This window comes from Fulmarus glacialis, unplaced genomic scaffold (genome assembly GCF_000690835.1).
Source record: "Fulmarus glacialis isolate BGI_N327 unplaced genomic scaffold, ASM69083v1 scaffold38522, whole genome shotgun sequence".
Taxonomy (NCBI): domain Eukaryota; kingdom Metazoa; phylum Chordata; class Aves; order Procellariiformes; family Procellariidae; genus Fulmarus; species Fulmarus glacialis.
The window spans coordinates 35170-99758 of NW_009197952.1; the positions used below are offsets into that span (position 1 = coordinate 35170).

The 64589-nt window shown below is 42.4% G+C and overlaps 2 protein-coding genes across 4 annotated transcripts in view; both read right to left on the reverse strand.

The window, feature by feature from the left end:
- Positions 1–5283, reverse strand: part of GABRP (gamma-aminobutyric acid (GABA) A receptor, pi) — a 13048-nt gene extending 7765 nt beyond the window's left edge. The window contains exons 1-3 of the mRNA XM_009572741.1: positions 5228–5283; positions 3716–3828; positions 1440–1507 (exon numbers count right to left, since the gene is read on the reverse strand). Of these exons, the coding sequence (XP_009571036.1) occupies positions 1440–1507; positions 3716–3828; positions 5228–5283 (237 nt within the window). The remainder of the gene's footprint in view (positions 1–1439; positions 1508–3715; positions 3829–5227) is intronic.
- A 27491-nt stretch (positions 5284–32774) lies between these two features.
- KCNIP1 (Kv channel interacting protein 1) lies at positions 32775–59772 on the reverse strand. 3 transcript variants are annotated; one of them, XM_009572744.1, is made up of 9 exons: positions 51208–51321; positions 48929–48937; positions 48645–48656; positions 42328–42397; positions 39422–39492; positions 37151–37258; positions 36043–36147; positions 35401–35463; positions 32775–33077 (listed from the first exon to the last, which is right to left on the reverse strand). In XM_009572744.1, the coding sequence occupies exons 1-9, from the start codon at positions 51307–51309 to the stop codon at positions 33030–33032; spliced, it is 588 nt and encodes a 195-aa protein (XP_009571039.1). In that variant the 5' UTR covers positions 51310–51321; the 3' UTR covers positions 32775–33029. The 3 variants fall into 3 exon arrangements, with proteins under 3 accessions (XP_009571039.1, XP_009571038.1, XP_009571037.1); XM_009572743.1 differs by lacking the exons at positions 48645–48656; positions 48929–48937 and adding an exon at positions 59757–59772 and having other exon boundaries at positions 51208–51332; XM_009572742.1 differs by lacking the exons at positions 48645–48656; positions 48929–48937 and having other exon boundaries at positions 39422–39546; positions 51208–51324.
- Between the last annotated feature and the right edge of the window lie 4817 nt (positions 59773–64589).

The window sequence follows — 64589 nt, forward strand, 5'->3', positions numbered from 1 at the left end:
CACCTGCAGTGACTGGAGTATTTTCACAGTGCCCCATCATAAAAGAATAAGCAGTACTCAGCTCTCACGATAATTCTTTACTGAGCCTTCTGGACAGACACAGGGCACTGTTGTACTATTTCACTTCCTTCCTTGTACACGAAGTAAATGCAACCAGTAATGCTTTTCATTTTCAAAACATCTCTGTCACAGACAGGCTAATACTGGTGATTGTGTTAACAGCGTGAAGTCTCTATGTTTTACCACAGATACACTGCCTGTCTGTGGAGGATGAAGCAGTCCTGTTTCATTCGATCTATAATTTGTAAAATGCTTCAAGAGAAAAGGTCTAAGTAAGTATTGGGTATCCGTGTTAGCTTTTGCAACCTTTAGAATTTTACTCTCAGCCTGTGACAGAGGAAAAAACGTCAAATAATGCTCTGTTATGGTTTTCAATACAGTGAATTACAATAGTGACAAAAGTGAAGACTCCTAGTTGATTTCCAGCTTTTATCGAGGCTCAGAGTAAGCCTCTGCAATGTCTTCCACGTGGTCAGAGCAATGGACCATCAGGAAGAAAAACTCCAGCGCAGGAGCTGTTATACAAGGCCCTTTAATTAAGTTAGAGGTGTGTAAATAATTTATTTTTTTGGTTCTGCCCCTTCCCCAAAATGAATAGCTTTATCGAAGTTACAATATTTTATTCAGTGAACTTGTTTAATTCATTGGGGGGAGAGAAAAAAAAAAAGTCAGTGGTGGTCTTGAAAATGCTGAAAGTAAGTATTGAAATTGTTCCTGACTGAACTTCTGACTGTTTGGACTGAAACTATTTGCTGAATTTACCCAAGTTGCCCATAGTTTTGGTCAACCTGAAACAGGAGTCTTCAGCAATCAGTGTCTGAAATCTAGCTGTTATCAGAAGTGGAGGGAACCAGACTCATCAGTGGTGGGAAGATGTTCTCTATATATTTGAAAATTGTTTTGTTTTTTTTTCTTGGGATGACCAGTCCTTTGAGCCTCAGACTGTGTCGCAGCTCAAAACCTCATTTCTCCTCCTTGAAAAGAAACCCTGTCTGTGTCTTCAGTCAGCGCCAGCACGTCCAACAGAGGCCACCCCTACCCTACACAGATGAAAAGTAAGGGAGAGGAAATGCCACACAGGATTGATTTTTTCCATTTCAAAGGGGCCTGATTTCCAGGAGGTACTGAGTTTTTGACCAGTAGGACCTTTAGAGACATCTCTATTTACTTACAAGCCCACGTTACTATGACATCTACATAGTCTGCAGTCATAAATGAGCCCTGTTCTCTCACACCTCTGAAAGTGGTGAATAGACACAGAAACGCAAAGCAGCTTGAAAGTGACAGTTTCTGTCTGAACACACAGGAATATATGACAAGTCTCTCAGGCAGATCCTACTCTTATCTCTTATTAAAAAAAAAAAAAAACTTTCACTTACCATGTCGCTCTCGGATATACTAGAAATACTTGCAATGTCCAGACTCATTGCAATTTGAACAGGTTCTCCTGTGGAGGGAAAGAAAAGCTTAAGCAGAGAGAAAGGAAGAGTGAAAGGCACAATAAAATCGCTCGGGATGCTGTGCAGCGTGGGCACTGCTCACAGCGTCCCATGCACACAACGCTGTCACTAAAACTGCAGAAGCCCAAAGAGTTAAGACACAGTTTCAGAGCATTAGACTCACAAATGACATCATGATCCAAAATAAAGTTTTCACTGTTAGGGAGCTGGAGTTCTGTATTTGGTGGTGGTAGCAAAGAGCAAATACCTATCAGCACTAGCTATGAAGGTCAGCATTTCGATAAGCAGCGTTTCAGTGGCATTTGCCGACGGGCAGGCAGCCAGGGCCAGTTTATCCCTTGTTACCCAGTCCACAACACCCACACGGCGGCGAGAACGGTAAACTTTGTACAAAGTAGTTCTCACACACAGCTCTCAGAGGACTCTCCACAAGCAGGTAGCGATCGGCATCCCTGTTTCTCAGAGAGGAAAAACTAAGAGGCAGAGAAATTCAATGATTCCTGAGTCCACGCACAGGGTTACAAACCAGAAGTGCAACAGCCTTTGCCTCTCTTTATTTACTGTATTACTGTTCTATTTACCAGCAAATTTTCAGTATTCAAGTCCCGAATCTTGGTGGTCCCCCATTTTCCAACACTAACTCTTAAAACCCACCACGAGAGGGCAGCTCCTCCCCAGGAATGTCGGCGCTGGGGCTGGCGGGGCTCGCCCGCTCCCGCCGCGCAGTACACGGCTGGCGCTGGGGGGGGGGCGTCGTGCGGGCAAAAAGACACAAACCTTCCCTTGGGCTGTGCCTGGTGTGTCTAATCCCCACTATGAATTTGGGGCTCCGAGTAGGGCTTGGCGCTTTCCAAGACAGCCCCCTCTGCCTAGGTGACAACACAGCAATGCCTTTCCTCGTGGGACTTGCTGAAGCTCCTTTTGATCATCTAAATCACATTTATGAAAGTCCAAGGGACACAGTTTCCAGATGTCCTTGCAGGTGGTTTTGATTTTGGGTTTTTTGTTTATTTGTTTTAAACTGTTCCAAAACCCAAAATATATTTCATTTGCAAAAGATGTATATTTTTCTAAGTAGTTGTCATTCACGTCCTCCATCTTGTTTTTAGATATTTAGACTCTTGAAGCCCACTCAAATTAATCACCAGAGGGTAGATCTGTGAGGACTCAGGGCCTCTGGAGGAGGTCAAACCAGAGTCCTGACCATTTCTGTTTAACATTTATGGCTCTAGTAGGCATAGGCTGGTGTAGATGTAGTTGATCTCCATTACATAATTCAGAAGCATCTGTTCACTGATGTGACAGGCTCTAGAGGAGCTTTTCTATTCCTGCAAGAGATCAGACATTCTAGGCATAACAAGCTGGTAAGTTCTGTATTGTCCCTGAAATTTATCACCATGGTCAGAAAAAGGAAGAAGCTCAAAGCTGCCAGTAGCAGAAGGTCAGTCTGCAGGAGCTACAATGGGAAACATCCAAGTCCTGGTGAAAGCTGATGGTGAATTTTTCTGTTGAGCATAGTCTCATTAATGGGTTCTGGCAAAAAAGCAAAACTGATAAAATTTTCATAGCTGTTTTTTAAACTTTCATCAATATTTTTCAGGTGTTGAATGTGATTCTGAGAAACCCTTTCCTCCGAGTGGTTATCGCACTCACCTGGAAGGTGGGAGACCTGACACCCAAGTTGGACAATAGCCTCAGGTAAGTTCCTAAATACTTGACTGTCCTTCAGGTGCTCCCTACTCCCTAGAGCTTCATGAGGGTTTAAAGCAGGTTCAGTTTGTGTCTCAGGGGGAAGTGAAAGCATGTGTCAAAAGTCAGTATTTCTAGCAAGAACCGTTTTATTCTTCTATAGCCGCAGTTTACTAAATAGATATACATGAACAAAAATAAAGCAGAAAATCATATACAGAAAAGCATGTACAATTAGAGCAGAATTTAGTTGCTCTGTCAGGTATAGATTCCCTATACTTAACCTCATAGATGGACATGTTCTCATGCCCCACACATGTATGCACAATCTATTCAAGACAACAGTGGATGCACAGAAAGGAGAGCAGCCTTTGCTACTAGCTAATTTAAAAGGAACACAACCTTTTAAACTGGGGCATCCTAAAGAAAGCTTAAAGCATACTCTCCCCTCCCCACAAGCCTTACAGACTGTTCTTCAAATGCTCAAATGCACGGAGCCAACATACCACCAAAGTAGGGCCTGAGGTACTTGTTGTATCCCATGGTGAGGTTCTCAAATCCAGGGAGGGATGTTGTGTCGCTGCTGTGCAAGTCCGAAACGTGACCCAGGGAGCACCTCCTGGGGACACAAACACGTACTGTTACGTGTGGCCGGGCATGCTGGGCACATCTGGTGTGCAGCTGCAGCTGTGTTTCCAGCTTGTGCTCAAACAAGCAAACAAACTGCATAAAATGTCTATTAAAAATAAGTATATCATTGAAATCATGAGCACTTGCTCATATTGCTTATCTTGCCTGAATAATTGGCACCTCGAAGAGGTTGGAAAATGGCACATTACCTCAGCTGATAGCTACAGGTTTGCACACATAGTAGCTTAGGGATGCTCTTAAAATGTCCCAGAGAAATCAAGATCTATATACCACAAGTCTTAATAATAACCTGCAATCTCCCCCTTCCCACTCCTCCTCATACAGTCTATATAAGGAACAGGCATTTCTTTTTCCTCCTGCTTACGACAGCCTGAGACAAATCTTACTGACCAACAGCTCCTCCTCCCTAATCACTAGTCCCCTAAAGAAGCTTTCATCCTCATATTTAGTGTCAGGCAGCATCCCTACAGCTACCGTCAGGAGTAAAACCTCCGAGTACACTGGAAGGGGAAAGGTAAAGCACTAGGCACTTCACGCACACCAACGAAGCTTTGCGGGCTGAACCACCCCTAGCTGCTGTGCGTACAGAGGGTTCAACTCTAACTTACAGTGTCAAAATTAATGTTTTGTGGATGGCAGTAAAGCTAGTACCTGACATTATGAGCCTCACAGATCTGTACCATCATATAGACAGCTAGAGAGACAGCCAGTTTGGACTCTAGAAGGTGAGTTTTATGGCGCAGTGTACTTGTGTGGTCATGTGCTCACTTGATGAAAATGTAAATGAGTGAATCGTTAAGAGTTTGTCATTGCTTTGGGAAGGGCTGAAGGAGGGGGAAGGCAGTGCCTCTGCCTCTCCCCAGAGTCTCAGGACCACTGGTCTGTGCAGTAAGAAACATAGCAATGTAGTTATTCAAAGCTCTGATGAATTTTTTTCTTCCGTTCCCTTCAAAGCTGGGTTAGTAGTCCTTGGAGCTTTGCGGCAGGTTTTAGACCAAAAAGGACAGTACAGCAGAACTGAACCAGTCAGTACACAGCATAAACATAAACCATTCAAGAAATGTAGGACTTGCAGTTCCAGGGATGGCAATAACACAGCCAGGAGTCCTGCGGGGGGCATTTCCAGCAAAAACTGCAAACTATTCTGGTCCTGAACAGGAAATAAGGGGTTGTACTGTTAATGTACATACTGTGTTTTGGGGACCTATGCAGGTTGCTCTCTTCTATGCCACATCCCTTACTACACCCAGCTTTCTTTGGATGGGCTAGATAATTAGGAAGGAAGCATAGTTTCCTTTTGACCCACATTATTTATATGAAACATAATTCAGATGCTCCCTGTAAAACAAAACAAACACTCCGCTTACCTTTGGGTTGGAAGGAAAAGACACAAACTGAAGAAGCAAAAATATCTGCAGAACATCTCTGGAGATTATTTCTGTATTTCCTCTGCTTGTCTGTGAAGCAGAAAAGAAAGGGAAAGTGTTGTGGTTTAAGAAAAACTGTTTTAAAGGGAGGGGATAGGGAAAAGAAATCCTGCACAGTCAGAACCACATGCTGTGTGATAGTTAACATTCCCAACAAATAGTGGCTCCTGCCCTTTCTTCTAGCTTGTGTCATTTTTCAGCACCGTGCTATCTTAACACTTTCCACATAAAAGACACTAGTGACAACTCAAGTCCTGAAGTCTTTGACAGGGTCACCGAATTTTAGCTGCCACTTTGTTTTAGATAGGGCTTTTCTTCTTTCAGCATGGGATGGTGATTAGCTGATGTTAAGAATGGCACCATGGGAAGTGATTTATTAAATAGAAAAATGTTTAGGCAGTTCCTAAAGGCAGTCAGACTCTGAAGCCAAGTGAGATCCTGCCTGCATATGACAGATTCATCGTCTTTTAGTCCAGGGCTCCACTAATCAGCTACGCAGAAATGCTGTAGCTCTGCACTCCACTTGCTTGTACCTGGGATAAACCCATGCTATTAATAGTAATGTTGGCAAGTCACTCAGCATGCAGTACAGAATGAAATCATTCCACTTTAAATGGGTTTCGTTGACTTTTCTGGGAGTGGAACCAAATCTTGGCTTCTGGCCTGAGACTCCCATGGGCTCGTGCCGGCCTTGGAGCCGGTGCCACAATGGACAACTCTTAAGCGTGCACTGCTCCGCTCTGCATTTTTGCTCCCTGCCTGAAATGCTGCATCAATTGCACACCTTTTCTGGAGCAGACGGATGGCACTCTGCCATACACCTTATGTGTGTTGCCACAGCAAGCGGCTGCAGGATGGGCTGGTGAGTATGACTGCCACAGCTGCCAAGGGGAGATCGTTACTCAGACATCATTAGTTTGAGCTGGAAACACAATACTGCTCAACCTGCTCTGCCACACTATTTGACATGTACCCCGTGTGTCAGAGTTTTCCTGCAGATACTGGCAAGGCAACATCATTCGTGGATGGGTACGAGTCTTCCTCTTTATTACACTGTTACAAATTGGAGTGACTATGCAAATCGTTAGCCCCCGTGCCTTAGCACCAGTGAGAGCAAGATCCAGATGCAGTGCCTTTCTCATCATGCACAGCAGTTAGGGCCTCAACTTCAAACCTGGCTGTTCCACAGTAACCCAATATCAGGAGTTTTCTGTTTGGGTTAGATTCTTCCTGCGGTAGTTCACCACAGTCCAGAGGACGCTCTGCCTTCTCAGCCAGTTGTACAGCTCTGGTGCTGTGCCATGGGACAGCAGGGTTCCAGGCAAGGAGAACATCTTGGCCCATGCAGAGCCACTAAAAACACCTGAACATTCAAGCACCACAAATGCAGGGCATCCCACTGGAGAAAGGATGTTTTTCAAAATAAAATATGCTCTAGTATCTGTCCAAAATCTGAATTCCTAACAAGGCTTTGCACTTCTAGCCCTTTCTCTGAGCATGGTGTTTGGATGTTTCCAGACGTCACCAAGTGCTCCTCACTCGGTGACAGAGTGATCATGCAGGGTAAGAAAGAGAATCATTTACCTGCTCACAGCAATGGGACACAATTTTGATGGGAAAGAAGAAGTATTAGTCCAGGTAGTTTAAAGAAGAACTTCTAGGAAGAAAGGATAATAATACAAATCAGCATTTAGTTAAATTACAAAAATCCATGAACTTCAGCTGAGGAACTCCTCATGAGCATCCTTCATGAGCATCTGCTTCGCACAGGGGCTGTGGTTGCTAGCATTTTGGTGCATCAGAATAAGTTTCCAAGCAATTTTTTTCTATCTGATTCTAGTTACTAACACCTTATTTTGAAAAAAAGCAAGCCAAATTCTATTTATTTTGATGACTGACTAATGGATGGAGACCTCTTATGTAGTAAAAAGCCTTCTTGGGACCCTGTTGTGACTTCAGTTAATGAAGTGAAGTGTGCACTGCAGTGTGTGCTGCCACTATCTAGCAGAAACAGTTGAAACAAACCAATCGGATAAATTGTTAGCTGCTGCTGCCACCGACCTGAGTGAACTACACAGTGAACTCGCACCTGAAACCTCAGCCTGCCTGAACCAAACACAAGTGAGACATAGCTGAAAATTATAGGCAACCATTTTCACTTTTCACAAGTGCTTTGATTCCCAGGACAAGGTTTGATGGACGTCACATGAGGATGCATATTTTCATCTCAGACGTGGAGAGATGTGGATCGTTTGGCTTTGCTGTGGCTTGGCTCTGCTGGAGGACCAGCATAGCCCCGGCAGCAGTTTCACCACCTTTCCTCTGCCCAGGCCCAGGTGTGTTGCTCGTTCATGGGCAACACGACCAGCACACCAGAATGGTGCTACAGAGAGAGGGTGAACAGAGTCAGAGACTCCCCTTTTACTCCCCGTGTTCACTCCTGAGGAATAACTTTTCAGGAGAAAGCATCGCTATGCCATCACCAGGAGATTCCAGCTTCACGACTCACTCGTGGCTGCACCGTTGTGTGCTGAGCTTTCTTTGGCCACTGACATGAATGCAATAGTTGCCAAATACAATTACAAAATTATGAAAGAGGCAAAAAGCATCATATACCCTGGGATCAGACCTCGCTGGCTTTGCCAAAACGTCACTTCAAGGTCAACATATTTGTTTGTCTAGAAGAGGTTTTGAGTGATTTAAGACAGATATAATCTGTCTTCCCTTTTTTAATGTTTCTTTTTTCCCCCTGCCCAGCCTGAACTGTGAGCAGTTATCTGATCTTGAAAGACAACTATTTTGGGGATGGGTGTGGGCAGGGGATTTTGTAAGGAAAGGTTCATGGCATGACAGCTGCTGTGGAAGAGTCAGGTATTCTGATGATTTATTATGAGAGCTGTTCAAATTTTAGCTTATTGACCAAACAAATCATTAAAGGCTTTCATTTTCAGTTGACCTAAAATGATTTGCCTCTCAATTTCCTCAATTTTAAACATTGACTTGAAATTTTTTTTTTTTAAACTTTAAAGCTTGTTCTTCCCAGAAAAAAAATTTCATTGCTATCTTTCTAATTTTTGAATGTTGAAAATCTATTTTGGCAGGCCAGGAGAAAATCTGAAGCAACTGCAAGGAAGACAATGGAGTTAACAATGGGGAAACATTTTTGTGCAACATTTTTATGCAAGTCACTCTTACTGAAAACCTTAGTTATTGGACACTAAAATCAATTTATACAGAACAAATTCCATTATTACAGAACTAAAGAGCTAGTGGGATCCTGTCACGTGTCAACAGATACACGAGCTCACTCCTCGGCTGGTCAGGACAAAAAGGGACATTAGAGGCTGATGGAGGAAAAGGGGATGGGAGAACCTGGAAGCAGCGCCTGTACCAGCGGGTGGGTAATACTGAAATCATTAATTTCTGATCTTTTAGCTTCAAAAATCTCTTTTCTTGCTTATAATATTTTCTGACTAAAACAAGAAATTGAGAAAAGACTTCAAGTGTGTTAAATAAGAGAAGGTAAAACAAAGCACATAATTTTGGCTTGAAAGGAATGACTCATACCGACTTAAGTCTTTAATGTTTCTGTATTCTGTCAAAACCTCAGAAAGTTTCTGTTTTGGTTGGAACTGAACCTTTGTCTGTCCTCCTGGTCTCCCTGTTTGAGAAAATCTGAATTCAACCAGGTTAACAACTTGACCAAGACTAGAAGGTCATTATTGGCCCAGTTTTTGCCTGGAAGAGCAGGAGGTGCATTTCAGAGCAGATGCTGTGGGAGCCCAGGCCCTAGCAAGGCCTGTGCTGGCTGCGGTGGGGTGTGACACCAGTGCTGAGAGCTCAGTGACAGGCACCAGCTGCTTTATTCTGCTTTTTGGGTTTTTTTCAGTTGCCTTGAGTGGTTATCTGGAATCACGGACAGTTAAGCAGGTGAATTCATGGTACTTGTAGAAATCCTTTAAGAACTTCTGTGAACTTCTCTTCGTAAAAAACAGATTCTTTCCATCCACGTCACTGTCATTACATCACATGAAAAATTACCTCTCAATTCCAGAAACAGCAGGCGCTGCCGAGGTGACTCGCTGAGGCTATAGCACACACCTACGCTTGCTCGAGGCAACCCTCGCTGCGTTTCAGCGCACGGCTGACCCTCAGTGCTGTGTTGGGACCAGCCCCCACATACGGGCTGTCTCCCACAGTGGGTGACAGGGAGCAGCGCCTGCACCCACAGGCCATCGGCAGCCGCCCAGAGAGAGTCCCAGGCTGCGTGGGACAAACCAACACTGGGTAACTTAAAAATACAGAGCCCGCTCCTGATTTCATATGTGCTGGTACCATGAGTGGCATATACGTTTATATACATAGACTTTATACATAGTACTACTCTTAGTATGAGAGAGAGGCGAACCAGGCCCGTTATTTATATGACACCCCATAAACTGCAGGCCTGATTCCTCTCTTATTTATTCCAATGAAAGTCAGAAGCAACTTCAAGATAGAAGAAGGGTTTACATAAAATTAGATTCAGTCCTTATGTAAGAATGTTAAAACCATGCCTGAGTAGTGCATTTATGTTTTCAAGATGTAAACTCTCATCCTTCAAGCTACTTGTGGGAAGTGGCAGCTTATGCTCACATCTGCCCACCCAACGTGGTACACAGGTCTGCTGCAGCTTGCAGGACTGAGAACTTCAAATACATACAGAAAGTCTTAAATTATATCAAAAGAAGGTATCTGAGATTTACTTACGTGAAATAAATTCTTCCTCCAAAATGCCACGTTTGGCTTCTGTTTGGTCAATTCATTTGCTCTGTTTGAGCAAATACAATGTACACAAAATTTATAAATAATTACAGTTTTATACAGAAATTTGGCATGCTGCAGGCAGCTCTTTTTCTCCTGCACTAGATACCTTAACTCTAGCTCTAATCTAAACTTGCCTGCAATTGTCAATCTCCTGTGGCTGCAGATCCGTGAGCTCACAGCTGTCTGTGCTCAGTCATGTTGGGCAATTATTTCAGGTTTCATTCACTCGGCAAACCTGCCCCTCACTGGAGGCAGGGATCCAGGGCTGGGTACAAAAATTTCATCTTCCTTCCTCGAACAGGCAGACGGCTCACAAGCCCAGCCACGTTGCTTTCTATGATTTCGCTCTCTACTTGCCAGCCCTGTAATTGCAACCCTATATATATAGTCCCTCCCACCTCAGCAGTTCTGCTCACTGAGCCTCCTCTATTGTGTATGTGCAGGTATTTTATGTGAGACATAATTATTCTTGTTCCTATCAGCTGAGACAAGCATGCACAAGATTAGCTCCCTTGCAGGACACAAAATGGTGTACCCCAAGTACCTTCCAAACCGTACATGTAAAGAAGAGGATAATGACTGGAGGTACTTGTTACATTAATGTAAATAAAGCAAAGATGGTTTACTGAGGAGCTTTACTGAGTGCTCTGCTTAGTTCTGGGTGTGCTAGAGGAGAAAATGGGAAATAAAAAGTAATTATTATGGAAAGATTCTCACGTGAGCAGAATTTGGAAAGAATGAGAGTGTGTCATTTAGTCAGGAAGGAATTGGAGGGGCACAAAGCTAAAGTGAAGGAATACATAGAGAAAATACATCAGACATTTTGTTTTGATTATTCTCACATTCTATCAGACCAAGGGCATGGTCGATACACCAAAAGGCTACAGCAGACACACAGCCACGAAGTCCACAGTGAACATGTGGCAATTTTTCTTCCAGGCCTCCAGGTAACAGGTAAATGTAAAATAAGAAACCTGCAGATGCGCTGGGTAACTTTGGATTACTTTCCTTGGTCATCTTTGATGGCCATGGCAAAGGGAAAGTTTCCCTTGTAGCACTGTGCTTGCTAGTCTCCGTCGCAGTTTTCTGTACCATCTCCTGAAGCGTGTGTTGGAGGCAGACCCGTAGGGCTCTGAAGCAAAGAATGTCATTTAGTCAAGCACCTGCTACGTGCCCTGGCCCACCCCTCCAGGAGGAAAAGCAGGAGGGACTCACTGACCTCTCAGAGGGGGAAAGGAGTGATGGACAGAATCACTTTATTTTGTCTTCATTCTCGCTGAGCATCTGCCTCCTTGGAGCAGATGGGTGTCACGGCGTGCCAACCTCAGCAGCACCTTGCCGAGGAGGGGAAAGGACTCAGCGTGGTTGGAGGGAGGGAGTAAGAATGAATAGAGCTGCCAGTAATTCATTAATTGCAGGCTTGACAACACGCTGACAAATGAGCATGTAAGAAAAAATACCAGATGGGGCCCCAAGGAGCACAGTTCAGACGTAATCATTCATCTCACACATATATTAGTCTGAATTTCTGTAGGGCAGTGAAACACTCCTCACCGCAGTAACTTTTAGGGGAAAACCAGCCACGTAATGTCTTGAATGCCTCCACAGCCCACTTTTTCCCAAGACATCTATTTTGCACTCTGTGGCAGCAGTCAAAGCTGCACTGCAGCTGCATGTCCTTCCTTGCCCACATATGTTTTTCCTCAATAAATACTCAATATCCACAATAAAACCATGCACATAGAAGCACAAAGTGCCAGCATTTGACTCGGAGCAGAATTTAGCTTTTAGTAGATAAATGCTTTTACCTATTGCATTAAGAGGAATAATTTATACATGAATAAATAAAACCTTAAAGCCAGTGAACATACCCACAACAGGCCACTGCAGCTTAGTCTGAATAATTTAGCTTTCTTTATGACACTTTAAAGCTGTCACAGTGCTTTGGCATGGCAGGATTACCTGGCTGCAATGACTGGCAGGCCAGTCCCCATGTGCCTATTAACTGTGTGACCCTGCAGCTGCAAAGAGCTTATTACATGGAAAGAGTCACCTCTGGACAATAATTAGAAGCAGACACAGTACTGAAAAAGCGTGATTTACTTGCCTACAGTAGCTCCACTAAGAAAACTGGATTTGAAGCCAAGTGCCCCACATGCTGTTTGCCTTTGGCTTGCTCCATGCAGCAAAGGAGACGTGCTGGTGTCCCAGGAGCAGAGCTGTGGGCCCAACACAGAGCCACGTTTAGACAGTATAAATTTTACTCAAGTCCCTGCATTTAATGCTTCCCACCAACTAGGCGCCTCCGTGGGTTATAAGAAAACTTAAAAGCTAGCCCACCCAAAATACCAGACACGAGGTGACAGGCTTTGAAGGCGCCTCGATATCCTTTCAGGTTTGTCAGCTCTTGCCAGCAGTTTGGTGGCAGCTTTGCACCACTCGCTCATGTTGTCCCCAGCCCCAGGCCGCTGCATTGTCACGGTTTGGTGCCCTCAGCCCGGGCTGGGAGGGTTTGAACATGCCCCATCAAATGCTGCCCAGGGCCTCAGTGGTCCTGTCATCCCTTCCCTAAGACAGGCTTTACCTAAAGGTATTTAATCTGGATTCGTTTTCATGTTACCTTCTTTTTAAAGGCCATTCAGCAGCATGTTTCGTAGTGCATGGTTTAACATAGCAGTAAAACAAACAATGTTCTTTTCAAATCACTTAAGAAATAGCATAAATGTTCCCCGTTTCTAAGAATAGAGAAATTAAGGTAGTAAGAGGTCAAGTTATTTGTTTCTTAACTATTATCAATTACAGTCAGACTATCTGCCAAGATGAACAAGCCTCCTGCAGAACACGTGCCAACACCTCCTCGCTCAGACCAGTACCCAATTTCACATCTCTTCAGGAAATCCTGATCGGCAGCAAGACTGCCGTACACACAACAGCATCGCAGGCCTCCCCCGTGCTGCTCTCCGAGCCCGGGGCTGCGGGAGCAGCAGCCACCCTGCAGATTTGAACTGTTATTTTACCTCTCATTTCATTCGTGCCCATTTACCTAGACCCTGAACCCCCTCCCAGCTGGCGTGGCGACGCAGCCCTGTGGCAGGCATTGGTCTGCGCAGCACCAGCTTTATTTAAGATAATCCTTCATATGAGCAATCATCAATAACTGCTAACCTACTCCCTAAAAGACACAGATCAATTGACAGATTATTATAACCCCTTAAAATATTAATGCCCTATCAGGGAGACAATTTCACTGGGCCTAGATACTCTTCCATTATTAGAAATTATGCCCCAGCCTTAAATAAATTAACTCAATAAATGTCTTGCCATGAATACAAATTCCTGCTTAGGGCTTGCAAATAAAATGATTTAGAGCTGTTCTCTGAGGAAAGATGAGGTCTTTAAACTTGCAAAAGAGAAAGGGCTACCAGATTCATTAGTCTTTTGTTTTAAATGGACTTTTTTTAAACTGAAGGCATCCCTTTCGGAAGGGAGGCGGAAATCTTTGGAAAATTAAATTGTTACATTTTCTTAGACTGGGCTGAATAGTTCCAGTTCTGCAAATACACCGATCTCTGCGCAGCTCCAAAGGCAGCTCTGGGGCCGAGACCACACCAGCCTTGGGCAGGGGCTGCCCAGCACCATCAGCACCACGTCCCTGCAGGGCGCAGGGGGGCACAGCAGAGGACACGAGGACGAGTGGGCTGGTGTCCCCAGCCAGCAGCACGGCATTTCTGCCTGCTCGCATCGGTGCTGGCAGGAGGCAGAGCACGCTGGCCGCCTGGACACAGGCCACCAGCTCCGAGAAACTTAATCTGGATCCCCGAGGCTGGAGGGAGCCATTCTGCCATTGCCCCCGAGGTTGAATTTTGGCAAAAAGGAGCTCTTTTACTCGCTTGCTGCAGCCATGACTGGGTCCTGCCACCACTGGGAGGGCACCTGGACTCCCAAGCAGTGGAAGCTGAGCCAGAACTGCCCACCAGCAGTGCAGCAGCTGCTAACCTGGACTGCAACACTTACTTTGCAAAGAAATGCAGCGCAGTGCTGCCTGCACTGGGGAGGAGCTGTGAGCTGCTCTCAGGGCACAGAGTGCAGCAGCAGCCTTTCAAACCTGAAAAACTGCTTTTATGCTACAGCTAGCTCCGTTGGCCATTACTTATTCAGGGTTAGATAACATGAGCAACGTTTAGTGTAACTTTTTCTGTAATATGCCCTTAATGCTGAGAACAGGTGCCAGGCTGGACCACTGTGCTACTGTTTTCTCACTAGATGATGACGGGATGTCCAGAGCCACGTCCATATCGCAAAAAGAGGCATACCTGGATCTGTGCTGCAGCAAAAGACAAGCACGCCAACATTTCCCCAAAGGATATGCCCTTAGCTCAAAATACAGTGTAAAGACACACACATTCCTAAGACAGTGCAGGTACATAGATGCCTTCTGCAGTTAATAATCAACAGGAATACCGTGGGGAAGATAAAGTCTCTGTCTTTTCTTTGTGCTCAGGTATTGATTTGCTAAGATTTTGATTTCTGATAACCAAAGCACTGTTGTTTGCTGGTTAAGAGCTCACATGACTTTCTTGGTCCTGGATTAAGATCAGAGCATGCCTCAAAAATGGATACAATGTTTCCAGTTCTTACTTTTCAATTTGTACATACATGAACAGTTCAGTCCCGAACTGCAAGATACACATAAAAGACACAAGTCAGGATGAAAAAATAGCCACGCTGATTCCACTGGACTGAATCAGAAAGGTTTGTAAAAGAGACCATAGATTCAACTCACTTGTTTTCCCTTGGAGACAAATTCCATCAAAAGCCACCCACAGAGATACTTAAACACAGGGAATTTTACAAACGGATCAGGGAGATTGCCTTGGCAGCAGCCTTCTCGGTGTCTCCTCTTTGTTGCATTGACTTTGCACTTGTACCTGTTGCATTCCCAACCGATGCATCAGTGAGCTGTTGGGCTGGTGACATGAAATGCTCCAGCTTACGTGCTGTGGCTTTTAAGTACAGCATCTGAATTCGCTTCTTACCACCCTTGAGGGCTGGGATAAATACAACCCCAGCTTACACAAGGGAGAAATTGAGAGAAAGGGAGTGTGCAGGCAGGGAGAAGGGGTGGAGGGGAGAGGCAAGCAGGGGAAAGAGCAGCTCCCTCTCTCCCCTCCTCCCACCCTCACCGAGCCCCCACATCCCCAGGACTGGGAGCCCACTGCTGTGCCTGTGCTACAACGGGGCCTTCGCGCACCCATCGGCACCACTTCCCAACCACTGCTCCCAGGTCAGAAACATCCCATCTGCCTCAGTTTCCCCACAGACCTTACATTTAGCAGTCGTACACAGCCACCAGCTGCAGCTGCCCCCAACACGAGATGCCCCATGTGCTGGCCCCACTTCCCAGCGGCCAGCCCTCATCCATGGACAACCCGTGCAGACACCACCAACAACCAGCACAGGGCTATGTTACATAAGGGCCGCTCAGCTCTTTAGGTAACGGGAGAGTGTATCTGTGCAGTAATAAGTTTCAAAGCAATTTGGCAAAAAGTAAGGTTAGAGGAGCAACTTCCCAGCTGTGTGCAGCAGGTTGCAGCCTTGTGGCTTCTTGGGAGTGTGGTCACCCCTTCCAAGCCCCTGCTGCCACCTCCCTCCTGTCCCCGGCACCTGTGGCTTCCCGCTCTGTCTCCAGCCGCCAGCGAAGCTCTGCTCTGCTCCGGTGCAGCCAGCGATGATCCTTGCTGAGGCCAGCTGATGCTTTGGGAGATTTTTCCTTAATAGGCTGATCTCTGTGCTAGCAAAGGACTGAGGAAGGGAGGAATACATTATCAGCTCTGATCTGGCATTACAGCGTGCTTGCTGCTTTGGTTCTGCCTCCCAAAAGCAGAATTAATTGCTGGGCTAGAAAATGCAGATAAATCAATCAGCTCACACCACATTTATTTTCTGTAGCTATGCGTTGGGCTCCTGGCAGCTTAAAACAGCAGTGACACCCACTCTTGCTACAAAGAGAGGTAAAGGTCAGGCTCTTGCCGAAGATGACCTGCAGAAAGGAGTGGTTGCCCAGCGTGCAGGCAGGCCAAGGTGGTGACACAGCTGCAGCGGCGATCTGGAGCAAGACACTATCACACCAGCAGTATTTCTGCCGCAGCAGAAAGGCATTTAAGGCGACTATCAATCCAGACCCATTTCATAACTTATCTTTCTAGCTTTTCGAAAATAAATGCCTGAAAGACAGGATAGGAAGAGGAGGCAGAAAACTGATACTGTGAGAAAACAAATGTCATTTTATACTGTAGACTTATTTACAACAAACTCTGTGACTTGACGACGGTGTCTACAGCAACAAAGAAAATAAAACACTCCGTCGTTACCAGTATGCTCTTTTTGGGTGAAATGATAAAGCAAACACAAACCTCAAACCAGACTCCTCAGTCTGCACAGGAACCACTTTCTGGTCTCTGCTTTCCCACCCAGGGTTCTGGTCCCTGGCTGTGCTCCCCAGGCAGGTCAGCCATGACCATCGGCTGAGGCCTTTTGCCAGGGAATGTGTAAATCCAGGCAGTGGATTTTCTTTTTTCCCACTTCCCTTCACTTCACCATGTGTCTGACGTGAGCAGAGCAGGACGTACCAACACCCTCAGCACCCCGCTACTGTCCCTGCATCACCTCTGCTCTGCACTTTCCTCCTGTATTAGGAAAGGGACTTTAATGCAGAAGGTACCTACCACAGCTCAGAAAACCAAAGGTCTGAGAGATGTAATTAGCATGGCTATATTTTTTCCTATTAATTACATGGCAGATCCAACACAGCAATTTTTTCTCCCCACCTTTTAACATGTTCTTAATTGATTAACTGGAAAACAAGCAAAGAAACAGCCCTTTTCTCCCTGTGCCTCAAATGCAATTCTCATTGTTAATGGGAACAAGAGGAGGAGCAGCCGGCCAGGCTGACCTAACACAGCTGTCTGCCACAGGGTCTGCCCTCCTGGGCCGCCCACTCCCCTGTCCTGGGCCTTGCAGCACCGTGTCCCCACAGCGCGGTGCCCTCCTCGCCTCCCAGCCCATCCCACCCCCGCACCCTGCCGAGAGGTGCCCACGCACACTGCACCCCAGCATGTCACGGGACAGAGACATCCTCCAGGAAAAGAGTTGGCTAAAAGAGGGACGTGAGCTGCTGAGCAATGTCAGAGGTTAGAGCAAGCCTCTGTGGTTACTTTGAAAAATGCCGTCATTGCTCCATGCCTTAGCTACCCACATGAAAAATGGAGGTAATAGCTGTTTATGCTGTCTCCTAGGGATCTCTAAAGACAAAGATTCATGGAAATGCGCTTTTCTGTTGATCTCTTCTTTTGACTCTCCGTCACCAGGATTTGTTGTTCTTTTCTCTGGCAAACTGAAGGGTCAGGTAAGCCAGGTGCCCCATCCAGCCTTGGTGTGAGTCCCGGCTCCCCGTGGACGCTGCCCCCAGCAGCATGGCATCCTACTCCAAAACAGAATTTATGCATCACAGAAGTAACAGGTGACATCATTTTATCCAGTATTTAAAACCCTTGTAATGTGTGAATGCTTTATGAACTGCCAATGAATGGAGACACAGGGCTCAGGGGAACCGGGCTGCGGGACAGCTGCCCGTCAGCGTGGTTTCCTCCGCCGATGTGTCCGCAAGAGCAGCCGAACACACTTGGGCAGCCCTGAGCCAACCTCACAGCAGCTCGGTGTCCAGCGCTCTGCAAAACTTTACCCAATGCTGTAAAATTATTCATGGCTAGGCAGCTATTTGCTGTAAAACACATTGCAGGTTCCAGCTGCTCTTTGAAAAACAAGCAGCGCTAACAACAAATTCTCTGTCACCAATACTGTCTTGTTCTTAACAGATCTAACAAGCCAATACTGCTGATACTTGAACCAAAAAAAACCATTTTAAGTAGGAATAAAAGTTCTCGACTGGTACGAGGCATGTTTTTTCGCAACCCGAAAACCCATTTAATTATTTCCATTACAACGTTGCCCATTACAACCTGAAAATGTTATTTTATCTATGGGCACATCAGCACCCAATGCTAATGCCTAGATTCTTGTACAGCTTTCTAACTTCACTTTAAGGAATACACTTTAAAAGCAAAAAAAGTTCGGTGTAACCTCTTGTCACATACAAGAATTAGTTTGGGAACAGACAATTAATTGGACACTCAATTTCAGGTGCACAACATTTTGTTATTATCTCAGATTAATGCACAATTCTGGTTTAATCTTCGGCCAAAACTCTTACCTGATATGATGTCACTCCTTCCTGCTCCCTAACTTATTAAATATATATTTCATGCATGTAAGTGACTTCAGCTGTCAAAAGCTGGACAGATATTTTAACTGGCACTAGATTAGGATCTATTGGAAAGTATTGCTTATTTTTATGTTAAAAGGATGAAATACACTCTGAGACAGCAGATCAGATGAAGATGTACCTTTCGGTCAAGCTGTAGTAAGTACTAGTTTCTGGTTTGCATGTTCATGAGAAGGAAAGTTATCTCTATTGGTAGTGCATGTTTTTTTGGAACTGTTCCGAACACCATAAACATAAAAGAAGCTTAATTAAAAGACTTTTTTTTTTAATTAAGAACTTTCCCCCCAAAGGACCTAGGCCTATATTGTTATATTGTTTTCTTTCAAGATGAGGGGAGGGGAATATTTTTAAGAAAAAGAATTAATTGCCCAAATAGTTGGATGTACAATTTAAATTACGACATGAATGCTTTATGCTTCTCTCCAAATGAGATGGCACTTCCCGATGGGATTCATCCCCTCTGCGGCACAGCAGTGTCTCCACTGGAGCAGCCGTAAAGGCTCAGGGAGGTGACGATGCAGCAGACACCCCCCAGCACCTCTACGCCTCTCATGAAACACTGCCACAATGTACCCAGTTCAAAATCTTTTGGTTTTTTATTTTGTCCCAAACAGGCTCGGAGAGCTCATATGGACGCACTCCAGTGTTTTGCTTCTGAAGTGGCTGGATGTTGGTTATAAGAAGAGACTTTATATTATTATTTTCACTATTCAAGAATAATAATTCTTGCTTTTTGTTGTTTTTGAGCTGAGAAGTCCTGGATAGTGGAAGATATTAGATTCACGTTATCCATGTGGGATATGAAAGCAGCAGTGTGCGCTACCAGCAGATGAGTAAAAGAGAGCAGATAAATATCTTACCTGAAGCTCTTGCCCTCCATTACATGCCGAGTCCCAGTCCCACAGCCGCTCACCCAAGAGAAGCTCCAGCACAGCGGGCACAGGAACTGGTCCTTGGCAAAAAGTCGTTCAGGTACACACTTGTCGACTGCATAGGGCCCATGTGCTCGCACGTTTGGTATCTCCATTGGAAAGGACATCTCTGAAAAGCTTACTCATAGAACACTTAAGTAATTTTCAAGATTAATTTCCAAGGAACAAGCATTTTCTGCTTTTGGGTGAAACAAAATGAGGTGGAAAAATCACCTTGAGGTTCGCATGGGTTTAGCTTTATATTTAGCTTATCAAATAGTAGTGGTAGGTTTGCCACCGGAAGGACAGCTCTCATTACCTAGAATAGGTTGAGGCTTAGCAGTCTTAAAAATGCCTCAGCAATAGGCAATGCAGTACAGAAACATATTTTGTGTTTAAAAATAGTCTCAACTGTTGTTAGAAGAGATTAAGCAACGATTTTTTCCTTTATCAGCACAACATAGCAGTGCGGACAAAGTAAAAGGGTAACTGTTGTTACTCTGTGAATGAGGAAATACTGTTTTATCTAATTTACTGCAGCCCGAGGTGAAACATTAACTTAGCTTTGAATTATGATGGGACGTAAAATAGCCTGAACAAAAACATTGCTGGGCTTTCTTTTGAGGGCATGAACTTAGAGGTCTTCAAAACTGAGTTTGAATGGTATCACAATGCACATCTTTCATTTTCTTGAAGTATTCACTGAAATGTTTATCTTTGGAGTAGATTATTTTGAGCACTGTGGAAATAAGGAAAAGGAGAGAAATTTTATACGATGGATGTTTCCCAAAGGACTATGAAAATATTTTAAAGGAATAAAAAGAAGTAATTGCAGACTTACCTTCAGTTTTCCATTTCAAAAGATAAAGAAAAGATCTTAACAGCATTTACATAGCTCAGTACGTGCTACCTGCAGAGTTCCTTACCCCTTCTGTGTGTGACAGAGCTGGTGTCGATTTCCCACATGCTCTGGGTTGGAGCCAGATCGATGCTCCTCGTGCATCTGGGATAAAGTAGGTTTCAGGCCACTCCTTCTCAGGGTGATTCTTGATCTTTAAAATGTGTCAGGGACACATACCTGTCCGCCAGGGAACGCACACACCAAACCAAAAGGGAAATCGCAAAAAGGAGGAAGAAATCCGACGTATTCACTCGTGATTATTTACAGTTTACGTTTGTTACAGTGTGAAGTACCTCCAGCCCTGGCACAAATAAAATAACAAGTTCCCGTTACCAAAAATGACTGAAACACTTGTGAGCTGATGGAGAACATGACCTTTGCTATGACACTGATAACTATCTGACTGAGAGAAAATGTCTGGTGTCCTTAAAGGCCCTATAGCCTATTTACTGCTTCATCTATGGTTAAATCATCACACACCCCTGAAGAAGTTATGTGGCATCTGGAAAAGTACTGACCAGTATGTCCCCACGGGACCGTTGGTACCCAGGTGTCCTGGCAGAGCCCCAGTACAATTATCAGAGGGAATTTGCTTACGTTAGGGCTGTATCTCTGCCTGCTAGTGAATGCATGCACTATACCAAAAGGGAGATCACTAAGAGGAGAAGTAAAACTGACAGTGTCACTCATGCAATTATTTACAATTTATTTCCATTGCCACATTAAAGTAGTTACCACTCAAATAAAAATGAGAGAAGCTACACCACCACCCCAAAATACGCTGTGCGGTTTTTGTTTCAGCCTGGCAACTCTGGTGAATTGTAACCATCGTTCAGAGCTGCTGGATTGCATTACATGGTATGAATGACTGAGTGACAGCAGTGTCCCCAGCCGCTCCCACCAGTGGCTCAGGTGCCACCTTGGCTCGGGTTAGCTGGCTCTCTGTAAGTCTTGTCTGCTAAAAGCGCTTTGGGGAAATTCATAGCTGCTTTGGGAACGCTGCGCACTCTTCCCTGTAATGTCCCACAAAGCACGCTCTGGAGACAGAAACCTGATGGCATGTCACATTTTCAAGGGCAAATTTAACTCTAATAAAGATTAATACATAGGGACTCACCACCGCATTGTTTCTAATTGCCTTTCATTAACATTCTCAGCACCTTGAACAAACAACACGGTCTTTCTTTTTTCTGTGTGCCAGACAGGGACTGTATGAGGCATAGCCAGGTCTTGTTCTATAGGAGCAAAACATTTTCACTATAGACTGCTGTACTGAGGTACTCCAAACTCTTTGATCCCCAAATGTGCTGTAACAGCCTCTGCCTACAGGAAAAATCTGCTTTGCAAAGTTGGAGCAATGCAGTGTGAATTATTTGTGGGTGAAACAAGAAGAAAAATTATCCTTTCTGCTCTGTGAACACCCTCCCACACTGGGGCCATCCGCACAGCAGTCCGGGAGCTGCTGCCTGGGACTTGGCACCGGGGTCGGCCTTGAGCCCCACAAGCACAGTGTCTTGCCTGGCTCCTTCCCGGCCAACTCAGCTCACCACAGTGTCATTGAGGCCCCTTGAAGATATTTTTTGGGATGTGAGACTTCATCAGGGAGCAGGCAGAGGGTATAATGCATTTGCGACAAAGAAAATAATAGTACGTAGAAATGAAGGAATTTTTGAAAGACCAGACAGACTTATGGTCTGATTCTCATGTTGGTAAATTGGTCCCCTACAACTTTCCAGAAAAAGCCTTATCATTTCTTCTTATACTGGTTTGCTTTCGCTCTTCAGATCCTCCCTCATCCATTGCTCTAACAGCTAAAATACATTTTCATAACCGCCTAAAAGCCTCTATTCATGGCCACAGACACCACTGCACTAGCATGCCTGTTGCTTCACCTGACTATCAAACACCAACAATATCCCAAAATATCCCCAACTCAGCTGCAGATACCAGATGGCTGTTCCTGTAAACTCAACATGAGCAGTACAAGTAACGGAGCCTTTGAAGGTTATTTTATTTTAATGAATGACATTTTGGTGTTAAGAAAAAAACATTGTACTGGGAAATTCAGACTATACTGACATGTGTGGTGATATTTTCTGGACAATGTTAGTGACTATAAAATCTATTATGTCATCACAATAATGACAATACTGGATATTTTGCCCAGCTCCAGGCAGGGAGCGGGGGAGCACTCAGAGGTGCCTCGAGCCATGGGATGGGTACAGCCTACTCCCCATGGAGATCTCAGACCATTTGCTCATTTCTGTGCCAATACCCCAGTATCTGAATGCCAGCTGTCTTCTGGGTTAATTCCCGACTCTGCATGTGCTGTGGGTGGAAGCTGAGGGTTTGGGAGAGCTGCAGTGCTGCCTCTCATTGAAAACAAGGAAGAAACCTGCACAGCCAGGCCCAGGTGCCCATATATCAGTGCACTAAAAATACCTCGAGAGCGAAACCATAGAAGACCAGCCAAACATCATCTATTTCTCCCCTCTTTGCCAAGTGCTAAAAAAAGCCAAAGGAGAAAAATCCCAGCACGGGGAACAGGTTTGACCAGCTTTGTCACATTTTTGTGCTCTCTCTGCTCTCTAACACAGACCTAGGCAGGGTTTTGTCTATCCCTTCCAGACTTTGTCAGGCACCTCTGGCCCCTTCCCCGAGGGAGGTCTACCCCACTGCCATTAACCTTTTCCAAACCCCTACAACAAGGCATCTTCTTACTCCATGGATCTGTCCTTGGAGGGAAGGAACACCTAAGGCACAAGGACTCACCTAGTTTGCGAAAGATTGGCTTAGTTCCCAGCTCTGTCAAAATTACCTCCAAATCATACGGCTTTTCGCAGCTCCCACACAAATGCGGGCACAAGGCAGCACCTCCCAGCCTCACTGGGGGCTCTGGAGGTACACACAGGAGATGGCAAGGTGTTCAGATACTGTCAACAGAGAGATCATACAAGTATTAGAAATACCGTACCAAACCCATAGTAAAGCTACAGTACATCTCTCCTTGTCTATTAAATTTTTGAACACGGCTTTTACTGTATCTAAAATTACCTACAGGTCTCTGCAACGTCACACTGATTTCTGCAAAGATCTTTTTTTGCCCTGCTGGGCAGGGCTGCTTGAGCCTTGGAATATCCTCTTCACAGGCTGTAATGAGATTTCTGTTCCAAATGGGGATTAAATGTGCTCTCAGAAATGTGAATTTTCAAGTTCTGAAATTCTGCTTTTGGACTTTGAAGCTGCCAAAATCTAGACCGTATTTTCCTGAGTTTGCATTCTTACACATTATTTTATGGCATGCACTAAATATTCACTGCTACAGTAAGACAGAAACTAAAAGCTTAAATATTCTGTTAATTTTAATTTATTGGTGAAATCATTGCAAGGCATTGCTCTGATTGAAATCTCTTACCTTCTTTTCATCTCAAAGTGTCTCTGGTTTGCTTGTGTCCAGCTGTTTCATTTGAATACAAAAGGAGACTGATCCAGAAAACAGTTCAATAACTTGTTTGTAGCAGATGTCCTTAAAGATTTTAGCATTACGATATCACAGCTTAATGCAAAATAAAACAAATATAAAGCAAATTAACTACCTTAAGATAAATTTTTAAAAATCTGAAACAAAAATTGAGAAGTATTAGAAAACTTAGAAGTATTAGAAAACTTAAAAGTGTTAGAAAACTTAGAAGTGTTAGAAAACTTAGAAGTGTTAGAAAACTTAGAAGTATTAGAAAACTTAGAAGTATTTTTGCAGCTCCGTTTGTCATAGAAACACATAGGTTTTTCCAAAGAGTTTTACTAATTATCAATGACAGCACAAATAGGTATTCTCTCCCATCAGTGCAATACTCACCCACTAAAAATCATATTATTTTTCTTACATACAACTGGTTGGTAACATAATGGCGAATGGTTTTCCATGTACCATGTGACGGAAACAAGTCTCTTGTACTTCTTCACATTCTGAGTTCTTTAAAATTTAGAATATGTGTTCAGACAGAAAACACTGTGTTGACTTCTATCTCCTTGTATACTTAGTTATGTATTTTCAATTTATATTGATTTATAAGTAAATCAATAAAGTAATTATAACAAAAAGGTTGGATAAGTTTCTGTGAAAATGTCAACAAAGTCAATCTAACCCTGGGATTGTAAAATCAATCTTTGATTTTTTTTAAATCAACACTTTCCAATAACTTACTATCCTTCTGGAAAGTTCTGGGTCAGCACTAACTTTTCACAGACATTTTAACAAAAGAGTTGACTGTACATTACTAACAGAGGTCCTTTCACCTCCATCCTTCACAACATCAGTGTACACACTCCTTGGCTTTCCCTGCAAATATAAAGACTAAATACATACTCTAAAAAACCAGGAAAGCGGCAACGTGGCTTTATCATTCTTATGCCCCCTTCAGTCGCAGGCAGAGGAACCCGAGCTGTGGCTTGGGCTTTGGAGACAATGTGGACACGGTTACAGAAAAGCCTGTAGCATAGGGAAGGATGGCCACAGGGTGTTGTGAGGAGTATTCAGGTTGACCAGAATGGCCTCATTCTTACATTTTTTTAATCTGGATTCCTGGCCTTGGGTGACGGTAGTAACCATCCCAGCTGATTTTCTTCTGCAGCTAGACTTCAGATCAGAACTGATTCCTACGAGTGAAACATTACTTTGTTGTGCTGCAACCCTGGCCCCATTCTGCATTTCATGGCAGCTGGCTGTGGTTGCAAATCCCAACAAAAAGTAACTTTAAAAGTGGCCCAGGTTTTTAAAGGAAATACTCCCTTCTCCCCACTACCAGAAGCATTGCCAACCTATTGCAGAAGCCCTTGTCCTGAATTAGGAGCGCAGATTACCCTGGTACCACCTTGGCTTTTGCACTCTGCGTGCAGCATGGCGAGCTGCCTACGCTGGCCAAATGCCACCGCACGGCCAGGACAGGAGATGAGTTCCCAGGGGGATTTCACAATCAAATATGGCAACTTATTCTGTGCTGCCAGGAGGCACCTTCACCCTACAGGGGTTTCCAGCCAGAGCCCCGCAGTGATTCTGAGTCGCTACAATAACAGATGGAGAAAGACACACTTTTGTTTTACAAGACAAAAAGGAAAGTTTAAACAAAACAGGCTGGAAATAACCACATCCATTGAGATGGAGATCCTCAGTTCATCTTCCACCTCCCGGAGGGTGAGTGGGACAGGTCTCCTGTTTGCAAAGAACCAGCCTCTCCTGGCAAAGCAGTAGGGACAGGTCCATCGCCAGCTCTCCAATCAATTGGAACACACAGAATTTCTGCTATGCAGCTCCCATGCCTAATCCCATACAGTACACACCTGATGTGATGAAGGACACAAAATTTTACTTCAGTTCCTTTTCTGTGAATTAGAAATAATTAATTTCTCCTAGATTCTGTTCTTCAAAGTTCACCTTCTCTACTCTTAGGTATATCTGCATTTTAGACATATCTTTAATGACCACATTTATAAAAAAGTATTACATGCCCCCGTTACTTTAATTAGTTCTCAAAGCCAGCTGTTGAAGATGTTTCTGTATGAAAGTGGTTAAGTTAGCACTATGTGACACCTGATATCTCCTGCCCCTCGGATAATCAAATGCGATCCACGTTGGAATCTGTCTGCTCCCTTGGCTGGCCCCAGCCACGCGTGCCGGGAGGGATCTCGGTGACATCTAGCGTTCCTCGCGAGAGCCCGGCAGGCAGCACACGCCACTGTGCACACAGCCTCCTCGCTGCCTGGCCAGCCCTATCTTCTGAAATCCAGACATCTATTTATTTGCTGCATAAACACAAGTTATTTAAGCAGAAGCTGTAAATTATGATGAGGGTAATTAATTTTTACAGAAACCAAACCTATTCTCCTAGCTGAAAGACAGTGCATGGGATAAGTGCCGCTGACAGGGCACTTAACATGTTAATTCTGAGAAGAGCAAGAATCAATATTGGGACAGCTCCTGTTAGCTAACCTGACACCAGGGTCTGTGCTATGATGAGAAACAAGCAGTATTAAAAATTATTGTGGTAATATTGAAAAAAAATGGCAGCATAATTTAGAGCAAACAAGAGGCTGCTCAGTCCTATTTGATTAGTATTCTTTTTTTCCAAATCTAAAATCAGAGTAGTACACATATATACAGCTATGATATACCTGGGTTTGTTAAAGGTGAATGCAGGTGAAGGATCTAGACCTCTTATGTACATACATATTTATCTTAACCTCCCTTTCTTCCTTTTTAAAATATTTGAGAGCTACGCCACAGCTGGGTTATTTCAGGGTCTGAAAATATGGCTGACTCTTCTTAGAGAGCAACTGGTATATATGAACAGGAGAAGCCCATGGGGAGGCAACAGTACCTGACCCCCTCCATCTAAACCACCCTAACTCTAACTCCTGACTTGCAAGATGCATGCTTTTGGGACAGAATTCAAAGACAGAAACTGCCACTGGAAACCTCCAGGTGCTTACCTGAGCTGTGCAGACTGGGGTGACCGTCACCTGGACACATAAGGATGCATCACCTCAGCTGGCCTCAACACTGTCAGCTGGAGACAAACAAATATCGGGCTTCAGCTGACACCGATTTCATTGTACTTACTACATGAGTAGTTTATAAAGGGATGTTTGTCCTTCACCGGCCTGTTGTGGTTGATAACTTCCCATGTTAACTTGATGATTTAAATTCACTGAGGATTTACTATCACTATTACTGATACGTTGCCAATGTGTTTTTACTTTAACTGCATTTTTATTATTCTTTAACCTTAAATTAGTGTCACACAGACAATTAGCAGCTGTGTCTTCAAATTTGTCTGGTCATTTCTGTTTATTTTTAATAACATTTATTTATAAAGACTTTCTTACGTGTTCCTTTCATTTGGCCTAAATGACTGAAGATCATGCTAGATATGAGTCACCTCATCCCACGGCCTCATTCATGTCCTCTGTACTTGTCTGCTGTCACTCTATTGCCTGTCACCAGTTTGAATTTGCTTCACAAAGGCAAAGAAGTTTAAATAATCCTGAGCACTGAATGGAGGGGCACATGCTGTCGTTTCAGACAGACTGCAGCTAAGGAGATAATTCAGGATAGAAGACAGAAAGTTAACAAGCTGCCCTCTTTCCAGCAGGAGTGCTCAGCTCCATTTAGGCTTGGACCTCTCAGAATTGATCGCAGGGATTTGGCTTCAGAGATGATGATAATCTGGGATTTCTTCCCCTAAAGCAAGCCCGTTAAATTAAATCTAGGTTGCAGACCAATAGATACCTGTTATCCCACAGTGCTCCCAGTCACATCTCACTCTAGCAGGATACAAGCCTCACTTTCCCCAGCATGCTGCATGGTTTCTCCTTGTTTCTCTGTCACAGATGCATCTTCTGGCCCCAAATGCAAGAGAACCAGGTAGCTGGTAACTTCTACTTGCGCAGAGAAGTAGATCTTCATGCACCAACATGTCCAGGCCTCTTCCGTTTCCAGCTTTGCTGGACCTGCGTGGATAAGCAAAGATTACAGAATTAATCTCACAGTACAAAAAAGATATTCTTGCATTCAAAAGTAACCTTTTTCACGCACTGAGTTGCGGCACATGCCTCAGTTTCACCCTATCGCGCTCTGGAGGACGTTCTCAGTGATGCTGTGGGGACAGCCCTCATTGCCAGTGCATACCTGCCCTCTTCCCCACTGTCCCTTCAAACCATCAGATGAACACCCCAGACCACGCAGGCAGCAGGATGAAATGCTCAGCCTGCAATGGTGATGGGCTGAGAATAAAATCAGAGATGTCTAATATCTCACAGCAGTAACTAAGACTTTGGATAGCCACTCGAGCAAACCTGATGTTGAAAAAGGAATAAAAAAGCATACGCACATGCCGGTGAGCCAGAGTCTACTTTGCCAAGCAGCAGCTGGGTGCACTTCGGAGCTAGAGAGGTGCTGAACAGGCAGCTTCAACACCTTTTCCTTGCAGGGACAGCAAGAAGTCAGGTTTGACATTTTCCACAGGGAACTGTTGTCTCTTCTGAGGAGGCTGGTGCCTCGGCGGCAGAGGCGGCTGTCCCCAGGCCGCTTGCTCCCTGTCTGCGCAGCCAAGAACTGGCCGGGGGCAGTGGCCAGGTGGGCAACGCGACCTGTTTAGGCACTGGAGTGAGACCAATACCACGTTTCACACAGACATCTTTATTTTCACATTTCTGCATGTAAGCAAGAGAATGTTCTTTTTCCTAGGATGTGCTGGTAGACATATTATACCCTACAGAATGGAGTTTAGCAAATTTTTTTTTTATATATGTATATGTACACACATATATATAGTCTCACAAAATTTCTTCTGCGGTTCTCCGTGTCAGAATGGATGTTTGCAACAAACCAGAGCTAAAGGGACACTGTGAGGTTTTGTCTGATTCTTCTTATCTCTAAAATAAAATAGTGCTTGCATTTTTATTCAACTTGTTTGCCTGCCTGTTCTCCTGCTTATACTTAAGCAAAAATGCTGAAGAGAAAAGACATGCCTATAAGCTCTCAAATTTTACTACTCTGAGGCACTATCAGTGATGCAGGTAGAACATTTTGAACTCTTATTTACACAAGGGCCAGACTATGAATTAGGTGTATGTCACTGCACCAAATATAATAGCATGCCTGAATCAGTGATGCAAATAAATCATTAGCATGTAAATGTTACGCTCACAGCACAGTTCAGCAGTTTAACAGCCTCTATGCAGGTAGATATGTATTTATAAGAGTCCTGCTTTTAAAAAGTTCCCTGTAAATTTTTAACCTGACAGTGTCCCTTGAGAAAAAAGTACATACTGGACTTAAGAAAGGACACCTTCCTACAGGTATTTTCTTTTTATTATTAAAACCAACATTTGTAAAACCATTCAACAAAATTTAATACAAATTACCATTGGAGAATAGCATTTGTGAAGCTATGCATTGCTGCTCCATTCACATGGCTTTAGTTATCACAATTTATATTATTTGCACATTTCCTTAGGTCTTTCATGGCACTTCCATGAAGAGGAAAGAAAGGTTGTTACACTGCTGCTACCATCTTATCAGAGGTCACACACGAACACAAAGATGTTTGTTCTCAACATGTGTCAGTCAGGCAATGCCAAAGTTCTGCCCACAATGCTTGAACCTTACGATATCCATACCTCAGTTTTATAGCTTGACTTGTGATTACTCACAATATTGCAATGCATTCAAAGTAACAGGAAAACAAACATCGACGGTAACAGGCACATTACTTTTTTTTTGCATTATCATTAATCACATTCCTATTTTTCAACAGATTGTTGCCTAAAATGCATGTTAGAAAGGCTTTTTTTAGAAAATGCTGGCATGAAGATGCAGACTGATGTTTGTAACTAATGAAACAGTCAGACTAATGATTCAGACATTATTTAAACAGTCACAACTTTGAGAAAATTTGCACAGCTGATAGCACTGACAGACAGTCTAACTGTAACTTAGAAGCCAGCATAGTAACTACCTTCCACATACTGGCAGTAGGATTTATGATGGTATGAGATGAGAATAGCACACTATGTTTTGTTTAGAAAGCTGTAGTAGTAAGTATTTGCCATAAATATTGCAAGCCCCATTTATGAGCGATGGGAGGCTTTGCAAGTTTACAAAGTAACATTCACGGAAAACAAAAAAAACAAACCCAAAGACATTTCCATGCAGAGTACAATTCTCTCACAGTCACTGGATCTCTGTCATCTGTTGGCTGGAGCACACATGCCATATACACATATACTGCTCACGGAAAACCCAGAGGCCTTCTATGCACTGATGCATACCAGCCTCTGGCTGCTATCAGTGGGAACAGAGACAAACACAGGATAATAAACGGTTTCGCAAAGGCAATGACTCTGCCACAGACAGAATTTACAATTAGAGCTATGTGAAAATACAACTGTTGTGCGTCACTTTGCCAATGCTCCTATCTCAGCTCCAATGGACTTGAAGTGGAGCAGAGAGGTAGCAACCCAGGGCTGAACATCAGGTATGCGCAGGTGGGGTCCGGGCTGTTGCGAGACCAAAATCAAAGCTAGTTATGCCTTAATAGCAGAATCAGGACCAGTGCGGCTTTCAGCACCTCCCTCTCTGCCTAATGCACCCCCATCATTACTGGGTGCTGAAAACTGACACCGCAGAGCAGATAAGGAGATGCCAAAACTACAGGGTCACTAATGGTAGCCTGATTTCAGCAATGCACTTAAGCACGTACTGAGAGTAACATCCAAATGTTCAAAGTATGTTGCCAAACCGGGGCCACGCTCAACAGAAAGCAGTTATAGCCCCTATGACGCAGGCACCCCCGCGCCACCCGTATAGCACTTCTGCTAGTGCAGACACAGAAAACATAGCTGAGGCCAAATTCATCACAATAACTCCAGAAATTAATCTAGCTTTAGGGACCATGGCATATCATGCAACTAATAACATTTTCTTTTGAAAAGGGCACTTTCAAAACTTTTCTGGCTGTATGTGCCATCTCATGAGCAGATTTGGAGCAACACTGTTAGAGGAGAAAGGCACTGTGCTAGCCCAATGCAAATGTTTGTCTTCTGTTATCTCGACCACTTTTCCCTCTGCTGAAGTTAACTGCTTAGACTGGTAATAGACAGATGCTCTTTTGGTGTGGGGAAAAAAACAGGTTATTGATTATATTAAAATCTGTTATTTGCTAAAGCGATTGCAAGAAGAATCAAGAAGGAACAGTATAAACATTGTGCCTTATTTCAGCTACAACTGATGTCTTTATCAAGTGCCTATTAAATAAAAACTAAATAGACAATACCAGACAACTGGAGGACACAGCTACTCTCACAGCATCGCATCACTTCTGCAAATCACAGCACATTATTGGAGTTGCTATGCTCTGTGTCATTGCTAGCCAGGATAGACTAGCGTGTCATTCCTGTGTACATATAACTTCACTCACTTGAACAGCACTTTTGATGACAAGTGAGCGACTGAAAGCAATAAAGTTAAGATGACATAGAAGTTTATGGAGGAGCACAGTAAAAGGGAAAAAGTCCCATCCTGGGGATAGCATAGCATTACACTAATACTGATGAGACCTACTTCTATAATCAGGAATACCTCAATAGATTAATTTTTTATAAAATATAGGGCTACAGAAATGAGGCATTCTATATATTTTGTATTATAAAAAGCTTCCACTTACATAATTTTTAAAATATATCTTCACTGCTAACAGTATATTTGTAATATAGTATCTGATATAATAAAAATATATGCTTACTGGATGGGAGCGGTGTAGCACTACGGCAGGGACTCTCCTTTCTGTTTGGTCTGAGCAGCTGGGAAAGTTGGTTGTTCCCTCCTTCCCTTGGTTTCTCAGCCATCGGCTGCCTCGAGACTGCAATGGCACTCTGGTGTGTTAACTTTCTTAAGAGTCCTCTGCAAAGCAGGCTCTGACATGTTCTTCAGCTGACAAATAATCTACTGGGCAAAATCCAATCTTGGTGTAAATTCATTACATGATTCTTTCTGTTTTACCAATTAAAAAACCCAAACCCCCAAACTAATGCTCTATTTGGCATTAGTAAGGAAGTGGGACTTGTACAAGTCATGCAACTGCCTTGTAGGAAAAAAACTGCTATAGAAACTTTTAAATTACCCGAAGGGAAATACGGGCCTGGCAGCTAACTAAGTAGCTCCCAATTAAACTTACAGTACACTTTGTGGGTGCCAAGGTCTGTATGTGGAAACACAGCTGCATCATCTGGGCCCTTTTCTGCATTAAGTAAAACTGGAAAGCTTAAATAAATCCATGAAGTGGGCAACACTTTACTGTAACTTCCAATGGAAAAATACAAACGTTCAAATGATGAATCTAGGAAGCGTGTGCCAAACTACACCGAAAGTAGTAGCACATGACCACGGTGCTGCTGAGATGTACACTGGAGAATCACCTGGTGTCCCCCCACATGCCAGGACTGCAGAAGGTGGCTGGGACCAGAGCAGGTATTCATCTTCCTGTACAGCCCTTATAAACCTGCTTGGTCTTGCAAGAACTTACCATCATTGAACAGGATTTGTTCTGTAGTTTGAAATTTATATGTGCAACACATGTTTTGCTCCTTTCTGGCTCACCCTGGCATGAAGATCCTCTAGTTAATGTGTTCGGGAAAAACTCCACCAAACTCAGCATGGTGGCACCAGTGCATGTGAGAGGAAAAGCAGGATCTCTGCAGAAATGGGGATATTGGCTACACAGGCTGTCTGCTTCATGTCCTAGGTACATATACTGTTCATTTTTTACAGACTGCCCTGGTGGATTCAACTTTTGTCAAAGCAGATTAACGGCGAGGCATTCATAAAACATTTTGCCGTACGGTAGTATGGACTGAGCTTTTCACTTGCAATAGATGGCTGAGTAAGCTATCGACATGTGCTATCATACATAATCAAGCTTGCTAGATTAAAAGCAGGACTTGTGCCTAGCAAACAATGCTGTATATTACTCATTGAACTTCGAGCAACAGTTCTCTCTTGTCCGGTTTTATTAAAATATTCACATGCTTCCAAAACGAAACAAAGGTCCACCAGTGTCTCTTGGGGAGAAGAGGTGGGATCGGTTGCATTCGGTTGCCATTTGGTTGGAGATGTCATACAAAATCCTCACACACTGAACATGGCTGAATTGTAAAAAGCTTTCACCCAGAAAGGAGGTCTTTGTTACACAGAAAGTCTCTGACTCCTCCAGCGCTCACCAGACACAATTACATCACGTTCTCAAAGAGCTGTAAGGATCGCATGATATTGTCGTCCTGAAAGCAATGAGAAGACATTTTCATAAAACCAGCACTGACAAGAATGACTCGTAACTTTGCATGGCACAGGAGGGGCTTTGCAACTGCTACTGCAGGCAACAGTCTTGCTATCATAATGCTTTTCATCCTCGATGAGCGGGAATTGATTCAGTGATCAGATCGTGATTTAGCAAAGCAGTCGTCTCTTACTTTGGCACCTTAGTTGGTTTGAGGTGTGCAAGCACAGGATCTTCTCATAAGCTTGACATTCAGCATGGGCTGTGCTTTACCGAAGAAAACCAGACACCAGCACTGAGCTGGTGACTGTACTGAACCCTCAGACTTCAGTGTCCAACCGCATTTATTGATCCTGAACATGCAAATATGCACTTAGCTAACATGCTTCAAAAATCCAAATGAAATTGCAGGTTTTGAACTGATAAACAAGCTGCCTTGAAGGACCACTTCATCCCAGAAATACAACCAGCTCAAACCCAAAATGCATGCAATCTCGCCCTCTCTGAGGTTCCTAGATCCAAATGAGAAAGTTATAGACACACAAGGGAAATCCCGGATTGTTTCCCATGAAGTCTCAAAATTGTATTTCAAGGTAATAACCAGAATAATATTCAAAAACATAATGATGATTTTTTTCCCCCCAGGAATTCAGTTATCCCAAAAGTTAGAATAACTGTTTACCTGTGACATGAAAATAATTTTCCACATTGAGCACTTAAGAGATCTATTGCATCTCATTCCTCTATCTTATTTTGAGGCTGCATCCATCTATCTCACTTCTAACACAGTTTGGTGGGTACTAGTACAAGGTATCGCCTTGCATGGGAAACCAATCATCCTCTCCAAAGCAATGCTAGGAGTTCACTGCCCATGAGCCATATCCTCAGAAATGGCAGAGATAAGCACTACAGTGCACTTCAATTTGTTTTTCATAAAAAAAAAAAAAAACAAAAAAAACAAAAACATCTTAGTGTTGCAGGGCTTGCTCCTATCTGCCAGGAAACCACACATGGCAATGCATCAGACTGCAGAGCTCCTAGTGTAAGTGTATTAACAGAAGGAACCAAACCCAAACTAGGGCATGGCATTAAACAAACAGTTAAAAGTGAAGTAAAGCTGCTTCAATACTGAGACCAGTAATCATACACACGCATCCAGCCTGAAGGCAAACTATGAATGTGAAGAATAATACACCATACAAATGATCAGATTAAAGCCGAGGCCAAAAATAAGCTAAACAATCAGGAGGGACCAAGAATGAAGTACCTGAAAAAAATTAACCTTGCATTATGATCTGCTAACAAGGATTTTGCTGCCTGAAGTTCCTGACTGAGAAGTAATCTGGATGTAGCCAGAGCCAGACTCAACACAGAAACAGCGGGAAGCCAGCCTAGCCCTCCACAGTGAGCATCTTCCCATTACTCAGGTACAGAAGAGCTGTCTGACTGCAGAACAGGGAAGATTTTTCCAGGGAAAGTCAAATACACAGGAGGGCTGGTATATAATTATTTGCACCAATGTAAACTTTCTAAAATGCAGAGGCCATTATTGTACTGATCAAACATTAGAGATATCTCTGAGCAAACATTCACGCAGTTAATTACACTCTAAGACAACAGACACTTTGCCAATTACATATTAATGCAGATGCTTTTCTTTGTGCCAGTGCTAAACATACCAGCAAATATTTATTAAGGCCAACATAACGTATGGAATTTGCAAGAGGAAGCTTATTTCTATAATGGGGGGAAAAAAAAAAATCATTGCTATGATGACAGCATTTGCTTTTAATGTTTGACTATGAAAACATCAACTGGTTTTTATAAGTCAGTGCTGTAACTACAAGATTTTGAGAGACCTTCAGCTCTGGGCAGTTCCAGCAATGTGGTACCTGCTGATGACATCCAGGGGCAGCACACAGAAACAATATCAGCCTCTTAAAAAAACCCAACCAAACAAAAAAAACCCCAAAACCTAAAAAAAACCCAACTAAGGAAGGTTAAGGGCATTATGAGCTTTCTCTAGAGTTATCTGCTTGTCTACAGAATCAGGTACTGCAGTTCACTCAGGAAAATAAAAGCACTGGCCACCAGCACTGGAAATGAAGAGGCCCGCTCCCGTGATTCGCCTGACACTACTTCCCTATTCAGTCACAGACTTCACAGGGCACCACCAGAAACTCAATCTTGAAGCTGCCTTTTCACAGAGCAAAGGAAACCTGGGATCCTGAGCAGCATCTTGTTTGAAATGGAGTTTGTCCAAAGAGAAAGCAAATGCTGTGGCACGAGCTAGACCTTTCATGCAGTTATAATTTTGTCCTTACCTCCTGACACGATTCAATAAACTCATCTAAAGTTACAACACCATCTTTGTTTTTATCCATTTTCTGCAAAATAAAATAAAAAAAATATTTTGTTTCCATAGGTAACACTGCAGTTATAGTATAGTATCTTATTTGGTGCAATCTGAATAAACCTAGGGCACTTTACAAGCTTAGATTACAGACTCAGTGTCATTGGATAAATTTGCCGACTGCTAAGGACTTGTTACTCTGGTATTGGGAGCACTTTTGAGGTCATCTCCAACTATTCCTTCCTTGACATACACAGCAACCTCTGCCCTTATTACATCGTTTATTTATTCACTGCCTCGCCAACCAGCACCCATATTCCTGGCTCTCTTTACGGGCAGTTGAGAGAATACAGCAGAGAAGAGCTGCCACACATGCAGAGGCTTCAGACTTGCTGGATGTGGCACATCCCACTGCAAAGGATTGGGCTGAGAGACAAATGGGATACCTTGGAGTCAGGAAATCAGCAGACACTGTAGTGTTAGGCTGAATGCCTGCTAAGGTTTATTTTGGAATATATACTGGGGCATAGGATTGAACTTGGGGCTAACCTTACAGTAAAGTATATCAGTGCACAGCTCAAGTGTTAAGAAAAATACATCAAAAATCAAGTACCTGGAAAAATACTTCTACATGCTGCCTTGGAGCATCTTCCTTGAGCACTGGATATGTGTACTTTCCCATCATATCATAAATTGCCTTTACGATATCCATCATTTCCTGCAGTAGTGGCATGCCAGCACAAACACAGAAGGGAAATTAATAGACATGATAGCACGTTTCTTTATTTTACTACCCTTTTCTTCACCCTTCTCCTACTACAAAACAGCACAGAGAATGCCTATACATGTGCATGAAGACAGGTGTATCATTACATACAAGTTCATCTATAAAAACCAAGTGCTTCTTCCTGACTGTGCCATGACTTTGCCACAGCCGCGTTGGAGGTGCCTGCAGTGCTCACCTCCCTCCTCTGGCCACGCAGCGTTGCAGGATGCGTGCGCTGACACGGCAGCTGCTGGGGATGGTGCTGGGCTGAAGTGGCGTGCTTGGTCCTGAGCACTGTGGCACCGACCTTGTCCCAGAGCCTCCTCTGGGGCCAGGGACCTTCACGGCAGTCACTGGGAACCCAGCCCTTCTCCCCACCTTGCACACTCTGCCACACAACTCTATGACCAGTAGCAGTAACCACAAACCCTCCAGGTACGCACAATAGTTTTGAAAAGATAGACCAAGATGTATTTGCAAAATATTCAGGTTACCGTGCTCAAAACCAAGGCTTCCCACAAAGGGAACAAGCAATACCAGATAAGAAGGTAAAACCAGATGATAAGGCAGGATTTGGGAGTGGTGCTGGGGGCTTCTAGTGCTTCAGGTGAGCCCACGCCATACCTCCCAGTGCAGCCAGAAACCCCTTGTGCCTCAGTCACCGAGTAGCTATTGTCACCATCACCCTTCCCTTCGCAAAGGTTATGTTGCTCATAGCTGTAATGAGGATTTTGCTCCTGGCTAAAGCAATCCATTAAAGGCACTATAATATAGGAAAAATATGTCTACAAAATCATGCAATATAAGATCACTGTGCACTTTACTTAGAGGCAGATATGCTCAAGTCCAGCCTGATTTGCATTTCATTAGCTGCATGCAAAATTAATTGTGGTCTGCAACAGAAACCAGTCAGCTCTCTTCAGAAATCAACCCCATTTGGTGGAAACAGCCTTACCTCTTTGTTTATATAGCCATCCTTGTTTATGTCGTACAGATTAAATGTCCATCTTAGCTTTTCATGAACAGTTCCCCGCAACAGAATGGACAATGCCATCACAAAATCCTGGTTCAATGCAGAGAGAGAAACGTGAATTTTCATAACATCCTCTTCTAAGTCACTTTCTTTATATAAAGCCAGTCAAAAGACTTATCTTTTTAGGATAGAGCATATGGTTATCAATCTCTTCTGACTCCCTTTTCCAAAAAACATGTCCTCTCTGACTGAACTCAGTGGACATAGCATCTACTAAGATGATCTGAGTACTGTCACACTAATAAATGTGTATGAGGTAACCACGAAAATCAGAAAAGTCCTCAAGTACTCAAGTGCAGCCACCGTAAAAGCCAAGCTTATGATACGGGTTAGGCAGCTTAGCTAGGCTGGAACGGCAGGAAGACCTAATGGGTGCTGCAGCCTTAAACCCTCCTAAATCCGGGGGTGAGGGGTGTGAAAACGGCATGGGCTTAATAGCAGATCCAGTCCAAGTCAGGTAGACTTAGATCCTAAAGTCCATAGGACAGTGGTTGCTCTGGCTCCTCGGACTTGCCAGGAACACCACAGTATGCTCAAGGCCAGAAGCTGGGACACCTTCCTTGCTACCCATCCAAATTTATCATGCTCTAATCTCTAAATACTGCATGAATGTAAGCATGGCAAAATACATGTCTGGTTTTTAAGAGCATGGCAAGATGCTCCAGTGGCAATTTCCCCCCTAGAAATGGTCTGCTGCAAGAAGGAGTCACTCAGACTGCCGCTGCCTGCTTAAACACAGCTGGACTCTAACTGCAGCAGTGGAAGCCAATGCTTTCTTACCTAGACCTAGGGTGCTAGTAAAGGAGGAGGAGGAGGAAAATCCAGTACTTTCTCTGTGTCCACCTTGAGCAAGACAGAAAGATCCCAAACTCCTCTAACACAGCAAGCCTCAGGTTTTGTTCTCTGGCAGAATCTGTCAGACTTGACCAGATGTGATTCCCACCACTAATTACTCAGTCTGGGCACAGCATTTTAATTGTATTTTTTGTTTACAGTAAAGTTATTGTTTCCAATAACTTTGATTTATTGTTTATACTGCACGGTGGCTCAGGCATTGTAAGTAGCATCGCTACAGGGATTTATTAGTACAGGCAGAGCTTCAAGCTAACAGAGCTATACAGTTCCTGATACCTCATTTAATGTACTTAGTCCTTCCTATGTTATCTCCATTAGCTCTGCATGGGGTAGTGCATCACTTCTTAGAAACCTTTGCTCCTTTTTCCCAAGGCTCAGAGGAGTTTGAATTTGCTGAACAATACAAAAAAGGGGACAAAACGCTTATGTTTGACAACGACTAAAGAGACAGGTTTGCCAGGAAGAAAAGCTCAGCACTTTTTTTTTTTTTAAATAAATACTTACCTAAGCATTTTGCTGTGACCCAGCCTGTTTGGTTTCTGAAAGTCTCTAACTACTGAGTAGCTGCCATATGCAAAACTCCCACTGCAGCCGTCGCTACAGACATGCACATATACATATGGTAACATTCCCATTTTACATTTGATAAATGAACTAATTTCTCAGTCTTACCTGGAAATTACTGGAGTTCTTAGGCATTTGATGGCAAAGGCAAGACTGCCTATGATTTCTAGTTTTATGGTCACAGTAAACTGTCTTCGTAACTATGAAATTCATCCTCCACAGGCCTATGACTTAACATATCCCTTTGCTACACTCCAACTATATGTGTGAGCTTGAAGAATGGCTATTTGTAGCCACAGCAACAGGCCTTTTAAAAGGTAGATTTGGTTTCCCTAGGAATGAAGTATCTGAGATGCTTATTCAATATATCAAATAAGTTAACACCCCCGTCCCCCTATATTCCAGGAATATACAAGTGTAACCCTGCAATGCATGATGACTGCAGAAGACACACGATGTACTGGCTTTTCTTTGACATCCAAATTATCTGTGCAAATCCCTGGACAGGACTGTCCTCAACCTCTCCTCTCTGCTACATAAATCTCCGCACTTTCTCCCTGTGGTACTGAATAATGTGATCTATATGTTTCTTTAGTGAAAGGAAACATGCAACTCCATCTGCATAAACTAAAGTGAACCAGATTTTAAAATATCAACTGTCTTTAGACTGAAATCTCTAACCCATAATCCAACAAGTCCTACTAGTTTACAGTAAAGAATGGATGGAGAAGCTTAAAACCACAAAACTGAGACAGGAGGATGCAAAACAATTACCTCAAACTTCACTGAGCCATTTTGTGCAGTGTCAAATGCGTTAAAGAGATAATGTGCATACATGCTAGCATCTGAAAAACACAAAGGGCACCGATTGATACAACAGTTCATTTTACATATAATGGCTCTAAACAACATTTTTTTCCTTTTGTATAAAACTAACCTTGTAGCATTGTCAGATATTCTATGAACTAGTAAATGTTAACATGGTCTTGCATACTCCCCACACCCTCCCTTAAAACAACCTTGAAAGGTAAAAGCTTTTATTACAGTAGAAATTACCTGGATTATGGGGCTGTACTTGGAAGAACGAGCGAAAAAAAAAAACCTCTCAACAGTGTCTCTAGGGCAAATAGAGTATTAGCTTTGGTGGGAAACGTAGCAAAAGCACCAAAGGGTGATTGCAGCCTGTGTGCTTCCTTCCTCTACATTTTTCTTTGTGTGAGATACAGCAGAGATCCCCAGGGGCTGTCCAGCTTCAGAAGGGTCTAGTTCCAATAACATGATTTTGGCCCATGACTGTTAAAGAGCAATCTCATCCGAGGCATATTTTTGTCCTTTTGAATCTTAAACTGCTGGTTTTAGAAAATCTTTTCTACTGAGAAGAACAGTTTCTACGGCCACATGAAGGATGTGAAAAACAGTAATGGTATGCAGAAAAAAAATCAAATAGTGTATGACCTTAAGACTGGCCTGTTGTCTGCTCTGGAGGCAATTCACACTGCTCTCTACATTACTAGAGCCCAGCTTTTCAGGATGGAAGCAACCGATATTAAATTCACTTAATCATTTCATTGCTATTCTAACAAGCATGCACTTTTTTGTCTCTTCTGTTCTTTGCCTCTAGCACAGAGCATTAGTCAAGCCTGAGTCTTCATACTCAGTGTATGGGCATTCAGGTGAAGCCTGGTGCCCTGTGCTATGCAGGCAGGCAGGTGGAAAGACCCAGCCTCTCTTTACTCTGATCTCTATGAAATTATTAAAACTTTTCCATTATTCAAATCCAGGAAAGTGTAACAGTGTGCAGAAAAATCAAAGACTTAAGTCACTGTCATCCATAAAGATTGAATACACTGGACTTTAGGAAAAAAAGTTGTCTACTACATTTTTAAGAGAAGGATTATGAAATAAAATAGCTCCAGAAGAAAACCATAAAATTATTTGTGGGACATTTCTACAAAAACCTCCTATTAAGCTAAACTAAATGATGAGCTAAAAATATTAAACTAGAGGTCTTATTTCAATAGCGTATGATGTACATTAAGAAATACTAGATCACCAGATGATTAGCAAAAATGAAAACCTGTGATGGATAGGAGCCCTATGTAACAAAAATATCACAAGGCTGGGATGACACTGCACAAAGTTTTTATAACTCAGAGGTTACTACCTCTGGAATGTACAAGTTTATTTGTACAGAGAGCCATAAAAGTGAAAAAATCTCTGAGGAATCTGAAATCTCACAATTTATGACGCTTAGGTTATACCAACAGTTTGGAAACCAAGTGAAAGAAAACAGAGTAAATACGAAATCACACCTGCTGTTAAACTGATTTATTATTAAGCATGGTTGTAATACTATCACTATTAGCCAAGGGAGAACCACATTTCAAGGGAATGGGACACAAAAAAAAAAAAAGGCAAGTCTCTGTCATCCTCAGTAGAGGGGGAAAAAGTTATCTATGCATGAAAAGATTAAGTTTCTGTGCCTGATTGTTTTTCACATATGGGAAGGAAGGAGGCATGTCACTTAAAGGAGTTAGTGCAGTTACTTGGGGTAACTGGAGTTCCTTGGACTTACTGGAACTTATGTGGAAAACACAAAACACATCCAGAAATACATTAACATTATAATTACTTAATTTTTTGCATATTTGTTAAAAAACTAAATTGAATGATTGCTTTTTATAACAGAAACAAAAGCGACAACAACAGAAAATCATCAAGTCCATACTGAAATTTAATGTGAATTTTTTATAGGCGTACATCTTTGAGGTCACATGCATTGTAAAACATAAGCATAACGTGTTTTATCTTGACATTTGATTGAGAAACCACTTGTTGATGACCTCCTTAAACACACACGCACATACACACTCTTGCAGAAACTTCAGTCATCATTCCACAATGAGTATAGTCTGCAGCTACTACAGAGTGGAATACATTCAGAAAGCCTCAAATACTACATCTTTTACTAAAAAGCCACATAAACCCCCAACTCATTTCTTTCAATTTGAGAACAGTATCCCCACAGAACATATCCAGTTAGAAGAACATATAGATTCTTGATGTTTTTAAAAGGCAAGAACATACATTATTTGAGAGGTTTAATACAATACTCTAATATTCCAATACATGACGTGACCCTGTCTTAATTAGTCACACAAACACCAAAAATGATCATTTCAGGTAGCTAGGTGTTCACAAATCAACTAGGAACTGCTTTAAGAATTTTAGGGAGGTTTTGATTAATTTACAGGCCAAAATGAGGTGTGGGACTCTTCTGTGCTAGATATGACATGCACAGCAGTCCAACAGCAGGGAAGCAAAGACACACTGAGGGAAAGTGATTTAGCTTTCTGCCATCCAGAAAGTCAGGACAGACAAAAGCATCGATCCTCAGTTTCAATCTTGGACTAGTGCACTGTTTAGTGGAGAATAAAGGCCTGACAACTAGTGGCAATCTTTAATGTGGGTTTGTCTATATTCTTGCGAAATAACTGTTCAAAGAGTCTAACTTAATTTTATTACCTTGCTGTTTGTGTTTCTGTTTAAGATCCTGCAAAGCTTAAGCTCAATTCACATTTCTTGCACAGATTATCTGAAGTAGTTTTGCAGCCAGCTGGCAGTAACGAATGTTAACGCATGCTTCAATAAACCCGACAGACGCTAAGTACTCTGCTTACCTCCATGAGGAAAAAACTGTGCATAGATCTGTTTGAATGTCTCTTCATTAACAACCCCGCTAGGACATTCCTGTTGGAAAACCAAAAAAGAAAAAAAAAAAATCAAGAAAAAAAACCTGCTCTGTAAAGGTTCATTTGCAAAACTCTACAAGCCCAAAGAGAGCAATTAAACAAATTACATTCCTGTTCTCACAGTGCTCTGGATGCACAGATTGCGCAGCTGAAGAAATTAAAATAATTCAGACTGCAATTTCATCTTAAGCATCTCATAGACTTGGTTCACCATTATTAACATTTCTAACAGTGTTTTCAGCAGTGTTTAATCGCTGTTTTGTAGGACGGCTTAGAAAGGCAGCTCATGCCTTCTGTCATATGAAGCTTTCATCTAATAATTACAAATAACATTAGTGCCAGCTAACACTTCCCTGTCCAATGCCTCCACATACATAAATTCATTAATCCTCAGCAGAAGACCGTAGCCAGATACCTGACACCAGCTCCATGGAGGCTAACAGTACACACTATACTCCTAAGTCCTTACAAACAAGCATTAGTATTAGGCTGAAAAAGATTAGATCATTTTTGATCTGTTTATCCGCTCAGTCTTCTGTAAACTTCTGAGAAGCCAGACTGTGCCCATGCAAATTTTCTAACTTGGCAACCTGTGGGGTTATTTTATTTTTAAGCTCTGGTACTAGAATGTAAAGCATTTCATTTCACTTTTGGCTGCTTCGAATAAGGGCAAACACTTAGGTAGAAGGTGGCAGATTTTCTGCCCTGAACTTCCTGACCTACTAACTAGCCCCACGGGGAGGCATTCAGGAAGGGAAAAGGGGATCCCTGCCTGGAGGGCTCGCACTTGCTCTAGTACAGCCAAGCAAAATCCAAGGCGTTATGGTAGTTTGGGGTAGGAGATGCTCCCTGGGCATGTTTGCAGAGCCTGGAAGCACCCACAAAAAGGGAGACATGGCAGGTATGAGGAGCTGGGCCCCCAGGTGCTTTACCCTGTAAGTGGTATCTGAACTGAGGTCCTCAGATCTTACCCAGCAGGATGCAGGATCTGCTGGTCCCGCAATGGAAAAGACGGGTGAAAAACGGCACAAGAACTGTCTCCATTTTGTGAATCCTGTTTCCTTACTCTCAACTCTTTTTTTAAACTTAAATTACTTGGACAATCCAAGTAAAATTCAAGGGCAAGTTTAGCTTGACTATGGTGCTTTACCACTCCCCCACCAGCTTAGTGCTGTTACAATACACGTTCGTGTATCACAGAGAGCCTCGGGCACTGCTATCTGACTAAGTGAAGTTTTCAACTACATAAAGTATTTCCCAGTTGATGACACTCTTCCTCACAGATTTGCCTACCAACCAATTTTGAAAAATTAAAACAGAGTAAAACAATAAAATAACCATGGCACTGACCCTTTTTCACAGAGCACAGAATTATAGATACAGAAAAGTCAGCTTTCTCCCACATTCAGAAATACCAACTGGCAGAGACACCGTGGGTCTGTCCCCTGCTGCAGGCATTTGACCCCATTCACAGCAATTTAAATTCCTCAGCCCCAGTTGAGGCAGTGTGTAACATGGAGGGAAGAAGGAGCGAGAGCACTGCCACTCTTGGTAGGACATGCTGAAGATGGATTATCTGAGTAGGTTAATTCAGAATTTCTCAGGAATCTCGTGCATATATCTTGGTTTGATGCTTATGATTAAGCTGAAGGCCAGATTTGGGATCAAGAAAGTTTACCACAGTTACTAGCAGTATACTTACTCCACAGCTTTCCTCTTTCTGTGTCACACTATGATTGCTGTCCCATTTTAATACAGGTCCTTCAGCAAGGAGTTTCATAGATCTATATCCCTTTGCACAAGGAATCAGCAGCTTTCAATTTTTGGAACCTGGCTCCTACTACCTTGCCTGATAGCCCTGAACTGTACAGAAAGAAAGAGCAAACAGTTGATCCCGACAGTTTTTCTACCTGCCACTTGTGATTTTGTAGATCTTCCCTTCGTTATCTCTTTTCCAGGCTGAAGCATCCCTCCCTGAGAAGCACGGAAGGCACTGAATATCCTTTGACCATCCCTTCTCTGCATCTTTCTATTTCCACCACACCCTTTTTGAGACAGCAGCCCAGGACTGCAAGCCATGTTCAAGATGCCGGTACACCATTTATTCGTCCTGCAGCATAATGGTGCTCTCTCTCTGTTTCTCTGTTCTTTTCCTAATAAATCCTAATTGGCATTATTGGAGAAATGGGATGGAAATCGGATTATTTTCCGATCTTTTCAATAATGCTAAGGCTAATCCAGACTATTGGCTAACCATGGCTAGTTTTCAGGCAGCATATCATGTTTTCCTCCTGGACTTACCCTCTAAAGTAAGGGAAATTCATTTAAGAGTTCATTCTTCTGCACTAACACATCTAGGAGGGTGACGCCTCTGTGCAGACTGAGATATTGCAGTAGCACATGCAAGCTTGGGGATGAACAGAAGTGAGTTTGAAAGAGCACAAAGCTGCACAGCCTTTACATCCAAACACCCTACTGCCACATTACCCTGCCTGGAATACGCCTGCTACACCACATGATGCTGCTGGGGTGGAAAACCCCCTGATCTCCCTATAATTCTGTGCTTGGCCTGGACTTCATTAAAGAGCAGGCTTGGGAGTGCATGTCATGGCCCTAGGTAGGTTTGCAAAGCAGGGCAGAAGCCAGTACTGCGATAGTTACTCACTACTGGCAGCCTGGAGCTGCCGTAGATGCATACACTCACTGCGTGTAAAACCCCACTCTGCAGATCCAAGACAGACAAATGCTTATTCTGGTAGCATTACAGGTTGCTGAATTTGAGATGAGTAAACTTAGGAAGTCTAAGAAAATCCCTTTGAACTGGTGACACAAAAAGCTGGAGGAAGATTCAAGTCTATGACTTATTTATTGATGAGTTCTTTAGATACCTTTCAAGAACAAAAAGGACTTTGACAAGAAATTCTTCCACCATGAAAAGCCTATAAAGGAAAAAAGGCATTTTTTTCAAGCCTCTGATCTGCTAGCATCACCTGCTGCTGATGTGCATTCACTAACCATGGAAAAGGACAGAACAAACAAGAGAAATCACTTTATCCTGTACAAGTCACAGAAGGAGAGCAAGGAGGGGTACTTCAGGTGACATCAGAGGCAGTTCCTTAATCACATACCTGTTTGCTCTTGAAGTTAGGCTGATTAGATCTGAGTTCCTTCCTCCAATGCAGAAGAAATCCTACTGTCTTCTACCCGCTATTTGGGTAGAAAACCATCAGTGATTTGGGATAGATTTGCACTAAATAATGGATAATTTGCTGCCTGAAAAGCCCTAAAATTATCTTTTACTCTATGTCTTCATGTCCTGACAACTGTCCTTCCACTGGTGATGTTTAAGTGTCCCAAATAAAACCCAAACCTGGCATTGTGGTCTTGACCTTGCTGGGGCCACCCCTTCTCCAGCATCAGTGTTCAAGGCTTGTTCCACAGCAAGGGGATGAAAAGACCAACTGGATTATCTAAAGCTAGTGGCTGCAGGACCAAACCTTGGTTTTTCATTTACAGACAAAACTAACAAAACTTTCCAATTCTGTATGGCAAAATTCCTGGTTAGAGGAGTATCCTCAAAACATTCCAGAGCTCTTAATAAAACAGCCATTGCCTGGTTTCTTTGTCATAGGAAAAGTGGTTACTTTTTCATCTCTTCGTGCCACTTCTAATAAGCTCGAAATCATTAAAAGAAGAATAATTAATAGAAGGTAATAGCTACCATAAAAGTATTCTCCCAAAGTTCATGTTTCTTAAAGCTTGTAATTTAATGTACATTAAATAAATAATCTGATTTTTTTTTTATGGTATCTTTTAATCATAGATCGGACCAAGTACCCTATGAACAGCCATTCTTGGCTAGAAATTTTATCCTTGGTCACTGGAGTGTTGCTGCTCCAAGACCCACACTGGGCCTTTGCAGAACTTCAGAGTATTTGACTAAATTGTCATTCTTTTTAAAACCAAGCCTACCACAGCACCTAACCATCCTTTCCAGCATAGTGCTACTGGCCAAACACACTAAGTGAAGACGTATTTATTTCTCTCATGTTGATAAATACAACTATTATCTTCAATAAGAACCATCACTTCACATGCTTAAAGATATAAATGTAGGGACTGATCATTATTTTCTCTATACTTTCCATGACGCTATATTAATAGCCCTCATTTACTAAGAGCCGCAGCCCACCACTAGCAACCTTGAGAGTGAAGCTTAAGTCTGCGAAGGGCAGGCACAGAGGAGAGGCTGCTGCTGCAGGCACTCTCCTCGCAGAGGCAGGTGTCTCCTGTAGCAGTTTTGGCCATTGTGCCTGATTAAATTTTCTGAATTTCCACATGATTCTTATTACTTCTGATGCTCCATCTGGAAGCCAAATGAAAGTTTGCATCAGACCTCCAGGAGTGCTAGGGAGAGGCAGACATTGATCAGCCTGTTTAACTCTCTATAACTGGATTGCTTTCAGACACATATGCTAGTACCAATTCATTTGCACTTAATTGATCACAATTTTGTTTTTATAAGAGTCAAATAATGCTCAAGAGGCCTCATTAGTGCTACAGGATGACTTAATACAGCTGATTCAAAAGAAATCTCTCTTGTGAAAAAGAGCAGGTAAGCTTAGTGTCAGTTTAAATTCCACTGAAGACAAAGGTTTACTCATTCAAGAAAAATTTCTTGGCACTATGAAAAAGCATGGTCCTTCACCATAACATTCCTAAGACCTTCCTTCAATGGCAGGGGGTTAGATTTCAGGTAAACGCCTCTAATTTCTTTAACCTATGAATTCTTTTAAAATGTCCAACAAGAACAGTGAACATTTTTTTGTATTGTTGTCAAGCACAGAAACAACCCCTCATTTTGAAAAAGCTAACTATCGAGCATTGGCATTGACAGCATGACTCATGTATATGAATCTACCCTCTCAGACTTCTTTTAAAATATTAAACCACAAAGGAGCTGAATCCACTTTTAAAAAAAAAAAAAAAACACAACACCAAACCCAAAATCAAAAAGAAAATCAAACAAAAGTTGCACTTGCTGTTCTTTCTTCTGCTGGAATCAGAAATTAACTTCATTGATTGCTTTCAAAGATGTGCAATGTAGACAAGCAGGGATCAGCAGCAGAATTGAAGTGGAGCTAAACGTAAGCTGCCCATCAGACTGTTCTCAGCTAACTTGGCCAGAATGTGAAAAGGACTACTTGGGGAGGGTCACATTTTGCTAAATCAGAGGTATTAAGTTAGCTGACCGCAGACAGATTCTCCTTCAGGATCCACAATCCAGATTTGCAGTTCTGAGCATTCACACATCCCACGTATTTGTTGCTCTTACTACGTTCTCCCAGTTTGGAGATATTTTGGGGATTATTAAAGTATCAGAACATTTCTACCCTGCTCATACTGCTTGTTTTAATATCCAAAAACCTGATTTGTTACAGCTGATTACATCTTATACCACGCTCCATTACAGATTTGCTAAAATATTCACACTAAAGCAAGGTAAGAATGTCTCCAACAGTCCCTCAGTTATTTGGGTTGTCTGTTTTCTGACTAGTATTAGCAAATTACCCCTTGCAGCTAACAACCATTTCCCGTAACAGCACAGAAGCCCCTCAAATTGAGAAAAAAATTCCATTAAAAATCCCAACCCTTTTAAATCCATGTACTCAATTCCGAAGAATGTAAGTCATTAGAAACATGGTCTAAATGGGAGGTATTGAATTACTGAGCTCAAACCTCTGTCATTGTTGGTCACTTCATTAGTCATCAACTTACCAATTTTAATCTTAAAAATAGTTTCTTGTTCTCCTCCCTCCCATTCCATAACTGTTTCCCAAACTTTACAGAAACTTTCTTCTAATTCCAGCCTATGCCTATTCATGGCCATTTTGTTCCCAAGCCAATACTGCCTTTCAGCTCAAACAATTCTCTCTCCTGATGTATTATAGACAGAAAGCATCACACTTTATTTTGTTAAGCTAAACCAAGGCAAGATCCACCAGAGGTTCTGCTGGTTTTTGCCACCTCTGTTACCTTGCTTTTGCAGAACCACAGCCAAAGCAATCAGGCCAAATGCCTCGCATTAATCTGGCTCCAGCCTGACAGCAGCTAACTCCAAGGTGCAAAATAGACTATTCCACGTAACGCAGAATGCACCCCGGGGACAGAGATAACTGCTAAGATAAAAGTGAACTTTTGGTCCTGGCATCAAGAGATGTTGGGCAACAGCACCCTTCCACAACTTGAAAAGAAAGCTGAAGGCAAAGAGAGAGGGGACGTTTGGCCACGCAGCAAGGACACTGGCCTGGTTAGTGTGCTCTGCTTCTCCGGAGTGGCAAAGGATCTGAATTTGGTGGAAGCCTCCATCAGCCTGGTGCAGAAACACCGGACCTGACCAGTAACACACTGGGAAGAGACTGGGAAGGTCTGGAGCGAGTGGGGAAACACATTTCAGAGATGAAGAAAGAACAGGAATAAAAGTACTGAGAATTAGGATCCTTGTCAGCCAGGGCACTAGTCTGGAGGCTACCCCAGGCTGTGTTGAACTGCCTTTGGCCAAACATCATCCATGTTCATGAACATCCAACCTTCAGCTCCTCTGACTGCAGCCAGGCTGAGCAGGGCCTCATTCTCTCTGTGTCCATTACAAGTGCCTGTAAATGGCCCTGTGATAATCCAGGTGTTACCTCATGATTAAACAGGATCTGTGTGATCACTGAGAGCAAGTAGTAAGCATAAGTCAAAGAGAGGAAAATGATTGTATTCCCACAGGGATTTGGAATCTCCAGATGGCACTGTAACATCATGCCAAAAAGCAGACGGTTCGGTACAACAGCAAATATGGTAACAGCTGAGTCAGTTTGCCTGCTGTGCATAATTGCTCATCCCATTGAAACCATGATTTACAGGCTACAAATGCTAAAGCTGCCCTTTCATTTCAATTTAAACCTCAGATATCAAAGCTTCACGCATATTGTGTGCATAGCAGCTGGAGGAAAACAGCCTGCTTGTCCTAACAACCTGATATAAAGCAAGATCTTGCCAGTACTACCAATTAATACCAAGACCCTCAGTGAGGTCTTAAGAAAGGGTTTAGGACACAAGTTAAATGCACTTGTCTATCATTATTCTTGCCCTGAGAGGTAATGCCTCTGTACTGCAAAGCAATAGCAAAATTGTGAGGGGCAAGAGGTAAATCTCAGATCCGCCGAGAGAGTTGCAAGGCTACCTCTCTGTTTTGCATGCTGGCACAGACAGCCCCTCCTCTCAGCGTGGAGCAGTGCTCTCCCACGCAGGATTCCCACCAAACACAGCAATACAGAAGGCATTTTGGAGACCTTCGCAAAACACAGCAGTTAAGAACTCTCTGAGTTTAGTCTCCCACTGTAGGCAGTTATGTCATATTATACTGTACGTTAACTTGTCAAGCTCTGTCTCAAAAGCCGTATGATTTCTTGCTGACTGCCCAAAGCATGAAGAGGTTTCAGAATATCAGTCTTCAGTGGTTAGAAAACTTCACGCATGAAATGACCTCTTATGTGCAGCAAAGGCTGTACAAATACAACACATGCACCAAACAGAAAAATATAGAAAGCTGAACTATGTCTTGGCCTGCTTAGGTGAGCAGTGAAATAAAGGATGAAACCACCAGACTCCTTGGAGAAGTCAAGTATGCATTGGAGAGGTGATTCAATCAAATTTCAAGAATCCGTCAAAAAGAAAGGCCCTTCTCACTGTCCAGCAGGTTTCCCTCAACACTGCCTGTATTTAAGGTAGCTCAGCTTTCTTTTGGCAAGTTTTTACCCAATAGACTTTCTCTTTCTAAGAAATGTCAGCATTTCACTGTGACAGTAGCTGAAATGCTGGAGCTGTCCTGCAAGATAACTTAAAAACCACACTGTGTTTATTGAGCTAGCTCGATACTGATCTATTAATCATCATAAAAACATCAGCTGGCACAAACCACCTGGGTGACTAAATCCAGGCCCTCAGGCAACCATGTAATGAGTATTCATTCTTCAAGGTCCGTAAAACATCTGCTCCATGTACCCTCAAAATTCCCTATCTGTTTTTATTTATTATGATGAGTCCCTAAGAGGCAGCAGCAGGTGACCTAGAAGCTGAGGCTCACGGAGCCACAGACTCCCTGCCACCAGGGAGAGTATGGCTGGATCGGTGGTTCACAAAGACGAGCATGGTGTTCTGTGCACGCAGTCATGCCAACTGGCATGTTTCCTGCTTTCACCTAAATCTGTAGCTTCTCTCTGGTCTCCTCAGTCTTGATACTGGCTTACTTTTGATTTCTTTTTGGCTTCTGCCACTCCAGCCTTATTGCCTACTTACGCAGGACCTTTAGTCCTAATGCGCTCTAATAACATCCTACTACAAGAGCAAGATTTCTCCAGCTAAAGAAAGGATAAAAAAAACCATCCTGGGCAGCTAATCACAAGCAAACACTACCGCTCATACTTGAACATGAGGAACTGACAGCAAGAAGTAAGTAACCATAAAAACATTTTCAGGTTATCTTGCGGTACTGGGACAGTTGATGAAATTGCAGTGTGCTTACTGACATTTGGGAAACAAATTTAATGAGAATATTATGTGCTGAATATTATCCAAACCCAGTTTTAGGCAGATTATTATGTCATAAATATTAGATGGAGAGGCAGATTGTGCTCATTTTGCTCTGGTAGGGGAGATCTAGCACAAATATCCTAACGTTTAGCAGGGGAATGATACAAAATGCAGCTGAGCCATTGAGGCTGGTTGGGGCATACATACTAGACTTGGTATTGTTCTTACATTTTTAAATCCTCTGTAAAGCACTTGAAGTTCTCTTTTAGTGAAATTGGTTTGTGCTTCAAGCTGTTCCAGTCCTTCGGGTCTATGGCACACCGTAGTCATTTCTAATTCATCTTCAATTTTATCTGGAAGAGAAGACAGGAAAATATTTATTTCGGATGTTACCTTTGCTCTATTAACGCAACGGATAGGACAGACTGGATTTCAAGAGCAATAGAGAAGAAAGAAACCATCAACAGAACTGATATGTATAACTGTTTTCAACCTCTTGAAAGCAAAATAAAAGCCATATGAGTAAAGCAATAGCTCACATTTCTTACTGGGCTGCCGATTAGCTCCCCATTCACAAAGCCGAAACTGGCGGTGAGAACAGAAGGGCAGGCAGCAGATACGTTGCTCCAAAAGGCAACACCAAATATTTCTTATCTAAATATTGAAACAGCGTGGAGGAATAGACCTTTCAAAGTACTAGCTTTAAAAAAAGCTGTACAAATATAAGTGAGAGAGCAGACATGCTTAAGCGTATTAGACAATGACATTATACTGAAGGTAAACAGTGAGGGAAACTCTTCTGTGTGCTAACCAAAAAGCTTGCTACCGAGACACTAAAGGTCACTTTAATCCCAGGAGAAATTCAAATGGTGTCCACAGTTCCTGAATCTGTAATGAATCTGCATGGACTTTTTGGGGAAACAGATAAGCAATGAAAAATACTTATGTGCATTTTATTCAAGAGATCACTCTCCCACAAGGAAGAAAAATACTCGAGACATATCACGTCCTGTATTACCATAATCTCGCCTCTTTGTTGATGCATGTTTTTATCTGTCAAGCCCATTTCCCCAGCAGTATAGGTAATGCCCAAATATATACAGATGCTTAGTGTACATCAATTTGAGATTCTTTAAACTTCAAGGACCAGATGCAGGTTTCAGCTGACATGAAAATGCCATCTACATCCAAAAGTCACTTGGCATAAAAGCTAACGCTCCCCTTATTATCAAACCCACACAACTTTTGCCCTGTAAAAATGTTTTAGGTTATTGGGCTCAAGTATAATACAGTAATTCAAAGGATTTGACAAGAAATGTGCAAGGAAACGGAGTCACTCTGAATAGAGGAAAGGCATGAATTCAGAGCAGACTGGCTCAGTGAATGAACAGACCAGAGTAAAGCTATCTTTTAATAAGTTAATTAGTTCTGTACATATATATGAAGGTTATTAAGGGAGGACACACATAAGTGAGTGATAATGGTTAATTAACATTGGTTCATTGTTTCAGTGTTAAGAAATCAGTTTGAAATATTGGTGAATTCAGGATGAACCATCCTCCTAATCCTCTCTCTGGAGTTTCAGTCAGCATTTTTGGGGCTTGAAGCAGTGAAAATACATGCCTAAATACTGTGCTCAAGGTCCCTTGCACAGCAAGGGAATAAAGGTAAGAGACTGTAATAGCATGGGACAGAAGAAGAATATCACAACCATTTATGATGCAGAAAAAATTACTGAACGTTGGCAAGTGGCCAGAAGAGGCCTGAAGGAGACACCTTCTCCACACAAAGGGATAATGAAGAGTCTAGAAACTATAGCTCCTGTTAGAAGAAAGGAGATGGAAAGGGTGTCTGCTACAGGAAAAAGAACAGATAATATGAAATAAGAGGGAAAAGCCATTTTCTTTGAAAGAGAACACATGTCACAAAATGAAGAAAGGCAGAAGAAGCTGTAGAGAGAGAAAAAAGTGGGGAAGAAGTACCTTAAAATGAGGGAAGGGAAATGAGTGGTTGAAAAAAAGAGAGGAAATCCATTTAGAAGAGAAGCCGGGTTAGGGAGACTCATCACTAATCCATACATTGTATAGAAAATATCTTTTTGTTTACCTTTGGTTAACCGTAAGTTACCTAAAACCCTTTACAAAATGCACGTAACCCCAGACTCCTTCCCTTGCATTTCCCAAAACTTATTTGTCCCTCAATGCAACAAGCAGTTTACACGTGACCTTGACAGTTGTTTTGTTTTTCCATAAGAAGCCATGCATTTTGTGCTGTGCAGTATATAAGCAAATTAGGCTCTGAGCCTTTTTCTGCTCTGTAACCAGTTAAACATGCCCAGCTTCTCATTGACATTTCCTATTAATTGAATCACTCTAAAGTTATTTAGAACTTCAGTCAATGTAAAATATAAGTGTAAAATACTAGCCATCTAGTCTTTATATCCTATAATATAATTCAACAGAGAGAGAGAGGGGGGAAAAAAAAAAAATCTATGCAACCTCACGTAAGAGGTGAGGCTAATGAGGGAGGCCAGCCTGTTGGATTACTCTCATACGTGGTTTTATTTACGTTCCTGCAATGTAGCTGTTCCCATGGTTTCTACAGAGCCAGGAAAGAAAGATCCAGCTGAGAAAAGTCACACTCTTTGCAAAAGCATTGTGATATGACTAATTTTTTGGTGAGTATTTTATTTGCTTCTTATATACTACTTAAGCAACCAGCTTTCCAAAATACTTATTGGAATTTGTGTTAGTGTTCTGAAAATCAAGTAATTAAAGAAAAAGGTCTCGCTCATGGAAAACTTGCTCTATAGGCTCCATGATAGCTTTAAACAAAATCTGCAGAATTACAGCTCAAAACGCTTAGTTCTTTGGCTTATGCAGATGTCCTTTATATGAGCAGACCCAAAATTAGGGTCTTGGAATTATTTTTTCAAAATATTCTTGAATAAAATATTACTTGATGAACATTGTAATTTAATAATGATATATTGCCTTTTGACAATACTAGCCTTGTTCAGTGAATCATTATTTCAAAAGAGTGCAATTCGTCTTCTTCAGCTTGTCCTGCAAGAATAGGTTTTTCCAACAATCAGTTCATGAGCTTTGGTCCCACAGGGCAGATATTTCTACGCTAAAAATAAGCCTGATTATTGTTGTAGATTTGATTCTATTTCCCATGCTGAGAAATGTGACTCGGCTCTTTACAACAAACTGCAGAAAGGAAATTATGAAAAATTAATCCCTTTCTAAGGGACACTATTTTTTCCTTCCGTTCTCTATTCCAGAACCAGCATCAATCTCTGCTTCTGAAGAGGATTCGATGGTTCCCCGTGGGTTAATCCTTTCATCTGCTTCCTCTTCCTTTCTCAAGGGAAATATTTTGAAACGTCTCAAAAAAACTTGTGAAGCTTTAGGTCTGGCCAAGGGGGCACTCAAAATGTCACCAGACCAACAATTTTCCAGTAAACACACTAAAAATGGTAGAAATTGTTCCTTCAGTGGAACATGCCTGTTGCAACAGAGCAGTCCTGGGCATTTCTTGGAGCCTCACTGCAGAAAATGAATACAAGAAAGACTTATGAGGTCATTTTGTCTATCACTTGCCAACAAAGAGCTATTTTCCATGGTGTTTCACGATAATATTTGTTTTCAAAGACAAAACTTATTTTAGGAGTAACTACTTCACATTAATAGGCCTCACAGATCAAACATTCCCTCCCTTGTGTTCATCAGACATTTACACTTAAACTCTTCTCAGTTGTCATCCCATATTCAAAGATTTCCCTTCAGCAACATCTCGGCTCATCCCTCCTGCCCGGCAAAAGCCCGCAGCGGGCGCAGCACAGACCTCAGAGCGGGGGGACCTGTAGCCGGAGACGTAAGGACAAAGTGCTCTTCTGTGCAAATCTATCCTTTCCAACTCAATAGTCCCCACCCCCCACAAAGATTATTTTGTCATTATTTGTTTCCTTTCAGTGTCTTCTCTTAAGTCAACGTTTTTAAACCTTTTTCTTCCATTCTCTGACACCCTATAAATTAACCACAGTAACCTCAGTGGCAAAAAAGGAGATTGTCACTTCCTCATCTGCCCTTGCCTTTTGTCATATATATATATAGTATTTCCTCTTATTTACATTTTCATTATCACACTGGCTCAGTCCCTCCCAGCTCTTCAGGGATGTCACTGTATGAAATATGAGCCCTCGCATTTATAAACACTGCAATTTTATTAAACTGAAGCTCGCTTTATGGTGGTGAGTGCAAGCAAAAGTGTATATACATAGATACACACATGCCAATTTAAAGTTTCATTAGGAAAGCATGATGTTAAGATATTTTATCTAATGTCACATTCTTCCTCAGTTTTGCCTTGTTTACAGCTTGCTGAACACCCTGAGAGATTTTGAGCATGGGAAACAGGCAGGACACTGGTTTAAAGTTAATTTTCTTCTCCAATTTGCAAGTGCACAAAGAGACCTAGGGACCGATTGCAGACACTGCAAGGGATGCGCGCGGTCACCTCCCCAGCTCAGGTGACACATGTGCCCAGCCGCAGCAGGGACAAGATACAGCTGTTGCTTACAGCATCCCTTTGGAGCTGGAACTAAGCCCTGCCTGGGCCCCCTCAGGGTCTGGGTACCATATAGCTGATTAGTGAGCACTGCACCTTAGCAAATAGGTCCAAATTTATTATTCTGGATCTCAAAGCACAGTTTTTTTTGTTGGGTTATCTGTGCTTACTAATTAGGTGGACTCAGTAACTAAAGCAGGTTTCTCCTGCTTCCAGGTACTGATAAATGATAATCCATTCTATTTTTTTTTTTTTTTTCTCCGGCACTTGTTGAAATCATCCCTGGATTAATCCCTTCTACGCCAGACGGCTGCAGCGAGTTGTGTACTAGGCTGAAGATCACGTCCACTGTTTAGCTGGAGCAGAACATGCTTGTGCATTTGCTTAGCTGTTTTTCTTGCAATGTGTTTAAAACTGAAGGAATGGGAAGTAGCACTTTCTGATTTAGAATTTGCCTCTGGCCATATTTTTATGGCTGCTTTAATAGCAGGGTATGAAGTCTGGGTCTGGGAGAATCACCTGTGGTAATCTTACTCCAAAGTAGGTCCAGGTTATAATAATTACTTAATTTTGCATTTTCATACAAAACATCATCTCTATTCCCTTAGCCCATAGGATAGGCATATTTTGTGTATCAGAAAAAATAAATAGTGACTTCACTGTGATTTACAAAGAAAAATAATCCTGACATACTTGCACGCACATGTGTATTTTATGGATTGCTGCTTGCTCAAGAGCAGAGAATGAATTTTCATTAGAGTAGATCAATATTTTAACTGAATACACTTGGGAAATTACTTAACGAGGCTTGGTTTATACATCCTTTCATATTTGTTCTCATTTTACCTTTTGTTATCTTTACAATTTGAAGATTACCGTGCTTAGACTGCCTGCAAATGGCCCTGTGTTTCACTGCTGTAAACGTTGCTGAACAGAATTTGCATTTCCCCAAGTGATAAACGGAAGTAATTTAAGCCTATTCACGTAAAAGCTGTCTTGTACATCTACATGCCTACCGACAAAATTGCTTCATCATTGAGGAAAACAGATTTTCAACCACAGCTGGGTACCTCTTTCCATCACAGAACCAGGCAGAAGGACTCGGTCCTTCCCTTACCCATGATAAAGACAAGAAAACTACTGATTTTGAAGGAAAACAACCTGCTCCAATATTTCACTTTTCCAGATCTTTCCATTCCACTGGACACAGGCACATTTATCTGCCCTATTACGGAAAACATTGTTTCATTGTCAATTTATCTTAAAAATACACAGGTAGCATAATGCACATCCAGGACAGCTACACGAACTAAGACACTGCCCAAACCCAGCTCCTAAACGTGCAGCACCCGTTAGAGACCCAGGTCAGTGACTTGCCAGCACTATCAGCAGAGGGCAGATGATGTGCCAGTCAGCACAGAAGTCGAGTCCTAAAATCCTCTGTTGACAGCACATCTAGTATTCACTTCAGCGACCTATTTCCATACAAAAACACCTAATCAATATTCTTCAGATCCAACAATCCTTTCCACAGAAGTGGAACAGTTTAAGTTGGTCACAGACAATGCCGAAGTTCTATTTGTGTACTATAAAACAGGAAACAACTGTGTGCTATTTACCAGCTGCTTTCTCAGCTCTGGTTTTGAACAGCCATCAGGCCCAAATTTATTAACCTGCCCGTCCCTCCTCTTGCTGGCAGCTGCCTCTACACAAGCAACATCTTGCACAACAGCACAGGATTGGTTTCGCTGCGCCAAACTCACTTGTGAAACACAAGAAACATCAAACACCTTTGCCATAGCGGCCTCCTAAAATACTGCAGCGTTTCCAGCCCTCCAACCTATGTGCCCAGCAAATGAGCTATAGTGATGCCTCGTTATATCGTCAGGGCTGGCCAAGGACAACCCAAGGCCTAAAACATAGTTTAAAGGGAGGGTGTAAATGATGATTTAATAAAAATGCAAATGACCCTATCCCTTGCTTCCAAAGGCTGCAAGGTGAAACTCTGTAACGCCAGGCTCCATGGCTAATGGGAGGATTTTTAAAACACGTTGCTTATAATAAATTCACTTTTTGTTAAAGAAAAACATCAAGATGTAAAATACAGCTAATGTGCCCAGTGTTAATTGTAAAACTGACAAGTATTAGATGAAATGGGTAATTTTACAAATACAGCAGAAGCGGATTAAATTATGTGCAAGAATTATTAGACTGCTTCTTATTTTTATTAAAAAAACGTTAGCTATATTTTAGAAGCAAGGACCTAAAGAAAAAAATTAACTCTACTTTATCCACGACATCTTTGAAATTAATCTTCAGACAGAATACTTGCTTGGCCAGATCTCATAGGAAATAGATCCTGCCCGTGGGAAACCAATTGCAAATATTTGAAAATTTCATGAAGAGAAATAACTAAAGGCCTGAGTCCATAAATGCTCATTATGGCAGAAAGTTATGGGAATGGGAGTCAGGAGAGAGCTGTATTACTGATGCAGACCCCGCACATTGGCTTCAGCGTTCCCTCCATTGCTGTAAGCGGGAGCTTAGGAAATACTGCTTTTGCGAAGTCCTTCGAGGTCTGTGGTTCCAGATCCCTGGGGCAAAGGCAGCTACCAAGTACAGCTCCGCTCTCTGGAATAGTCAAAATATTTCTGCGCAGTTCCATGCGCTTCCACCAAGACAAAATCTAAGTGTTAGCCTTTAAGCGACCCCATCTGGCAAATACAAATCAACGAGATTAACACAGCAGATTAACGAGAATCCTGTAGGCTTGGTCCTGCTGACATTCCCAGAATGACAACTCAGATAGAACTTAAAAACATGTATCTGCACATCTATGAATCCTAAAAACGGGTTAACTAAAATTGGCTCATGACAAACATCAATAAAAAAATGGCACTAAGATACCTACTGAGGTATCAGATATTAAACATTTAATTGAACTTGAAGAGTCCTTTATTAATAAATTATTATTATTATTAATTGCCTGGCTGGAGAGATCAGTTTCTAAACCAAAGGGACTCTCCAGCCAATAAAATAAAAAGGAATTGTTGTCTCCTTATCCACTCCCTTTTCCTGAAATGATTCTTTGACTCTTTCAACACCATTTTCACCACTAAATCTGCAACATCAAATTCATTTCACAAACAGTCAAGCTTAACAAGGGTGTTCTGCCTGCGTGAACCTGGAACAACACCAGCTGCAGAGAAAAGCTATGTGAAAACCCAACACTGAATAAAATTCTGAGATTAAAAAAATGTAATAGAATTTTAATATTTCTTGGCTAATCCTTGCAATGACCAATGCAAAATGTCAGGTATAAATACTTTCCTCTGCCTCTATACTCTTTTAATTAGCTTCACAGTTGTACATAGGGAAACTAGAACAAGGTTATACTCTGAAAAAGGAAGTGCAGGAATAGTCTGAGGCCTCAGCTACCTCCAAAATGTCTTTCTGGCACACAACTAACATCAGGTAAAATTATTTGAACGTGAACTACACAATGTCAAATGTGACTTTAAATGTTTCTGCAGACACTTACTAACTCTACTCATCATTAGAAATAGCATTGCTTTGGCCATTCCCAGGGTAGGAGACAGCAGGGTGTCTCCTGGACCTTACCTGGGACAGCATTTTCTTCTCTATTTTCCTTGCACATTCCCACCTGTTTGTAGCAACATCTATAAGGGAAACAACTTGTCGAAATGGGTGGAAATCCACTGAAAGATTGCTGGGTGCTTCTCTGCTTTTCCATGGGGATGCTGCAGAAGATGTGCTTTTGGGACAAGTGCTTTGCTTTCCTCCAAGCAGCCATTCAAAGGTGATTTTGCAAATAAACCTCACTAGAAGGGTTAGAAAATTGCTTCACTGATGATTTTTGGAAAATTCCCACTGATACCATCTAAAAACTTCACACGGAGAGTACCTGAACTGCTAAGTACTTGACTTAGCATGTCATGCGATAGAGCACTGCACAAACAGAAGGATTTGGAGGTTGAGTGGAAGCTCAGCCTTCATCAGAGGGGACTCGGATGTTCCCTAGGCTGCAGCCTTACCCAGGAACTGGGCAATTTTCAAGTACCTGTAATTTTGTTTGCTCCCAGTGTGGAAATAAACTCAGTCAGGGGGAACCTGTTTCCTGGCTTAAGAAAACTTTTGCTACAAAAATTGTATGACCGATAGAGTCAAACTGGTTTAAATTTTACCTCTCTGATACACGTAAAACCATCGGGCGGGGTCTAGGAAAAAGTAAGAAAAAAATTTAACAAAAGGAAAGTGACAACCATACACAACTTTGTCTTTTGTTAATTTTAAGGTGACATTGGATAGGTTCTGCAAGTGCCGTGGGGTCCCCTTTCCCAATGACTGTAAGATTGTTTCCAGGTGTATTTTACATGTTTTTTTTCTGAATTGCCTCTTTGTCTTACCCCAAGGGACAGGAAAGGAAGTCAGAGCTTGCTGTCCCCTGCATGACCATGAAACTCAGGGCAGCATGTGAAGGGAAGCATGCATGCAGTCATGCACCCATGCAAGCATCCATGCATACAACAAGACAGCAATGCAGCAGTCACCCTAGCAACTCTGATAAGGGATAAGGAGGACTTTGCATGCAACTTTTGAAGTCTGCTGAGGGGCAGCAAGAGCGGCCCACAGCCTTCTGCTTCCTGTCCACAGCTTAGCTCTTTGACAGCTGTAGAAATAAAAAAGTGGTTAGTAAGGGTGAAGTCATCTCAGGTGGTCTGGAAGGTTTAACTGGTGCTCTTTGCAGTCATTTCACTTGCCACACGGTCATTTTGTACTATCTTCACATGCCCTGAGAGAAAATTTCGTTAGGTTAAAAGTGAAAAAAAAAAAAAAAAATTTAAATATATGTATATGGCTTCTCATGGCATCACTTTCTTTTTACTGGAGAATTGGGTACACAATATGATCTGCAATAACCTGCAAAAGGTACAAGAGTTTTGGTCAGAAGATTACTAGCTGCGGCTCCCCTCGCCCTATCTCCCGCCCAGACAGCTCCTTCCCTCAGTCTGCCTGGCATCACCTATTTCCTTCATTTCCATGTAGTCTGTGCTTACAGCTGCCCAAACCTTCCTAAACACCTTCTCACCACTCTGTCAGCTCTACAATATCTCAAATCCTGCTGCTGCTGCCTGGGAAGCACCAGTGAGCCCAGCTGGTTTCCTCTCACACACCAGCCAGCGCATTTTGTCCCACAGATGGTGCATCTATATGCCCTCAATGGACACTAAGATCAAATAGGGCACCAAAACTGAGCAATTTTCACTGCTGTGTGTTTCTCTGTAGAGGGGGTTACAGGAAAAGCAGTGTATGAAGACTGTCTAAGCTGACACTGCACAGGCTGCACCAGTCATTGTTTTTCTATAGATAGGCAGAGCCCTGAGACCTTGCTCTCCAGCTAAATTTTGCAGCAGCCCATCTCTGCAAAGAGCAAGCTGTGACCAACTCAGGGCCTGTACCTGAAATCTTAAGGCCGAGAAATTCCACTATGAATTCTTTAAAGCCATTTAAACAAACCTCATACTCGACACTTTTCCCTTAAATAGAAGGAAAAAAAAAAAATTCAGAAGTGAACATGCATTTTCCTCCTGGCATGTTAGAGAATGTGACTTACACACATTTCAACACCATTAAGCTGCTGGAGGGGTTGAACCTTCCTTCATTATTCTCACTCTTAGCTTTTACTGGTAGAAATTTAACTTGCCTTTGATGGATCTTTGGGACGGGATGTTAAACAGTTGGCAGGAATAGAGAGAACTTACTCTCCACTGGAGAATTTACTCATGTATCTGGCTGCAGACAAAACCAGCAGAAGTAAATATCAGAACATGGCTTCCCAACAGCATCACCTACGTGCTGAGAAAATCCTGGTCAGATAGTACTGCTGAGTTGTGGTGCTTGGCCTTGCTAACTCCGGCTCAGCTGTTCTCAATGTGAGAAAGGAGCAATTCGAGGAAAAACTAAGACCAACACAAGAAAACCACAGCAGATTCTCCAGTTGGCTGCTGCAGTGGAAGAGCAAAGGTGATACTGAGGACAATCACATGAAACGATCAATAACAGAACTGAATCCTGAATGGCTGACTACTCACACAGGGATATCATTCATAATTAGCAACTACAGAAACCTCCACACTTTCCCCTTTTGAACTGAAACTTCAAGAATATTTCCAAAAGAAGATGGTTTCAAGAGCAAAGAGCCTACAACAAACCATGGACTTAAACTTTATACATAGACCACAACACATACTAGAGACAGAGCAGTACATACTAGGACCTTAATTGAAAGCATAGAAAAACTATTAGTAAAATGTAATAAACTCCACTGTACCACATGCACTGTAACCACAAGACTTTTTAACCTTCTTGATCCACCAAGATAGGTTAGCAATAAATAAAGAGAATGAGCAGAATGCTTAAAGAGGCTCTGAATTTCTGCTGAAGCAAAAGATGTTGAACCATTAGCCATGAAATCACCCACTGCCACGGAAATCACACTTTGCAGGGTATCCTGAGGACAGGAAAGAAAAATCTCCCACTTCAGATCTAATAAGCATAGTTCTAAATTTTCATGTTAACACTAGCTGCAAACTAATTTCCATTGATGAGAACAAAGAAATGTAAATGCAGTCATTAGAGAAAGTGTGATAATAGTGTCCTGATTTAGTAAGGGTGTAATCAATGAATAAAAAGAGCTAGAGTACATGGTGAGGTCTCACTGTAAATATTGGGCTTAAAAACACGAAGATGCATCAGAGATGATTAATAGGTAACAGGAAGACAGTAGATGTGCTGCAAAAAAAGAGAAAGATTATCTATTTTTTTCTGTATTGGATAGTCTTGTGGGTTATCAGAACTTTAGACTGTAGATAATACCTTCTGGATACAAGTAATGTTTTCTCTTCCTCTTTACAGAGATAGGAAAAAAGCCCTTAAAAAAGAGAAATAGAAAAACGCTTCTTGCAACAATACATTTTTCTTCATTGTATGAAAAACTTCACAGAGTCAGCTTTCAATGGTTCAACTGAAAATTAATTCCCTTCCAGATTATTAAAATTAGAACTAAGTTTTTGGTTCACAGTCTATATTTTTCATTTAACACTGAATTGTTCTTTTTTGAAAAATGGCACTTTTCAATAAGCTCAACAGAAAAATTCTTAATCATCGTCTCAAATTCATATGCTTATGTCTACTTAGCATATTGAATAGTACAAATAGGAAAAACTATGGTGTTGCTAGTGACACTTATAAAACCTCCTCCTAAAACATGCAGAAGCAGTTCCTGAGGACTTGATTGTTTGTCATCTCTTCCAAGAGGAGTCTTACGATTTTTTTTTTTTCCTAAAAACCCCAGGTTACGGATTACTGTCCAGGCAGCAAAATAGAGCAATTTCTGAGCAACTACGGGTCAATGAAAAGGAAAAGAAATTGGCAGAAGCTCAGTTCATAATTTTTGAGGATTATTTCTAACATGCTAGTTGTTTGTTTACAAACAGCAGGTAATGCCATAACCAAACCATCAGGGCTGTGCCTGTGGAATGGGGCTGCCCACCTGTACCTGACCAGAGCAAGCTGCAACGGAACTGTAGTAGGGAACCCAATATAAGACTCTACTTAAACCATATAAATCCAGTTACATTTTTCAATGTAATTTGACTTAAAATATTTTCTTTCCTTTGTAGCCTAAAGAAAGATGAAGGAAAGCCAAACACAAACCTTGCAGGTACCAAAATAAGATGCAGGAAGCAGAGATAGAAAAATGGAGAAAAGCAAGATTGAATTTGCAGCCCATAATCCTATTTCAGCAGTGACATGCTAATAAGATAGTTACATTTCCCTGCAACATCTGCATGGTAGCATTTTTTATTTGTGCCCATGCCCAATCCTCTGAAAGTTCAGAAACTATCTGAGCAACAGTGGATTTTATGTTGTCCCATTTGTGCTGGCCAGGAAGTCGTTACACACCCCAACATTAGTGCTTGACTTTTATCTGAGAAAATAAACATGGCAGATAGTATTTATTTCAATGCAAAAACCAGTTCTGTTGTAGAGCAGAGTTCTGGTACAAGGTTCCTTTTGTCTTACTTTTAGGAAACCAGAGTACTAGAGTGCTGTAGAATGTGATGGGATATTGAGCTGGCCAGAGGTACATCTGCCTAAGTCTATTGTTTATCAAGAAGGCTTTCAAAATCAGAAGTCAGGTTTTTTAGACTCTAAACCAGACTAATTGTTTGTTTAATAGAATTGATTGAAAGAAACTCAATAGAATAGATACAAAATGGCTTATGCACAAATCCCTCACTGCCAAACATAGTGAGAGGATGGCTCCTTAGCTCTCAGCCAGCTCTGTATTTTCTCAGTTACAGGAGCCCCAACACAACCTCCCGGCCCTCAGGGAGAAATACATTTGTTTCATAAACAGAGTCAGTGGAAAAAACTACTGTCCTGCAGTTGTGTCACATCTGTTATGAAGGAGGCAAGTAAAGGCCTACAACAGGAGCTTCTTTGCCCTTGGCAGGCTCTAGTTAGGTCAGTTGAAAAACTTCCTCAAATTATGTGATCTGCTGCTTCTCCAAGTAGTTGGGGGCAGGGGGGAGGGCAGAAAGAAAAAGGTCTCAGTACCTGCCTAGTGGCAGTGGGGGGCAAGCTGCACGCTTGCTGCAGCACTGGAAGCAGTAAAGGCTCCTCTTGCCGCATGCTCCAGGCAGAGCTGCTCCAGCTCCTACACCTCACAGAGAAGAACCTTTTCTCTCCCTACAGACCTGAGCAGCACTACTTTCATGTCTGCCGAAAGTACCACTGGCTGGCACGTCGAGCTGGACACAGTCCCCTGCTTAAACCAGACACCTCTGCCCCACCTCTCCTGACTTGTACAAAGAGCCTCTCAGGATGAACAGCCTTTTTTTTGTACTCTTCAATCTTACTCACTTTTGAGTGATCTCATGAGTAGCATAGTACGAGCACATTCTATTTCTCAGCAATACTGCTTACTGTTTGAAAAGCCGCATTTCCCTACA

Bases quoted from the DNA above. Each gene is read 5' to 3' on its own strand.
- KCNIP1 (XM_009572742.1), bottom strand. From the start codon at position 51,309: ATGACTACGGTGTGCCATAGACCCGAAGGACTGGAACAGCTTGAAGCA. The intron at 37,259-39,421 runs GTAATTGTTTTG...GCATTGAACCAG, and splicing joins ATGGCTCAGTGAAGTTTGAG to GATTTTGTGATGGCATTGTC. The intron at 36,148-37,150 runs GTAAGGCTGTTT...CCACTACTGCAG, and splicing joins ATGGCTATATAAACAAAGAG to GAAATGATGGATATCGTAAA.